The sequence below is a fragment of the Myotis daubentonii genome, chromosome 5 (assembly GCF_963259705.1).
Source record: "Myotis daubentonii chromosome 5, mMyoDau2.1, whole genome shotgun sequence".
NCBI classification, from domain to species: Eukaryota; Metazoa; Chordata; class Mammalia; order Chiroptera; family Vespertilionidae; genus Myotis; species Myotis daubentonii.
This window is the reverse complement of record NC_081844.1, coordinates 28,103,674-28,154,689: the sequence shown is the minus strand read 5'-3', so window position 1 is coordinate 28,154,689 and position 51,016 is coordinate 28,103,674. Positions and strand designations below refer to the sequence as shown.

General features: G+C 40.6%; 2 protein-coding genes across 9 annotated transcripts; one reads left to right on the top strand and one right to left on the bottom strand.

Annotated features, from left to right (window-relative positions):
* Positions 1–14,021: 14,021 nt before the first annotated feature.
* On the bottom strand, positions 14,022–31,769 carry LOC132235092 (zinc finger protein 699). 6 transcript variants are annotated; one of them, XM_059696893.1, is made up of 6 exons: positions 31,147–31,767; positions 27,787–27,868; positions 26,702–26,898; positions 21,546–21,656; positions 20,981–21,164; positions 14,022–20,630 (listed from the first exon to the last, which is right to left on the bottom strand). In XM_059696893.1, exons 3-6 carry the CDS (start codon positions 26,835–26,837, stop codon positions 19,130–19,132), a joined length of 1,932 nt encoding a protein of 643 aa, XP_059552876.1. In that variant the 5' UTR covers positions 26,838–26,898; positions 27,787–27,868; positions 31,147–31,767; the 3' UTR covers positions 14,022–19,129. The 6 variants fall into 6 exon arrangements, with proteins under 6 accessions (XP_059552876.1, XP_059552875.1, XP_059552872.1 ...); XM_059696892.1 differs by having other exon boundaries at positions 21,558–21,656; positions 26,702–26,828; positions 31,147–31,766; XM_059696889.1 differs by having other exon boundaries at positions 26,702–26,828; positions 31,147–31,765.
* A 2,806-nt stretch (positions 31,770–34,575) lies between these two features.
* LOC132235093 (zinc finger protein 177-like) lies at positions 34,576–48,949 on the top strand. Of its 3 annotated transcripts, none has more exons than XM_059696897.1 (7): positions 34,576–34,895; positions 37,696–37,873; positions 43,858–43,943; positions 44,579–44,705; positions 45,330–45,422; positions 46,114–46,202; positions 46,737–48,949. In XM_059696897.1, exons 6-7 carry the CDS (start codon positions 46,158–46,160, stop codon positions 47,838–47,840), a joined length of 1,149 nt encoding a protein of 382 aa, XP_059552880.1. In that variant the 5' UTR covers positions 34,576–34,895; positions 37,696–37,873; positions 43,858–43,943; positions 44,579–44,705; positions 45,330–45,422; positions 46,114–46,157; the 3' UTR covers positions 47,841–48,949. The 3 variants fall into 3 exon arrangements, with proteins under 3 accessions (XP_059552880.1, XP_059552879.1, XP_059552878.1); XM_059696896.1 differs by having other exon boundaries at positions 45,327–45,422; XM_059696895.1 differs by lacking the exon at positions 45,330–45,422 and having other exon boundaries at positions 34,577–34,895.
* The last annotated feature ends 2,067 nt before the right edge of the window (positions 48,950–51,016 follow it).

The window sequence follows — 51,016 nt, the reverse complement described above, 5'->3', positions numbered from 1 at the left end:
TTGCAAATATCTTCTCCCATCTGGCTGGCTATTTGTTTTGTTGTCAGTTTCTTTAGCTGTGCAGAAGCTTTTTAGTTTGATATAGTCCCATTCAGTTTTTGTTTTTGTTTTTTTGCGTTTACTTCCCTTGCCTTTGGGGTCAAGTTTGTAAAATGTCCTCTATGGCCCAGGACCATAGGTTTGGTACCTATATTATCTTCTATGTGATTATTGTTTGGGGTCTTATATTTAGGTCTTTGATCCATTTTAAATTCATTTTTGTACATGGGGACAAACTGTAATCCAGTTTCATTTGTTTGTATGTGGCTTTTCAATTTTCCCCGCAACGTTTATTAAAGAAACTATCTTTATTCCATTGTGTGTGTCTGGCTCCTTTGTCAAATATTATCTGTCTATATATAGACTGATACATCCACTATGGAATCTAGTATGGCCAGTCCTCAAAAAATTAAGAATAGAGCTACCATATGACCAGCAATCCCTCTCCTGAGTATATAACTAAAAACTCAAAATCATGTATTTGCAAAGACATATGCACCCCTATGTTCCTTGCAGCATTATTCACAGTGGCCAAAACATGGAAACAACCAGTGTCCTTGATAGAGGACTGTATAAAGAAGATGTGCTACCTATACAAAATACAACACTACTCAGCCATAAGAGAGAATGAAATTATGCCATTTGCAACAACATGGAAGGACCTTGAGAACATCATGCTATGTAAAATAAGTCAGGAAAAGCTAAGATCTATATGATTTCACTCATATGTAAGATATAAAAATGAAACTTGTAAACATAAACAGCAGTATGTTGATTGCCAGAGAGAAGCGGGTAGGGGAAGAAGGGAGTTCTAATATGTGGTGACAGGAGAAGGTTTCACTTTGGATGGCAGGGACACAATGCAATATACAGATCTTATAACATAGAAACCCACACCTGAAACCTATGTGTTCATGTTGACCAATGTCACCCCAATCAAATAAATAAATATTTTTTAAAAGATGCAAAAAGGTATTTTCAAATATTAATCCTACCCCTAGGCTTTTCAGGCAGGTTATTTATATCACACTATACAATCTCAGGGAGTCTTTGTGTTTGAAACTGCTCTTTGCTTTGCTTATCTTCATAATGTAGTGGCTAGGTTAAAGTGTTTAAACATGCTTCTAATTTTAAAATTTGTGAAGCATTCTTTTCTCATCAAATCAACCATCTTATTTACAGTTGGGGTTTCACACCCAAGAGAAGTCCCAAAGCTATGTCTAAAACTCAGTCTTTTTAAGTCTAGTTGAAAATTGTTTATGTCAAGACTTCCTACTAACAGGAATTACAGTTCTCTTTAAACCAGCTCCCTGAAGACAACTTGAAACTCCCTTTCTCCTGGCAGGTAGCAATATGATTTAATTTGAGAAAAGTGCAAATAGGGAAGCACAAAAAACAATATAACAAAAGCCTGGATAGTTTCTACATTTGTAAAATGGGGATAAAAATGGAACCTACTTTATAGGGTTGTTGCAAGAGATTTAATTAAATCAATATAGACCAGTGACTCTCACTTCTGATTGGCCACTATAATTACCTGTGGATCTTTTAAAATATACTGATGCCTTAGCTACAGCCTAGAATCAGTTAAATAAGAATTTCTATGTGTGAGTCTGATGGTGATTCTAATGTACAGCCAAAATTGAGAATCATTGCGTTAGAATATTACCAGGCACTTAACAAATATTTCATTCATGTTATCTATTATCATTGTACCCACTCACCATATTTAAAATGTGACCATTCAGTAATATTTGCTTCAGAACTTGTATTTCATAGAGATTTGAAATATTAGCAATAACATTTCAGTTTTGTTTCTGTCCCATTCCCCTGCATACCTGTCCCACAAAGTCAACCTTGTCAGTGAATTTGGTGGGTATATGTTCTTGCCAATGCTTCCATGGCATTAGGATTGATTTTGTACTCATAAACAGTCTTCCTGAAAATTTAGTTGTAAAGTATCATACTACACATGTTATCCCTGAAATGTTCTCATTAAAACTTCCTGTTTAAAAAAAAAAAACTTTCATATTTTAAATCTTTATGTGAAGTACATGAATCTAGTTTAAACCTTTAAGCTAATGATCTTATTGCCAGAGGAATAGACTTCATTTTATTTTTAATTCATTATAATGACAATTCTATGCAAATTGTGTTACCTGTCCAAATCACACAAGTGAGAATGTCTATAGGATAGATATGTGTGACGTATAATTGTCTGCTTTGTAAAAATCAGTGCACATTGAATTTTACTATTAGTTGCCTAAATTTTTCTCCAATAAAAGAAATCAAATACAATCAATTACCTGCTCTTATTGTTGAGATATAGATCCAGGATGTCCCCGAAGTCTGTCTAGTAATAGTCATCTCATGATCCCATGAAATTCTCAACTTGTAGAGGAAATAATGCTTTCATATCCTAGACTTCCTAAGTGAGATGGAAAAAACATTACTATTCATAAAATATCCTATAGACCACAATATATATTCCAGAAGGACCCCTATGAATCACTTTGTCTATCCCCTGATTCATACATGACCTCACTGAGTCCCAGTAGGAGAAATCAATTATTTTGCCTCTGTTTCCTCATCTTAGACCAGCGGTTCTCAACCTGTGGGTCGCAACTCCTTTGGGGGTCGAACGACCCTTTCACAGGGGTCGCCTAAGACCATCAGAAAACATATATATTATTACATATTGTTTTTGGGATTAATCACTATGCTTTAATTATTTTCACTTTGTAACAATGAAAATACATCCTGCATATCAGATATTTACATTAGGATTCATAACAGTAGCAAAATTACAGTTATGGAGTAGCAATGAAAATAATTTTATGGTTGGGGGTCACCACAACATGAGGAACTGTATTAAAGGATCATGGCATTAGGAAGGTTGAGAACCACTGTCTTAGACAAAACAAACATGAGAAAAAATATATTTGTTCAGGTCTAGTGGATAGGAGAGATTCCTGGGACAGGACTCAGGAGATGAAATTTGAGTCCCGCATCTTTCACACAGTAAAGTTAGAGTGTGTGCAGATATCTCAACCTCTCCCTGATGGCATTTTTTACCTACGAATGGGGAGACTAATACCCCCAGAAGTTTGATAATTAATATATTCAGCAATTGCTTTTTAATCAGAATTCAATTATTCTTGCAGTAGCGGGTTATTGATTAATTTAATCTCAAGAGATATTTAATGACTTTTATTTAATCACATGGCAGAGAAGCCAAAGCCTTCCTTGTCCCAAGGAACCTGAACACGGAATGACTTGGCATCCTAAATGTGAAATCCTAAAAGTGTCTCAGTCCACGAAGATTGATCCTCTTTTTTCCGGTCCTTTAAAATTGTTCAGTATTTAAAATCGCCAGAATTTTTTGGCAATTGAATGATGTATGTCTTATAAAGGAAAATAATAGGTTCACAGGAAGTTCATGTCATAGATGTACGTAGTCCCTATTGCATCATGTCTCTAGTCCTATGGGATGAAAGGACAGGCAGAACAGCACCCAGTGGTGGAAGCCTTTTTGCCTACTCTGTGCTGCTGTAAGCTAAGGACCTAGTTCATGTTTAACAGGGATTTTTTGTTTTTATTGGCTACTCTGTGCCAAAGAAAAGATAGGCTCTGAGGAATCACAAATGAATGAGATTCAGTCACTTCCCTTCATTCAATCAGTATCTATTTGTACAAGGACTAAATAAAATGTCTTGTCAGAGCCCTACCTGGTTTGGCTCAGTAAATAGAGCATCAGCCTGTGGACTGAAGGATCCTGGGTTCAATTCCAGTCAAAGGCATATGCCAAGGTTGTGGTCTCGACCCCCAGTAGGGAGTGTGCAGAAGGCAGCCAATAAAAGATTCTCTCCCATCACTTATGTTTCTAACTTTCTCTCCCTCTTCTTTCCTCTCTGAAATCAATAAAAATATTCTTTAAAACTGTCCTTCAGAGATCCAGGTAAGCTCATACCTTCAAATCACAGAATATTTTAATCAAAGTGCATAAAGCTAGCCTGTTGATATTAATAATGATAGTTTAAATGTATTTTTCCTTTCTCTATACATTCATCACATACATAATCGCATATGTTCTTTCACTATATTGTTTAATCCTTGTGGCAGTGCAGTTGTGACAACTAGGGATCAACTCAGATGACAATGTTGAGGTTCAGAGATACCCAGAACTTGCCCCATATTGCACAAGATAATAAGCAGAGCAGACAAAATTAAACTGAATTGCCAGTCTCCAATTGCCCATGTGATAAATTTCTTCATTCTGTTTCCTGACACTTCAGAAAGATGAACACAGAAGTTCAGGTGTCTTTACCAAAAGTACAGCTAAGATCCCATCTTTTCACTGGTTTTAGTTTGTTAATAATAGGACTCAAGACACGCAATTTATGTCTCTTCTGGAAATTGAGAGGGCTAAGGTACAGAAATGAAGGAGGAAGAAGACAGTTTAAGGAGTGGGGGCAGGGGCAAGATCTGCCCTAAAATATAATCTGATAATTTTTCTATGATCCCCACTTTGAGCTCAGCTATCCTCCTTTTCATCAGTGCAGCAAGGGGCATCCATTACTCTCTGCTGGGGTCCACTAGGAACCCCCAAAGGAAAGAGAACAGAGAACGGGGGGAGGGAGGGTCTTTCCCTGGAGTGACCTGACAAGTTAAATGAAAGGTTGGCTTGGAAGGAGAGAATAGTGGTTATGTGTTCTGTGTCTACAGTCTGATGCCTGGATTCAAACCTGAATTCACTCCTATTTTACCACATAACCTCTTGCAAGTTATATTTAAATGCTGTGCTTCTTTGTTCATTTGAAAAATGATGATAATGTGCATTTCTCTTTGTTGGGTAGTGATTATGCAGATGAAATGGAACAAGCTGTACAACACTCAGCTCAGAGCCTGGCTCTTGGGAAGTCCTCAGTGACCATTCATGATATCTGGCTTACCATTTTCATCCTCCTCCTCATCATCATCATCATCATCATCAACACCTCATGATTTTGGAGTACTTAGGGAACAGTTCTTATTATTTACTCATTTGTTTGTTTATTTATTTGTTTATCTATTTTTGGTTAATGCTAACTCAAGGATATTTTTCCATTGAGTTTTAGAGAGATGAAAGGGAGAGGGAGAGACAGAGAGACACATTGATGTGAGAGAGACACATCGATTGGTTGCCTCTAGCACACACCCCAATCAGGGCCAGGGAACTTGCAACCAAGGTACGTGCCATTGACTGGAATCAAACCCAGGACCCTTCAGTCCGCAGGCCAACGCTCTATCCACTGAGTCAAACCGGCTAGGGTTTAGGGGACAGTTTAGAAAGGACTGTTTCCTGCCATCACAGGGGTAATTTCTATGGGAATTAAAGCTATTGTTAGAGGAAAGCAGAACTCTGAATGAAAGTTCTTGGACTCCCACCAGAACCAAGAACATAAACTTCATAGTGCTTGGAATAGGAACTGCATTTTGGTGCCCTACCACCTGTCTACCCCAAATGTCCTGCTTGTCCTGACCATAAGCCAACAACGCTCCCCAGGCCCTCCTCCCTCCACTGTCTCCCATGGCACTCACTGGGCTGGGCTGCCATTCTGCTGGTGCATGACCAAGGAGGGCCAGTCCTCTTCTGCCTGGTGAGCAATGATGGCTGAGGCTCTGTCCCCAGGACTGGCAGAAAGACAGACTTGGGCCAGACCTCCTGATGGAGATTACTATTCTGAAAGGAAGAGGCACAGATGTGAAGCCAGCGGGACAGGGACGGGAAACCTGAAAGGCTGGAGACACAGTCTAATTATTTATGGTAGTATGCCTTTGAGCATTCAATGCACAGTCTTCTTAATTAACCAAATTGGTCCATGAACTCTATTCCCTGCAGACTTCACAATCTTAGAGAACCACGGGAGGAAAAAGTCAGTGTCCTTGGTCCAGCTCAATTACTTCTGAGCCCTATCCCATCCCAGGGGGAAGTTCACCTGCCTGCCTCTAGTCACCTATTCAAAAGGAAGACTCTCCTTAGATTTATTATTTCCACTTAAAAATTCACTTTCTGCCCTGGCTGGTGTAGCTCAGTTGTTTTCATGTCTTCCCATTCACTGAAAGGTTGCTGGTTTGATCCCTGGTCAAGGGCACATACCTGGATCTTGGGCTCATTCCCAGTAGGGGGCGTGCAAGAGGCAGTTTACATATTGATGTTTGGCTCTCACATCAATGTTTTTCTTGCCCCCTCTCTCTTCCTCCCTCTTTAAAAATCAATTAATTTTTTTTTAAATCTCACTTGCAATTTTGATGTTCTGAAATGCATTTTCTATGCTAGAATATGAAAATATTTCCATATTTGAACATGTTTATGTCTGCAAGAAAGCTTCACGCTTTCCTTAACATGAATTCTCATTTCTTATGGAGTTCATTCCTTGGTAATTTTTTTGTTGCTAATTTAAGTAACATCATTGGTTTCATTTATTGTTCATTGATTTATATTGGCATATTAGAACACAATTAAATTGTATATCTTCATTATCTAGCACTCTTCTTTTTGTTTTATTGTTGGCAGTATCACAGATGTCCCCCATTTTCCACCACTTTGCCTTCCTCCAACCAGCCCCATCCTACCCCAGGCCTTCACCACATTTTTGTCTGTGTTCACAGGCTATGCTTATACACATATATGTTCTTTGGTTAATCTAGTCCAGTCCCCCAGCCTCCCCTCTATGATCTGTCATTCTATTCCATGTATCCATGCCTCTAGTCCTATTTTGTTCATCAGTTTATTTGGTTAATTAGATTCCATATATAAGTGAGATAATGTGATATTTTTCTCTCTCTTTTTTTTTTTTGACTGGCTTATTTCACTTAGCATAATAATCTCCAGGTGGATCCATGCTGTTGCAAGAGTGAGAGCTCCTTCTTTTATACAGCCACATATTACTCCTCTGTGTGAATGTATCACAGCTTTATCCACTCATCTATTGATGGGCATTTGGGCTGTTTCCCGATCTTAGCTATCTATATATAAAAAAGTCTAAGCGACTGCCCGACCGGCCGGTAGCTATGATGCGTACTGACCACCAGGCGGCAGATGCTCCACGTAAGAGCTGCTGAGCAAGGGCAATTGTGCAGGGTGCCTTCTTGCACTCCGGGACCCGTTGGTGAATGTCAGACTCCTGATTTCAGCCTGATCCCTGCAAGCCAGGCCAAGGGACCAACCTGCTGGAGGGACCTCACTCACTCCACAGACCCCCTTCGAGCACTGGCACCACCCCAGGTGCAGCCGGCTGGGGAGGGACCACAGGAGGTTGGCTCCAGGGTGTGTCCAGCCTGTCTTGCCCAGTCCTGCCTCACCGGCCACCTTCTAATTAATTTCCTTTCGATGTGCATGAATCCATGCACCAGGCCTCTAGTTGTAAATAATGCTACTATGAACATAAGGGTGCATATATTCTTTCTGATTGGTGTTCCAGAAACCTTAGGATATATTCCCAGCAGTGGGATGGCTGGATCAAACAGCAGTTTCATTTTTAATTTTTTGAAGAAACTCCATACTGTTTTCCACAGTGGCTGTACCAGTCTGCAGCCCCAACAGCAGTGTACTAGGGTTCCCTTTCCTCCACATCTTCATCAGCACTTCTGTTTACTGATTTATTGATGGTAGCCATTCTGGAAGGTGTGAGGTAATACTTCATTACAGTTTTAATTTGCATCTCTCTGAGGATTAGTGACATTGAGCATCTTTTCATTAGCCTATTGGCCATCTGTATGTCCTCTTTGGAGAATGGTCTCTTCAGGTCTCTATTTTTTTAAATTTATCTTTATTATTAAAAGTATTACAGATGTCCTCTTCCCCCCATTTGACCCCCTACACTCTGCTCCAGCCCCCATTTGTATACCTGGTGTTGAGTTGTATAGATTCTTTATATATTTTGGAAATGAATCCCTTATCAGTTGTATCATTGGTGAATATGTTCTCCCATACAGTGGGTTCCCTTTTAATTTGCTGATGTTTTCTTTCTGCTGGGCAGAAGCTTTTTTGTTTGATGTAACCACATTTGTTTATTTTTTTCCTTTGCTTCTCTCTACCTAGGAGATCTATAAAAGAAAATACTACTCTATGAGATGCCTGAGATTTTACTGCCTGTTTTCCTCTAGGATTTTTATGGGTTTATGACTTACATTTAAATATTTTATTCGAGTTTATTCTTGTGTATGGTATAAACTGGTGGTCTGGTTTCTTACTTTCTTTCTTTCTTTCTTTTTTTTTTTTTTTTGCATGTACCAGTCCAATTTCCCAATACCTTTCATTGAAGAGATAAGTCTATTGTCGCTCTTGCCTCCTTTGTCAAATATAAATTAACCATAGAGATGTAGGTTGATTTCTGGACTCTCTGTTCTGTTCCATTTATCTACATGTTTGTTCTTGTGCCAGTACAAGGCTATTTTGATTACAATGGCTTTGTAATATTGTTTGATAACTGGTATTGTGATCACTCCAACTTTGTTCTTTTTTCTCAAGATTCCTGCAGCTATTTGGGGTATTTTGGTTCCAAATACATCTTTGGAATATTTGGTCTAGATCAGCCATGGGCAAACTACGGCCCGCGGGCCGGACCCGGCCCATTTGAAATCAATAAAACTAAAAAAAAAAAAAAGACCGTACCCTTTTATGCAATGGTGTTTACTTTGAATTTATATTAGTTCACACAAACACTCCATCCATGCTTTTGTTCCGGCCCTCTGGTCCAGTTTAAGAACCCATTGTGGCCCTCGAGTCAAAAAGTTTGCCCACCCTGGTCTAGATCCATGAAATATACCATCGGTATTGAATCTGTCGATTGCTTTGGGTAGTATGGACATTTTCATAATGTTAATTCTTCCAATCCATGAATACAGTATATGCTTCCACTTGTTTGTATCTTCCTCTATTTCGTTTTTCAACATCCTATAGTTTTCTGAGCACAGGACTTTTACCACCTTGGTTAAGTTTATTCCTTGGGACTTTATTTTTTTATTGTTGCAATGAAAAATGGGATTTTTCTTTTTAGTTTCTGACAGTTCATTATTGTGTATAAAAATGCCATTGATTTCTAGATATTAGTATTGTATCCTGATGCTTTGCCAAATTCATTTCTTAAATCTAATACAGTATTTCTTGGTGGAGTCCTTAGTGTTTTCTATGCACAGTATCATGTCATCTACGAATAATGACAATTTTACTTCTTCCTTTTATTTTTTCTTCTTGTGTAATCGCTGTGGCTAGTACTACCAATACTGTGTTAAATAAGAGTGGTTGAAAGCGGACAGCCCTGTCTTGCTCCTGATCTTAAGTGAAGCACTTTTAATTTTTTCCCATTGAGTGTGAAGTTGGCTCTAGGTTTTTCTTATGTGGTCTTTATTATTTTGAGGTATGGTCCCTGTATTCCCACTTTGCTGAGAGTTTTTATCATAAATGAGTTTTGGATTTTGTCAAATGCTTTCTCTGCATCTATTGATAAGATCTTGTGTTTTTATCCTTCATTTTATTTAAATGACGTATCACATTTATTTATTTGCAAATATTTTATCAACCTTGCATCCCTGTAATAAATCCCACTTGATCATGGTGTATGATCTTTTTAATGTATTGCTGGATCCTAGTTCCTAATATTTTGCTGAGGATTAACATCTATGTTCACCAGGGATATTGACCTATAGTTTTCTTTCTGTGTAGTGGCTTTATCTGGATTTGCAATTAGGATAATGCTGGCCTTGTAGAAACAGCTTGGAAGTCTTCCTTCCTCTTGAATTTTTTGCAATAGTTTCAAAAGGATAGGTATTAGTTCTTCTTTGAATGTTTATAATTTGCCTGTGAAGTCATCCAGTCTAGGACTTTTGTTTGCTGGGAGGTTCCTTTAATAACTGTTTCAATTTCATTAGTTGTTATTGGCCTATTCAGGTTTTCTGATTCTTCCTGGTTGGGTTTTGAAAAATTGTATGTGTCTAGGAATTTGTCCATTTTGCCCAGGTCATGTTTTCTTATCCATTCAGTTACTGTGTCTTTTGATTGGAGCATTTAGTCCATTTACATTTTAGGTTATTATTGATAAGTACTTACTTATTCCATTTTTAGTCTCTATGCCTATGTTCCTTTCTATTTTTTCTTCTTCTTACAGCAATCCCTTTAGCAATTATTGCAATACTTGTTCAGTGGCAATAAACTCCTTTAGCCCTCTTCTGTGTAGAAAGCTCTTTATTTCACCTTCAATTTTAAATGATAGCCTTGCTGGATAGAGTAGTCTTGGTGTAAGATTCTTGCTTTTCATTAAATACTTCATGCCATTCCCTCTGGCCTAGAGTATTTCTGTTGAGAAATCAGTTGACAGCCCAATGGGAACTCCCTTATAGGTTACTATCTCTCTTTTGCTGCCTTTAAGATTCTTTGTCTTTAGCCTTTATCATTTTAATTATGGGTTTATCTTGATTGGGACCCTCTGTGCTTTCTTGGATTTGTGTGACTTTTTCCTTCATCAGGGTAGGGAAGTTTTCTGTCATTATTTTTCACACACATCTCTATCCCAATCAGTTTCTTCTACCTCTTGTACCCCCAGGATGCATTTTCCCAAAGTTCCCTTAAACTATCCTCATGCTTTTTAATCATTTTCTTTTTCTAGAACTCTCATATTATCTGAAATTACTCATTATTCTGGTCCTTTTCCTTTTTTATGTTTTTGTCCTAATGCAGAGTTTACCTCTTCTAGAAATAGTGATAGAATGAACTTGTAACATTATTCACTATGATGAACATGATTCCAAGTTTCCTGCATTAAACCTCATACTAGTTCTAATTTAATGTACATATTTTGTTCTTTATATTCTTGTTCTGTTAATATTCCTAATCTGGAATGGGTTATAATTTACCAAATGCCATTTTGACATCTCTAGAAATTTTGTGTATTTTTTTTCCTTTGGCCTCTTAATATGATAACCACAACTTCCACTATTGATGCTTTATTATGTGCCACTGTCCTAAGCAGTTTACATACATTTTGTTTTCTCCTCAGCATAACCCCATAAAGTGAACAATATCCCAATAACATCAAGAAAGGGTCAGCAAATTTTCCTGTAAAGAAGCAGGTAATAAATATTTTAGGCTTTGTAGGCCATATGGTCCTTGTTATAACTACTCAACTCTGTCATCATAGTACAAAAGTAGCCATCAACAACACATACATGAATGAGCAAGGCTGTGTTCCAATACAATTTTATTTATGAAAACAAGGTGGCACCCTAATCTTAACCCAAAAATCATACTTTGTAATAAACTTAGAAGTTAGGTGAAAGGCTCAGGATCACAGCTTGAACTTGTCCAGGATTGTAAAGATAGCAATATCAAATTAATTTTGAATTCCTGGGATTCTCATTTTAAATGGAAACATATAGAAGTTATAAAAATAGATACCACATTTGAGGTAAACATATGACTGATAGATTTTATCACATTATGTCTAATCTCCATAGTGACCTTAGAAGTAGATTTGCCAGATAAAATACAGGATGCCCATTGAAAACTGAATTTCCGATAAACAACGAAGAATTGTTTGGTACAAGTATGTCCCAAATGCATTGTTTTCTGAAATTCCAATTTGGGCATGTTTTGTTGTTTTTTTCCTGCTAAATCTGGCAATCCTATTTGGAAGGTAAGTGAAGTTCATCCAAATCTGCTATTAAAAATCTGAGGCTCAGAGAAGAGATATTTGCATACTCATATTTATTGCAGCATTATTCACAATAGCCAAAAGGTGAAAGCAACCTAAGTATCCATTCACAGATGAATGGATAAAAAAAAATGTGGTGTATACAGGAATGAAATATTAGTGAGCCTTAAAACAGGAAATTGAATTCCTATACATGAATTGAATCTTCATAAAATTATGCTAAGTAAAATAAGTCACAAAATAGACAAATACTGTATGATTCCACTTACATGAGGCATCTACAGTAGTTAAACTCATAGAAACAGAAAGCAGAATGATGGTTACCAGAGGCTGAGAGGAAGGGGTGGTGGGGAGTTGTTGTTGGTTGGGTATAGTTTCAGTCACGAAGGACGGGGATGGGGAAGTCTGGGGATCTGTTGCACAACAATGTGTACATGATTGACACTGTACTGTACACTTGAACGTTTGGGGGAGGGTGAGTTTTGTTTCATTTTTTGCCACAATAAAAAATCAAAACAAGGGGGGTGAAAGAACAAAATGAGAGGATTACTGAAGGAGGACATTCACCTGGAAATCAGAAGCAGTCAATTTGTAAAATTAAATTTTGCAATTAATTTTTTAAAAATCCTTACCCAAGGATATACTTATTGATTTTGGAGAAAGGGAGAGAAAGAGAAACATTGATTGGTTGCCTCTCACATACACCTCAATTGGGGACTGAACCCACAACCCAGGCATGTGCCATGATGGGGAATCAAACCCGTGACACTTTCAGTGTGTGATGACGCTCCAACCAACTGAGCTTCACCAGCCAGAGCTAAAGTTTAAGTTTTTGTGTTAAAAAAAAAGTACATAACTAAGAGGATCCATGAGTATGTGGCACATGGTAAATTTTTTTAAATGTTAACTATTACAAATTACTGTTCAGACGTTGTACTTTAATATTGAAACTAAAGAATGTCAGCATTTATTGCTGTGCAACAGATACTATTTCCACAAATTACTCTTTTTAATAATATGTAGTGGGTAAAATGTGAATTCTGAAGGCACGCAGATTTAGCTACTCACAAGCTATGAGACCTTGGGAAAGCTGTTTCTCTGCCTCTTTTTCTTCATCTGTAAAATGTAGATCATGACAGCATCTATCTCAATGTTTTTTTGTGAAGAGTAATCCATTATAGCTATAAAGTGCTTCAAATAGTGTCTGACATGGTAATCACTCAATAAACCATAGCTATTTTGGCCACATCAAACTATCAATCAATATGTATATAATAATAACAATGTACTCTATGTTTTCACTCAAAGATACAGGCAATCTTGGTCTCTCGTATTTTATTGACTGGATTTTCTCCTTCCTTTTAACACTCCTTCCATAACATAGAGAGCCCATATGATATGGATGGTTGAAAAGATAGTGCTTGCAGAAAAGATGCCATTAACTATGAAAAATTCAAGAGCTGTTATTATGCCTAATGGTGAAATATGGAACACTGTCCCCTAAGATCAGAACAAGGCAAAGATGTTTGTTTACATCATATCTATTCATCACTGTAAAGCAGTGAGGCAAGAAAAATAAAAGATAAAGTTTAAAATTTTTTATTGTTATTGACAGGATTGTATACACAGAAAATCTAAAATAAGCCATAAATACTTGAATAAATAATTAAATTTATAAATGTCACAGGATAAAAGATCAATGTACAAAAAGAAATTGCAATTCTATGTGCTAGCCTGAAAAATCAAAAAAGAAAATAAATAAAAATATTTACAAAGCAAAACATACTACATACCTAGAAATAAATTAAATAAATGTATTCAATACCTCTTCAATTAAAACTACAAAACACAGTTAAAAGAATTTAAAGATGACCCAGGTAAATGGACAATTATATTACATTTATTATTTGTAAGACTTACTATTATAAAGCTGTTGATTTCATTCAGGTTATTCCATAAAATCATTCAGGTTATTCTATAAAATCAATTCAATTCCAAGCATGGTCCCAGTTTTATTTGTAAAATTGATAAGGAAGTTCTAAAATTAATATAGAAACAAATGATGACTAGAGAAGGCAAGTATAGACTCTACTCTGGCTTCTGGATGAGTGTAGGAGCCAGTCTAAACAAATTGGAGTTTTACATTCCATTGGATAACAGTAGGCAAGTGAGACAATAAGTTTCAATTGTAGTAATCATACTGAAATTGTCCCAAAGGACTATCACTCTCTTCTCCCTGAGAATCCAACCTGGAAAGAAAGCAGCTTGAATCTTCTGGGGACCACTATGAAGAGAGACAGCATGACAAGAAAAATAGCGAATACAGGAAGATGTACAGCAAGATACTGAACCAAAATTCATCCAGATAATTTTTTTAGCCCCAGGATCTAGCCATGCCTGAAACCAGTTATACCCAAGGACTTTCCAGTAATCAAACCAACAGATTCCCTTTATAGCTAACAAATATGAAAAGAGTGAAGACACAAACCAGAGACTACAAAAAGTTTCCTGCAATATGTGTATATATAATATACATATTATAACATATATATAATATATGGCATGTATACTAGTATATATGTAACTATAGAGATAGACACACATACAATAAAGGACAAGTAACCAGAAAGAAAACCTACAAATAAAAAAAAAAAATGGGTAAATGCTTCAACAGATGCCCTCATTAAAAATATCTGAAGAGCCAACAAGCACATAAAAAAGTATTCAATATCATTACATGTCAATACAAATTACAACCAAAACAAAAAACCACCACCCATTTATGATAAAAATCCTCAGCAAAGTGGCAACAGAGGAATCATACTTCAACATAGTAAAAGTCATATATGAAAAACCTAGAGCCATCATACTCAGTGGGCAAAATCTAAAAGCATTTCCCTTAATATCAGGAACAAGACAGGGATGTCTGCTTTTACCACTCTTATTCAACATAGTATTGGAAGTCCTAGGCACAACAATCAGACAAGAAGACATCCAAATTGGAAAGGAGGAAGTAAAACTGTCATTATTTGCAGATGACATGATAGTGTACATAGAAAATCTTAAAGATTCCACCAAAAAACTACTAGATCTAATAAATGAATGCAGCATAGTAGCAGGATACAAAATTAATATTCAGAAATTGGTAACATTTTTATTTTATTTTAATCTTCACCCAATCATTTATTGATTTTAGAGAGAGAGGAAGGGAAGAAAGAGAAATATTGATGTGAGAGAAACATCGATCAATTGCCTACCATATGTGCCCGAAAGGGGGATCGAACCCACAACCTAGGCATGTGCCCTGACCAGGAATCGAACACATATCTTTTGGTGTATGGGACGATATTCCAACCAACTGAGCCACCTGGACAGTAGCCTTTTTATACAGCAACTGGAGGCCCAATGCACAAAAATTCGTGCCAGAGTAGGCCTTCCTTCTCCCTGCTACCAGCACCGGCTTCCCTCCAGAACCCGGGACCCGGGCGGCTTCCCTATAGCCAGCAGGAGGCACCCGAAACCCGGGCTTCACTCCAGCCGCAGCTTCCGGACGTCCAGTCTAATTAGCATATTACCCTTTTATTATTACAGATAATGAACTATCAGAATGAGAAAGTAAGAAAACAATCCCATTTAATATTGCAACAAAAAATGTAAGGTACCCAGAAATAAACTTAACCAAGGAGAAAAAAAAACTTGTACATGGACTGGAAGAATTAACATCATTAAAATGTCCATACTACCAAAGCAATCTGTAGATTCAATGCAATTCCTATTAAAATACCAACTCATATTTCACAGACTTAGAACAAATATTTCAAAAATGTACATGGAACCAAAAAAAGGCCCCAAATAACATCAGCATTCTTAAGAAAGAACAAAGCTGGAGGGATCACAACACCAAATATTATACTACAAGGCCACTGTCATCAAAACAGCCTGCTACTGGCACAAGGACAGGCATACAGACCAATGGAACAGAACAGAGCCCAGAAATCAACCCACATCTCAATGGTTAATTCATATTTGACAAGGGAGGCAAGAACATACAATGGAGTAAAGACAGTCTCTTCCATAAATGGTGCTGGGAAAATTGGACAGGTATATGCAAAAAAAAAAAAATGAAACTAGGCTACCAACTTACACCATATACAAGAATAAATTCAAAGTGGATAGAAAACTTAAAAGTAAGTTGCAAAACCATAAAAATCCTAGAAGAACATAGGCAGTAAAATTTCAGACAATTCATAATAGCAGTACTTTCACCTGTACATCTATTAGGACAAGAGAAACAAAGGAAAATATAAACAAATGGGACTACATCAAACTAAAAAGCTTCAGCACAGCAAAAGAAACTATCAACAAAATAAAAAGGGAACCCACTGTATGGTAGAACATATTTGCCAATAATACATCTGATAAAGGGTTAATTTCCAATATCTATAAAGAACTTATAGAACTCAACACCAAGAAGACAAACAATTTGATTAAAAAATGGGCAAAGAACCTGAATGGACACTTCAACAAACAACTAGTTCTGGTGAGGATGTGGAGAAAAGGAAAACCTGGTACACTGCTAGTGGGAATGCAGACTGGTACAGCCACTGTGGGAAACAGTATAGAGTTTCCTCAAAAAATTAAAAATAGAACTGCCTTTTGACCCAGTGATCCCACTTCTGGGAATATATCCTAAGAATCTCAAAACATCAATCAGAAAAGACATATGCACCCCTATGTTCACAGCAGTGTTATTTACAATAGCCAAGGTCTGGAAAGTGCCCATCAGGAGTGGATAAAAAAGCTGTGGTAACCCTGACCAGTTTGGCTCAGTTGGTTGGACATCAACTCATGCACCAAAGGGTTGCCAGTTCGATTCCTAGTCAGGACACATGCCCAGGTTGTAGGCACCATCCTTGATGGTGAAGGGGGCGGGGGGCATGTGCAGGAGGCAGTTGATTCATGTTTCTCTCTCACATTGATGTTTCTTTCTCTTTTTCCCTCTCCCTTCCTCTCTCTACAAATCAATTTTTAAAAATCTTTTCTTAAAAGCTGTTACATTTACACAATGGCATACTATGTAGCCGTAAAAAAGAGAAAACTCTTACTTTTTGCAATAGCATGGATGGACCTGGAGATTATTATTCTAAGTGAAATAAGCCAGACAGAGAAAGACAAATACCATATGATCTCACTTATATGTGGAATCTAATGAACAAAATAAACTGATGAACAAAATAGAACCAGAGGCATGGATACATGGAACAAACTGACAGCTGTCAGAGGGAACAGGTAGGGGGACTGGATGAAAGAATATATATGCATAACCTATAGACACAGAACAGTGTGGCGATGGCCAGAGGGAGGGCAGTGGGGGCTGGATGGAAGTGGGTAAACCGGGGCAGGTGGGGGGAATGGAGGACATCTGTAATATTGTCAACAATTTTAAAAAGAAAGAAAAAAATATGTTACCGTATCTTTCATTCAATGGCTAAAATTAGAAAGTGCTGGCCAGATATTTGGAACAATTGGAATTTTCATGCATTGATTTTACAATTATAAGTGGAATAAACATATTTGAAAAAGCGGAATACCTACTAAACTAAACATGAAGTCTACCCTTTGATTTACTAATCTTATTTTCACGTACAAAGCATTTACCAAGAGAAATAAGGGTAAGTCTGCCAAAAGAACAATTAAAAGGCAAAGAGACATTATGTTGAGAAAAGCCAAACACATAACTATACATATTGCATTTTAACATATTTATAGAGATCAAAAATAAGCAATCCTAATAAATTGTAATAAAAGTCAAAATTGTGGTTGCTCTTCTTGTTTTGCGATCACAATGAACTTACATAGACGTATCTTCCCCTTTGGGCAGACTGACATAATGGGACTGGACTATAGAGATAACAGTGCTGCTCCAAACTGGGGCCAACTCTATATAATCAATTGATGTGCCAATTGGGGGACTGTAATAAATCAGCAAAATGATAATGCTAAAACTTGCCAAAAAATCTAAGAGACTATATACAGCCATGATAGAGAAACTTACAGAGATGTTCGTAGAACTACTGCTTGTAAGGAAACTTAAGCACTTACTATTGCATTTGAACCAATATGGATTGGTAAGACCAATAATTAGGAAAATAACTGGAAATTAGAGCCCACAGGCACTTATGCATCTGTCTCCCTGTCTCATGGTCCCACTAAACTAAAAATAAGGGATTCTATCCTCTGCCTTCTAATGATCAAACAAACTATTTTCGACAACTCTAACCTGGAACTGCATAAGGAAGTGATTCTGGGAAGTGAAGTCCCAGCCATGCCCAAATGAACACACAGAGGCCAGCCCAACCAGCTTTACTTCCAGTTTTCTTGTCACAAGATCTTTTTACTCTGAAAACATTGGGTCCAATTCCCAGCCATGAGCAAGGCCAAAGAACAAAACACAAAAACTACATATCAGATGAGACACTTCTTTCAAGACCTTCACACTTATTAATTTCTGCTGAAATTACTTATTAGACAGAAAAAGCTTTGAGTAGTAAAAACTGATAACTTCAAAAACAGTAACTTCTTAGTAAAAAGGGGGAAAATATTGAGTAGGCAATTTGCAGTATCTGTTGTACTAGATCAAAATGAAATTACCAATTACAAAAGAAAGTTACAAAAGAAATTACAAATACAAGAGTCCATACCATAACCACTGCACACTTAGAGAGCAATGAGAGTTTATCAGAAACTAATTTTTTTTTTAAAAAAGGACCACTTTTGCCTGCATGTGAAAAAATACACTTTAAGACTTAGTAATGGAAATAACATTTACATCTGAACCAAAATAAAAGCACCTCAGAATAAAACATATTAGAGCTAAAAGGTATTGGAGGGAAATTTATCACCCTAAATATTCATTTCAGAAAATTAAAACCAGAACCCTGACCAGGTAGCTCAGCTGGTTAGAACACTGTCCTGATACCTCAAGGTTGTGGGTTCAATCCCGTTAGGGTACCTACAAGAATCAACTAATGGATACATAAATAAATAAAACAACAAATTGATCTCTCTCTCTTATCAATATTTCCCTGTTCCTTCCTCTCTCTAAAATCAATAAATAATTTAATTTTTTTTTAAATTACGTAACTAAAAACCAGAAATCATTGAGCCAACATTCCACATTAAGGGTAAGACACTGATCTTTGCTTCTAGTATAAATTTTCTTATAGACTTATTTCTTATGAATTTTGATGAATAAAATGTGATATTCACGAAGGTGTTACCACATGGTTTACATACAAAGGGTTTCACTCAGTTGTAATTCTCAAGACTTCATAAAGATGAGCGACAATTTCCTTTCTTAGTAAGAGGATGTCTCCACAGTGTGAGATCTCACATGTTGCCTAAGATTTGAAAAGCTTTGAAGACATTCCCATACTGCTTACATTTATGTTTTCTCTAGTGTGAGTTTTTACATGCCTTCGAAAGTAGGCAGGGCAAACAAAGGCTTTCCCACATTCCTTACATTCATATGGTTTCTCTCCAGTGTGGCTTCTTACATGTCTTCGAAAGGATGAGGGACAACTGAAGGCTTTCCCACATTCTAGACACTCAAATGGTTTCTCTCCAGTGTGCATTCTGGCATGTACAGTTAGGTATGAAGAATGACGAAAGGCTTTCCCACATTCCTTACATTCATAGGGTTTCTCCCCAGTGTGCGTTCTCATATGAATCCTAAGAGCTGAAGGATAAATAAAGGCTTTTCCACATTTCTTACATTCATAAGGTTTCTCTCCAGTATGAGTTCTTACATGTACTGTAAGGTGGGAGGAACTAATAAAGGCTTTCCCACATTCCTTACATTCATAAGGCTTCTCTCCACTGTGAGTTCTCAAGTGTTCTGTGAGGGATGAGGAACGACTAAAAACCTTCCCACATTCCTTACATTCGTATTGTATCTTTCCTATGTGATCTCTCACATGTGCTCTAAAGGATGAGGGACAACTAAAGGCTTTTCCACATTCCTTACATTCATAAGGTTTCTCTCTACTTTGATTTTTCACATGGGTATTCAGAGACGTTAGAAGATAGAAGGCTTTTCCACATTCCAGGCATTCATAGGGTTTCTCTCCAGTATGTTTTCTCATGTGGATACTTAAGGAGGAGGGACAATTGTAGGCCTTCCCACATTCCTTACATTTATAGGGTTTCTCTCCTGTATGTGTTCTGACATGTACAGTGAGTTTTGAGGATTCACTGAAGGCCTTTCCACACTCTTTACATTCGTAAGGCTTCTCTCCAGTATGAATTCTTATATGTATTATAAGGTGAGAGGAAGAACTAAAGGCCTTCCCACATTCCTTACATTCATATGGCTTATCTCCACTATGGATTCTTTTGTGTTTGGAGAGTGAGGAGGAGCAACTAAAGGCCTTCCCACATTCCTTACATTCATAAGGCTTATCTCCACTATGGATTCTTTTGTGTTCTGTGAGGGATGAAGAACAGCTAAAGTTTTTTCCACATTCCTCACATTCATAGTTTGTCTTTCCAGTGTGAATCTTCATATGTGCCCTAAAGAATGAAGAACAGCCGAAGGCTTTGGTACACTCCTTACATTCATAGGGTTTCTCTTCTGTGGGAGTTTTCATATGCTTCTTGAAACAAGCGAGAAAATGGAAAGCTTTCCCACATTCCTTACACTGATAGGGTTTGCTTCCAGTGTGAGAGCCAATGTGATTCTTAAGGGATAAATGATCCGTGAAGACCTTTTTACATTCATGGCATTCATAGGATTTTATCTCAGTAATTCTTTTGGGCATACTAAGATTTGAAATTTGGCTGAAGGTTTGTCCAGATTGATTTTCTTCGTTACGTTCATAGATGTCCTCCACCACATTACTTCTTTCAAAAATAAAAGCACATTATTAGTAATAAATACATTTTTACCATTTTCAGTGACTATGTGTGTTTTTTTGGCCTGTCAAGTTATAAGATGAAAGTTCTCACAAAGGGCTCTACAATAGCAAATATTTATCACTGAATTTTTCACTAATCGGATTTTTCTCATAATTGCTTACAACTGTCAAACGTTGAAGATCTGTCTCATTTGGGGGGGGGGGGGGGATATCTTGTGAAAATTCTTTCTGCAATCACAATTTCTGACCAAGTTTTATGTACATGGTTTTTAAATGTCATGAAATTTTAAGATTCTCTTCTGAGGTACCACTTTCTTTTATATGAATGGCACTCACCTCAAATGTCTCTTGGGGTTTTTGTTTTTATAACCAATGCAATGGTATTCCCAGTTTTTGTATAAAATGGATGACCAGGAATCATCCTTTTTCAATTTTTCTTTTCTCTGTTGATTGGATGCTTTTTCTCCATAACTATCTTGCGAAGTGACTGATTCATTACTTTTAAGTTGAGTCTCCAAACCTGAAACAAAAGGTAAAGGTACCTATGAGCAAAGGGCTTTTGGCACTAAGGCTGTTTCAAGACTTTGGTAATAAGCACAAGGGTCAATATGTTAAACAACTGACTAAGAAATAATTCCATGAAGATTGACACTGATGGTAACATGAACAGGGTATTATTAGAATAAAACAAAAAGGAACTGGATAAAATGTACATGACCAAATACTAACTTACAAAGAGGAAAGTCTTTTCCAAAAACAAAGAAAGTGTGAGAGGACTAATAAAATGTCATAACAGTAATCAATGGTATCTGTGAAAAATCTGCCTCTCAGACAAAAGTTTCATTTTGCTTTTATTTTATGTTTCCAAATGTAATATCCCCCAACCAGGGCAAATTCTCACAAGAATTCTTGCCTTCCTGGTGCTCCCCATGGATAGTCCCTCTCTTTGTTATCTCCAGGTCCTCCTCTTGTTTCCACTGGAAGATCAGACAGGGTGTATGTAGTGGATACCCTATTGATGCAGAAAGGCATATCATATGAAAGAAAACAATGAGGAACCATAAACATTTCCATGAGACAAAGCAAAACGTTGGTCTTCTGATACTATAAAGATGGGGCAAGTGTGAATTTAATTGCAACAAAATGTTTGTCCAAAAAAATTTTTAAGGGGAGGAGGAGTTGTAACATAGCTTCTGATGTCTAGAACTGATCTTTCATATCTAATCCTCAGTATTACTAGAAGTTGGTCTGATACTTACAGCCAGGACATTTTGTTCTCCTGCTGAACACAGATAATCTCACAGAATACCAATCTTAGACAAGGTTACTCTGATACCATTGTAAAATGAAATAAGACCATTTTAAAATTTAGTCTAAGGACAGGAAAAAATTTAGTCTAAGGACAGGCACTATGCCACCAACAAAATACCCAATAATAGAATTTCCCCCACTTTCTATTAGCATCCAATCTACCCAAGTGAGTTCAATCCAAGTGGGTTGAACAGTGTCCACCCAAAATCCATATCCAGCCCTGGCCAGTGTGGCTCAGCAGTTGGAACATCAGCCCACGCATCAAAGGGTCATGGGTTCAATTCCTGGTCAAGGGCACGTACCTGGGTTTCAAGTTTTCTCCCCACCCCATATGGGAAGCAACCAGTCAATGTGTCTCTCTTACATTCTCATTCTCTCTCTCTCCCCTCTCTCTCTCTCTCTCTCTCTCTCTGTCTCTGAGTCTTTTCCACTCTCGCAGCTTCCCACCCTGTCTCTGCGCTCTCTCTCACTCGCTCTCTCTCTCAGTCTCTATCTATCTCTCTCCCACTTCCTTCCGTCCTTCCACTCTCTCTGAAAAAAAGCAATGAAAAAAATATCCTCATGTGAAAATTAACCAAAAAAAAAATTATTTTTAATCCATGTCTAAATAGATTAATGAAACAGAATAGAGTTCAAAAATAGGTCCATAAAAATAGTCAACTCATTTTTTAAAAAAGGAACAAAGGCAATACAATGGAGAAAAAAAATATTCTTTTTAACAAAGACTAGAACTAGATATTAACATCCAAAAAAGGAATCTAGACACAAACCTTATAATCTTCACAAAATTTGATTTTACAGACCTAAATTTACAATGTAAAACTATAAAACTCTTAAAAGATAATAGGAGAAAAATCTAGATGACCTAGGGCTTGGCAATGACTTGCTAGATACAATACCAAAGGCATCATCTACAAAAGGAAGAATTGGTAAGGGCACATACCCAGGTTGTAGGCTCAATCTCCAGTAGGGGGCATGCAGGAGGCAGCCGATCAATGATACTCTCTCATCATTGATGTTTCTATTTCTCTCTCTCCCTTTTCCTTCCTCTCTGAAATCAATAACAATATATTCTTTTAAAAAATAGTTAAAAAAAAAAAAAAAAGCAATGAGATACCACCATACACCTATGAGAATGGCCAAAATCTGGAACACTGACAACACCAAATGATGATTAGGATGGGGAGCATCAGGAATTCTCATTCATTGCTGGTGAGAATGCAATATGGTGCAGCCACCTTGGAAGACAGGCTGGGGTTTTTTAATAAAACTAAACATAACATTCCCATAGAACAGACAATCCTGCTCTTTTGAATTTACCCAAATGAGTTGAAAACATGTGCAAACAAAACTTGCACACACATTTACAGAAGCTTTATTCATAATTGCCAAAAGTTGGAAGCAGTAAAGATGCCCTTCTGTAGGTGAATGGATAAATAGATGGTGGTACATCAAGACAATGGAATATTATATTCAGTGCTAAGAAGAAATAAACTGTCAAGACATAAAAGAACTTTAAATGCATGTAACTAACTGAAAAAAGCCAATGTGAAAATGCTACATACACAAACTGTATAATTCCAAATACATGACCTTCTCAAAAAGAAAAAACTATGGACATAGTAAAAACATCCATACTTGCCAGGGTTTAAAAGGGAAGGAGGGATGAATTGATGGGGCACAGAGGATTTAGGCCAGTAAAACTACTCTGTATGATATTATGACAGTGGGTATGTCATTATATGTTTGTCCAAACCATAGAAGGTACAACACCAAGAGTGAAGCCTGATGTAAACTATGGACTCAGGTGATGAGGATATGTCAATGCCGGTTCATCAATTGTAACAAATAACCCACTCTGATGGGGGATGTTGTGCATGTGTAAGGGTAAGGGGTATATGGGAAATCTCTATACCTTCTGTTCAATTTTGCTGTAAGCCTAAAACTGCTCTAAAAATAAATAAATGTTTGGATTTTGTTTGTTTTTTAATTCATGTGCTGAACCTCAGAATGCTTCCTTATTTGGAAATAGGGTCATTGCAGATATAATCACGTTAAGCTGAAATTATACTGGAGTAGGGTGGGCCCTAAATCAAATAACTAGTGTCCTTATACAAAGGGAGGGACTTAGAGACAGAGAGAAGACAGAGGCAGAGATTAGAGAAATGTATCTTCAAGTCAAGAACACCAAGGATTTATTTCTCACCACCACCAGAAGCCAGGAAGAGACAGGCAGGATTTTTTCCAAAAAGCTTTCAGAAGGAGCAAGACACCTTGATTTTGGACCTCCAGATCCAGAAATGTGAAAGAATAGGTTTCTTTTGTTTTTAGTCATCCAGTTTGTAGTATTTTGTTACAAAAGGCCCAGTAAACTAATACAGCCTGCTTGCATAGACCCATCCCCAAATCACTCAAAGTTCAAATCCTATCATATGTACTTTCTAAAACCCTCTTACTATGACATCCCACAGCTCCTTATGTCATGTATTCTCCCTTGCTGCACTGAGTAATTAACCCAACTTGTTTAACGTTAGGTATGTTGCTGGTGGTCTTTTAGAAAAGGGCATTGATGGCAGCAAATTCTCAAAAGGTCCCAAACCACAAATCTCCCTGGGTCCCTAAGAGACCCCTCAAATATCTACACTAATAAAACAGAAAAATGGTAATTGGCGTACGACGATACCCTTTTCATTGGCTAATCAGAGCTATATGCAAATTAACTGCCAACTAAGATTGGCAGTTAACTGCCAACTAAGAGTGGCAGTTAACTGCCAACTAAGGTTGGCAGTTAACTGCCAACAAGATGGCGGTTAATTTGCATATGTAGGCACAATGCAGGGAGGCGAGAGGGAAAGCAGGAAGAAGCCCCCTGCCACTGACAGTGATCGGAAACCCAGGGGGGAGCTAAGAGCTGGGGGGCAGGGCAAAGGCGGCCCTGGGGCCACCTTTGCCCTGCCCCCCAGCCATGATCGGAGAATCAGGTGCCTTTTCCACCCTGGCCAGTGATAGCAGGAAGTAGGGGTGGAGCCAGCGATGGGAGCTGGGCACGGTTGAAGCTGGCAGTCCCGGGAGCTAGGGGTCCCTTGCCTGGGCCTAAAGCGAAGCCCACGATCGTGGGGCCGCTGCAGCTGCGGGTCCCCACTGCCCGGGCCGGACGCCTAGGCCAGAGGCATCAGGCCTGGGCAAGGGGCCGATCCTGCGATTGGAGGGTGATAGGGGTCAACGCCTGAGGGCTCCCAGTATGTGAGAGGGGGCAGGCTGGGCTGAGGGACACTCCCCCCACACACACACCCAGTGCACAAATTTCGTGCACCGGGCCCCTAGTATGTATGTATGTGTGTGTGTGTGTATATATATATATATATATATATATATATATATATATATATATATATATATATATATATATTAATATATTAGAGGCCTGGTGCACGAAATTCATGCACTGGGGGAGGGGTATATGTTTGTCCAAACCATATACCCTCAGCCCAGCCTACACCCTCTCCAATCTGGGACCCCTCGGGGGATATCCAACTGCCGGTTTAGGCCTGATCTCACAATCCAGGGCTGTTGGCTCCCAACTGCTCACCTGCCTGCCAGCCTGATCACCCCCTAACCACTCCCCTGCCAGCCTGATCAACACCTAACTGCTCCCCTGCCAGCCCGATTGCCCCCAACTGCCCTCCCCTGCTGGCCCAGTTGCCCCCAACTGCCCTCCCCTGCAGGCCCAGTCCCCCCCCCAACTGCCCTCCCCTGCAGGCCCGGTCGCCCCCAACTGCACTCCCCTGCAGGCCTGGTCGCCCCCAACTGCACTCCCCTGCAGGCCTGGTCACCCCCAGCTGCACTCCCCTGCAGGCCTGGTCGCCCCCAACTGCACTCCCCTGCAGGCCTGGTCACCCCCAACTGCCTTCCCCTGCAGGCCTGGTTGCCCCCAACTGCACTCCCCTGCTGGTGCGGTCACCCCTAACTGCCCTCCCCTGCTGGCCTGGTACCCCCACAACTGCCCTCCCCTGCCGGCCATCTTGTGGTGGTCATCTTGTGACCACCTGGGGGTGGCCATCTTGTGACCACATGGGGGCAGCCATCTTGTGCAAGGGTGTGATGGTCAATTTGCATATTACCGCTTTATTATATAGGATTAGAGGCCTGGTGCACAAAATTCATGCACAGGGAGGATCCCTAGGCCTGGCGAGCGATCGGGGCTGTTGGGGCCTTCCAGCTGCTGGTCAGGGCCTTCCTTTGTTCCATGCCACCCCCTGATGGTCAGCGCACATGAGAGCAAGCAATCAAACTCCCAGTCTCCCAGTTGAACTCCCGAGGGACACTTTGCATATTAGCCACATATATAATTGATTTCAGAGAGGAAAGGAGAGGGAGAGAGAGATAGAAACATCAATGATGAGAGAATCATTGATTGGTTGCCTCCTGCACGCCCCCCATTGGGCATGTGCCTTTGACTGGAATCAAACCCTGGACCCTTTAGTTTGCAGGCCGACACTCTATCCACTGAGCAAACCAGTTAGGCATGCCCACACTTTCAACCACAATAAAAAGTCAGTTAAGCACACAGATGTTTATTTTCACGGTGAAGCCCCTAGACTACAGGTTCCTTGGGGTCAGTGACCATGTCTGTCTTATTCACCAATGTATTCCAATTCTTCAGCCCAAATCCTAGCATAAGGAATAAGGTTGAGTTGTCAGATTTGTTTTCTAAGCAACTAAATAAAGGAATGCTGCTATTCTTACCTAGCGAGGCCAGGTTCCGGAAGTTCTCCAGCATCACCTCTCTGTAGAGTCTCCTCTGAGCACGATCCAGCAAAGCCCACTCGTCCTGGCTGAAGTCCACAGCAACATCCTCAAAGACCACTGAGTCCTGAAACATCCCACATATTCTGATCAGAAAGATATCAACTCCCCAAATGTGTTCAGGAGGATGGATGATGCTGACAATACAGGGGAAAGGAACCGAGAATCCAGTCATGAGAAGTTCTAAAGATTTTATGGTCTCCTAACATCAACCCCTGGACTCAGCCATCAGATCTTTCTCCCCACACATCCTTCCTAACTGATCAAATCCTGTCTCCCAGACTGAATGAAACTTCAAAAACACTCAATTTATCTCTCCATGGTTCAATGGTAAACAATTCCAGTCTTATAATGATCCAGACCAGTCCAGGGCATAAAACAAAAATGAGATAACTGGCCTAAAAATTAAATACAGCAGGTCCTCAAATGACTTCATTTTGTTATAATGATGAGATGTTGTGAGAACTCATCTATATCAATCTATGGTGAAACTGGTTTCTGTATGCATTGTTTTGCTTTAAGTCGCAGAACCTACCAACAATGTTAAGTGAGGAACAATTTCACCTGCTTCCTTCTCTCCCACTATAGCAATCAGCACAACATGAAACAAAGGGTCAAATCCGGATGAGGTTTTAATGAATAAAAATGCACTGAGAGAAAGGGAGCTTTCCATTTTTTTCATAAACCCGAGAGGCCCAGAAGCCTGCAGACAGCACAACTTTTCAACCCAGGCCCCCAGCTGGCCATATTTTCTTGGACTTTAGTCCAGGGCTAAATCCAGCCTACCACCTATTTGTGTAAGTAAAGTTTTACTGGAACACAATAAAACATGTTTATATGATGTCTATGGCTGCTATCACACTACAGTGACAGAATTTAGTTCCAACAGAAACTCAGGCCTTTAAAGCCTAACATACTATGTGGCCCAACAAAGAAACAGGTTGCTAATCCCTGCTCTAAACAATCAGACCGATGAACTGGTGAAATGGGAATATTCTTTTGGAGAATTATTAGCTCTTACCTACCTGTGTCATGTTTTTCTGTAACTCAGCAGCTCTTCTTTCTTCGTCCATTCATGAAGAAAGGCAGACTATTGAGAAGTTACCACTGAGGCAGGAGAAAAAAGACATCATAATTTAGATCTCCCCACAATTTGCACACTCATGAGCTTGGATGCTGCAGCACATTATGAGTTACCATTCCCCCCAAAACACACACACACACACACACACACACACACACACACACACACACAATACCCACACATGCACATGCATACACCCAAGACACCCAAGCAAACACACGCCGATCTTGTAAGAAAGTGGAGCAATCTTACACTGTGTGGAGCTAGAAACTATGCTTTGGTTCTTGTTGGCCTTTTTTTTAAAAAAAAACAGTTAATAGTCCCATTTTGCAAGTAAGTTAACTGAACTCTAAAAGCTTAGCTAATACTGAAATCAATTTGCCCATAATAATGAAAAGCATAAAAAGTTCCAGGCAATACCTTCAACCTTAAGAATCTACACTCTGTCTCAAATCCAAGAAAGCACTGACTAATACTGTATACCAGACTTCCGGGTGCTCCGTTCTCAATATTCCTTACTTCTGCACCCCTTGGCAAGCTAACAGGCATTACTGCTCAGCCCCTGATCACCGGACCTTCCCATCACGGGCTGCAGGATCCCTGAAACCTGGTTTATGAGAGAATCAACTAAATTTCACACACAGGAAGCAGAGAAGACTACCATGCTATAATCCTCATGCTAAATGCTGCCTGTACAGAAGCAGCAGAAATATAATACTTAGGTGAAGTTAGCAATGTGTCATCTCTGATAGTAATATCTACAGTGCTGTTGCACAAATTTCAAATAATGAAAACAACTGTTTCTTCCACTGCAGTGGATCAAGTATGTATTTTAAAGCCAATAAAAACTGAATAGTCAACCACAGTTTGTACTATATTAATAATATGGTCCATGTGAGTAACCATGATGTGAGAATGACTTTGCAAAGAAATGCCCACAGCTTTGCAAAGAAATTATTTATATTTCATAGAAACTCTGCAAATCAGGTATTATTACAACTAATTTATAGGGGAGAAATCTTAGAGTCAATTAACCACTCACTCAACACTCAATGTTACCCAATTAGAAACCTGATCTCTCAGGCTGTGTGTGCAGGTCTATTTATCTCAAGTCCAAATGGCCAATCAGTATATTTCTGAACGTCTACCTTACAACCTAGTTGTTAGTGAGGCCCTCATTCCCTAACATTACCAGGGCCTGGCCTAGAACCCTGTTGGACACACTGTGCAGAGTAGACAAATGAAGTCGTCCATTCAAAGGTTTTATCTGTGAGCTCCTTCTCTTGACTAAGACCTATGTCTTGAGCAAGGCTGCCTGCGCCTTCATTGCATATTTATTTACGTAATATTTCCCCTGGTCCTATGACATGCAATCACAGGAGATGCAGCACTGAACAAAACAGAAAAATACTGAAGCACATGGACTTCATAACTTTTTTAAGGAAGGGCAGTAAATTAACAAAATATCAAGTGGTGGTATATGCTATATAAAATGCAGTGCATTATAGGGATAAGGAGATGCACACTTACTTACCTTTAGTGAGTCAGGACTACTCATATGGCAGGATAGAAGCAGAAAATTAAAATAACTGTTTCAGATAACAATGGGAATCCATAGCTGATGTGGTATATATACTAGTATTTATATACTTATAAATACCATCAATTCTCAGAGGAGAAAAAATCAGTATCAATGGGCTAACTACTGACTTATAAGGTTGGGAAAAGAATAGCATAAAGAATTAGAAAGAAAAGTGAAAACAAGGCATAATTAATGATGCTTAAAAAAACTAATAAACAGAGTCAGAAAAGGTAGCAATGTGTCCTTTAAAAACTAATGAAGTCGACAAACCCATGGCAATTTTAAAAACAACAGAGCACAGATAAAGGAAGTTATGAATGAGTCATAATGACAGATGTTACCAGGGAGACTATAACAAAAAAACTAAGGGAATTGATATGAAAACATACAGGTAATGAATAAATTTTGAGAGAGAGAAAGAGAGATATACAATTTTCCATCAATGATTTAAAATAAATACAGAACTTGATTATATCCAGTCATTAAAGAAAAAAAAATCTCCAATTTAAAACATACCTACGTAAGAAACAAAAGTTACAAATTGTTTTACGAACAGTCTCAACAAATAAGTAAAATATTCAAAATCTCATTGGGGGGGGGGGGAGGGGCTATTTTCTCAGATATTTCCAAGACCAGAAAAATACTACCAAAAAAAAAGATATCATACACATTAGTGTAAATAATATATTAGTATAGTCAAGAAGTGAACAATAGCCCTAACCGGTTTGGCTCAGTGGCTAGAGCGTCGGAATGCGGACTGAAGGGTCCCAGGTTCGATTCTGGTCAAGGGCATGTACCTGGGCTGCGGGCACATCCCCAGTAGGGGGTGTGCAGGAGGCAGCTGATTGATGTTTCTCTCATCAATGTGTCTAGCTCTCTATCCCTCTCCCTTCCTCTCTGTAAAAAAATCAATAAAATATATTTTCTACAAAAAAGAAATGAAAAATAAAGATATTAATCACAAACCAAGTTCGTTTCATCCTAAGAATAAAATGTGGTTGAAAATGGAATCATCAACTAATAGAATTCACCACATTAACAGAAAAACATCATACACAGTTTGTATTACTAGATAAACTAGTGACTGATCTATATTAATGTTCATTGGTGATAACAACTTAACCCACCAGAACTAGAAGGGAACACGTTTTACTGGGGGGGGGGGGGGGAATCCACAAATACCTCCAGTAAACACCCCACTTAAGGGCAGAATAATGCCCTCTGGGGTCAGAAACAACGAAAGGCTACAAATTCCATGCTCTTTTACATTGAACCGGAGGGAGGTCTGGCACCACAATAAAGTAAAGAAATACAAGGTGCAAGGGTTGGGGGGGGGGGGGGAGGCTGAAACTGACAGCTGATCACACTGTGTGTGAAATTCAAAAAATCTACAGATGATTGGAATGTGTAGCGGCATTCGGCGCGGAGGTTCTGGGTATTTAACCCTCAGTTGTCCGCGATGCGCCTGAACCGCTGCGCTCGCTCTGGCAGCACCTGGGTCACGTGTGGCGGCGCCCGCGGGCGGGTCAGGTTAAGGGCAGCTGATTGATGTTTCTCTCATCAATGTGTCTAGCTCTCTATCCCTCTCCCTTCCTCTCTGTAAAAAAAATCAATAAAATATATCTTCTAAAAAAAAGAAATGAAAAATAAAGATATTAATCACAAACCAAGTTTGTGGGAGGCGGGGGACGGGTGGGGGCAAATGTCAGCCGCGCTCACCGCACTCGCCGCCGGAATCCACCGACCAGCGCGGAGACGACGAGGTGAGGCTCCGTCCCGGGACCCGAATGGCGGGACGCTGTTCCTTTAGGAGAGAGCCCAGGGCGCTTTGGGGGAGAATCCAATGAGAAGGTGATTCTCCGATCCCCTCCGCTCCCTCCGCCGGCTGGACCCAGCCCCGAGTTCCCGATTCCGAGAGTCGGGGACGCGACACCCGCCGCGAGCGGGGCGGGCCGGGCTCGGGAAACGGCGCGGCGAGGGGAGGTCCGGGCGCGGGGTCCCGGCGGCAGCCCCGCTGTGATCGCCGGCGTCCCCGAGGCCGAGCTCTCCGCTTCCGACGCTGGGGCCCGGGGGCGGGCCGGACCGAGGCCGCGGAGGCTGAGGACCCGGTGAAAATGGACCGAGGCCGCCAGGACTGTGCGGGGAGGCGAGGCCGGCCGCTCGCGCGCGCGCGCACGCGCAAAAGCACACATTTGCTTCCGGATTTTGCGCGGCGCCCAGCGGGAGAGGCGGGGGCTCAGGAGCTGGGAAATCGGGAGGGACAGGGAGGGTGGGGAGGGGGCGGTGGTGCTTCCAGCTGTGAGCGGCGAGCTGCCAATTTCCTCCCAGAAGAGACATGGTTGGGTCCTGGGAGCGGATCAGCGCAGGAGTTGGGGTTGGATGTCGGTGGGGCGGGACCAGGTCGGTGGGGCGGGACCAAGTCAATAGGGCGAGACCCGGTCAGTGGGGCGGAGCCAGGTCAGTGGGGCGGGACCAGGTCAGTGAGGCGGACTTAGTTGGCTACTCCTGTGGGGCGGGACTTAATTGAATATTCCGAGAGGCGGGGCTTACGGTGGGGCCAGGCCGAGGGGCGGGGCCAGGTCAAGGGGCGGGACCAGCTCAGTGGGGCGGGACTTAGTTGAATATTCCGAGAGGCGGGGCTTACGGCGGGGCCAGGTCGAGGGGCGGGACTGAGGTAGATGAGAGCTAAAGGCGATGTAGGGCCTCCCATCCAGGCTCCCAAGAACTGGGGAACGGGACAGACACAAAACCTACACCAACCCCCGAGACCTCCCTTCCACCCCAGTCAGTCCTTTCATTGGACTGTGCCAGCCTCTGCAACACTCCCGTCCTCTTTTTTAAAAATGGGAGTGGATATCGTTTTGTAAAAAACTTAAGGTCTACAAATTGTAGTGTGTGCCCACATTTCCTGTGGCCCCCAACCCTGATGCTGCTCTGGCCTTTTACCTCTAAAATCAGCACACTTCACAGTAGGACTCTGTTCAACCGCCTCTAGTATTCCTTTCCACCTGTTTTCCAAATACCTTTTCACGTTCACATGGCAAAACAACACACAAGCATTCGCAAAAGGCCCTTGTACTTCCTTCCGGTTCTCAGCCAAAACTGTCACCCACCCCTTGCAGGCCAGGGACCCAGCATCGCAGTTCTACCCAGTGTAGCTCGTACCAACAGAACAAAACTGGGTTTGGTAAAGCAGATCAGAAAGTTTTTTTCTTTGACCAAAGAATGGAGAAGGAGCTAAAGCTCTAAAAATCCCTTCTGCCTGATTCTGGGGAGGGGGTATTGATTCACTTATTTGATCAGCCCTAACAACTACATTGTATTATGCTAAAGGAAATAAGCCAGTCAGAGAAAGACAAGTATCACATAATCTCACTCATAGTGGAATCTAATGAACAAAATAAACTGACGAACAAAATAGATCCAGAGACATAGAACCATGGAACAGACGGAGGAATTTCAGAGGGAGGCCGGACTGGGGAGGTGGTGGTGGTAGTAGAGGGAGGGGATTAACTGGGAAACATGCATATATGCACAGCCCATGGACATAGACAACAGTGTGGTGAAAGCCTGGGAGGGGCAGTGCCAGATGGAGGGGGTCAATGGTGAAAAAAAGCAAAGGGACATCTGTAATAGTATGAACAATAAAGACAAATTTTAAAAAAAATAAACTACATTGAAAAGCTGAACCACCAACAGTGAATTAATGAAAAGGGCATGTAGTTATGCAGTGATTGTATCCATCATCTCCATGGGGAAAGTTGAGCAACAATGGTGCCAACAGGAGTAAGATGCATTTAAGTATGCAGCAAAATGTGACATCGATAAAGACGAAATGGAACTTTAAGGGAACATAATCAGGCGGGTCCCTGGGAAGAGCTAGAGTTATGGAAGTTCTCACACTGTCATTGGGAGAACCCTACAGAAAGAAGTTTATATAATGAAGTTCTGCGGCTCTAACTTCCCCTTTTCTTATCTCCCTTCTATGGATACCCCTCCGTCTTCGCTTGCAGGCCACATGGCTTGTCATGTCTGCATGTGCCAGGGTTCATGTCCCAGCATCAAGAAGGGTTCAGGAATCTGGAAAAGGGGCTGCGCGTAGATGACATAGGAATCCAGAGACTAATAAAGAGTCCGGAGACGAGATATAATTTTGAAAGGCATTGGGGGTCAGAGGACCTTCAGCTAGAGGAACTGACGAGTGCCTCCTTGTCTAGGACCCTTGCTTTTATTAACACAATTTGTCCGAAGGCAAGGTGGAGATAATACACTTCAAAGGGTAAGGTTTCAAAGGGTACAGAAGCATTGTCAGAATGGGGGAATTAGCCTACGGCTGTTCAAGCTCTTGGCCAGTAGGAGGCAATAACATGTAGATTAAGATGCCCTTTAACTGTCTGGCAGCCACAATTACTTTCCTATTCAGGTTTGGGGAAATGCCTTTAGCCATTCCCAACAGGTGACTACATGTGTGACTCAACCCGGTTGAGTCCCTAAGTCTCATCAACCTTTTGATGAAATTCTTGAAATTATGACATGCTGGAATTGGTCTCCGGCATGCATGCACCGGGTTGCGATCGTTTCTTCTCCCGCCACCCCTAGTAAATTTTTAGTGATGACCATCTAGCGATCTTACTTTTTTGTTTTTCCCGTAAGACGTGCAAGAGGCAGGGGCCAGGGAAGAAAATAAACCACCGCAGTCCTCGGCCACAGCACCTTTCCTTTTCTTTTTAAATATATTTTTATTAATTTCAGAGAGGAAGGGAGAGGGAGAGAGATAGGAGCATCAATGATGAGAGAGAATCACTGATTGGCTGCCCCCTACATGACCCCCACTGGGGATCGAACCCACAACCTGGGCATGTGCCCTTGGCCAGAATCGAACCCGGGACCCTTCAGTCTGCAGGCTGACGCTCTATCCACTGAGCAAAACTGGCCAGGGCAACACAGCCGTACCTTTCATGTCAATCTCCTGGCAGGCGATACCGGGTTGGTCCAAACCTCCGAGGCTCCGCCCCTTACGTCGCTCAAGGAGACCTAGTGAGCGTGCGTGTGCACGTTGGCGTGTGCGCGCGCGACCGCACTGTTAACTGCGAGCGGGCGGGCCGGCGGGCGTCTGAGGTAGCGGGAGGCGGGGTCACCGGGGCTGGCCTCGCGCGTTAGCCCGGCCCTGCGCGCTCTGACTCGGCCCCTCGGGCCTCCGGGGGCGCTGCGGGGCGATTCCCCCTCCTCGGAGGGGCTCGGCCTGCGGGGTCCCCGCAGCAGCTGCGGGCGGGCGGGTCGGCCGCCTCCCCTTCAGCAAAGCCTCCAGGTCAGTGACCGTTTGCGCCCTTTCCTCAGACGGAAGAGCACCTCCGTCCTTCGCGTCGCTGACTGCCGCCTCGGGTGCCCGGTCCCCGAAGCCGGCTCTCCCGTCGGGTCCGGGGCGCCCTCCGTGGATGTTCCCCCCGGGGTGTCGGTGATTGAGTTTGGTAAGCTGCGTTCCGGGGGAGAGAGGAGCCTTTCCCGGTGGCTGGGTGCACGCGGATGAATGAAAGACTGTGACTCGCGCGCTGACCGCGGGGAGCGGCGGCTGCCTCCTCGGGTCTGAGTCTGCTCCTCGCAGAGCCCTGCACCCCCCGGCGCTGAGCGGGGCGTCTCCGGAAGAATAGCTGGTGCGCGCTGACTTCGCTGCGAGCAAAAGTCGAGGTGGAACCAGCCCTGCGTTAGGTGGGTTTGGACGGGCGGGTGGTTCTCATTTAGGAATTCCCATGGGGAGGAAATCTGCCTGCAGCGGCAGGTGCACCCTTGATCTACATTCACCGACGGCCACGATGTGTCTCGCTGGTCGTTCTGGATGTAGATTCTTGTGATGATGAGCCAGTGAGGGGCGAATTGCAGACACTCACTTCACCCCTTAAACATGCGCCACCTAAGAACGAGGGCTGTCTCCTTCCAAAACAGAACGAAACTCCATTGTCCACCCTAGAAAATCAGATTCCTCCAGTTCCCCAGAAAAGTATCTATGAGAGAAGAATCGGGGTGTTTTTTTTTTGGAGCTAGCATCGATCCGAACAAGACCACACGTTGCATGTTGTTTTCCAATCTCTTTATTACGCCCAAAACATTTCCCTGCAATTCTTAAAATTTAATTTTGATTGTTGAAGAGTCCAGGAGAGCTATACAGGGGTTGTCAAAAGTAGGCTTACAGCTGTCCGCAGCGTTCTTTGAGTTAATAAAGCTGTTGCAATAATCATAACGTTCGCGTCTCTTTCCGTACTGAAACTGTAAAGCTATTTTTGCCCACCCCTGTATTGTAAGATGTCTGCGTTCTGGTGCAGTGCTGTTTCCTGTGATTTTGTTTGACTTGTCTGCCTCTTGGAGTTCTTGTGAAGTACATGTCGGATCCGGAGCAGTATTCTGTAATACAAATACAATGCAAGGTATACATGTAATTTAAAAAATGTTTACAAGCCAAGTTAGAAAAATTAAAAATACATGTGACTTTATTTTCAATAATTTATGTAACCCAGCATACTCAGTTATCAATAGAAAATGATTAGTGAAATTAATAACTAATGTAGTCAATTAAAAGTATTACTAGAACTCTTATTTATTTTTAAATGTTTTTAAATGATTTGAGAGAGAGAGAGGAAGGGAGAGGGATGGAGAAAGAGAAACAGTGATGAGAGAGAAACCTCGATGGGCTGCCTCCTGCACGCCCCCGCCTGGGGATCAAGCCCAAAACCCAGGCATGTGCCCTGACTGGGAATCCAACCGGTGACCCCTTGGTTGGTGACCCCTTGGTTGGTGACCTCTTGGTTGGTGGGTGGATGCTCAACCAGCAGGGCTAATAGAGCTTTTAAGAACTTTCACATTTCTTTTTTACTAACTGATTGAAATCTAGCGTGTATTTTACATTTACAGCACATCTTCTGTGGATGCTAAATTTTCATTGGAAATTCTTAATCTGTATTTAGATTTTATAAAATTTACTGTTGAAAAAAGTAAATTTACAAACTCAGATGTTTCAGACATACTGAAAAGTTTTTAGTAACGGAATCAATTTTATTTCTAAACGGAATTAAAAGTGAATAAAGTTAAAAATTCAGTTCCTCAGTTGCATTAGCCTGTGGCTATCAAGTTGTACTACACAGGTTTAGAGACTTGAAAGTTTCCTGGGTGATGTGTGCTTTTCTCATTGGGAGACACATAAATTCCCTTAAATCCCGCTGTTCATTAGTGATGTTAGGCCACATTTTTCCTTGTGGTAATCTATGGGTGACACTTTGTTCCCCAAAGCCTTTTACCCAGTGGTTTTAGCATCAGTTGTTGATTTTTGCCTTAACCTGTTTTTACTTTTTTAGCCTATTTTTATATTAGGGGATACAAATGTGTTTTTTTCAAATTCTGTCATTCCTTCTTCATTCTTTAGCTGGCAGTCCTCTGTGAATAGGAGCTTTCCTTCCAAACCTCCCTTCTATACATTTTTCTTTTGTAGTATCACAACATATTCTTGAACTTTCATTTACTATATTACAGTCAACAGTTGCCAATCAAGGAATCTTGCTGGATGTATGTCTGGTCAATTGGGCTGCTGTAACAAAAATGTAGTAGATTGGTGGCTTATAAACAACACATTTCTCAGCATTCTAGAGGCTGGGAAAACCAAGATCAAGGTGTCAGCAGATTTAGTGTCTGGTGAGGACCCACTTTGTGGGTAATAGATGGCTGTCTTCTCGTTGTGTCCTCACATGGCAGAAGGGGCAAGGGAGTTCTCTGGGATCCCTTTTATAAGGGCAGTAATCCCACTCATCATGACCTCAAGGCCCTACCTCCAAATACCATCACACTGGAGATTAGGTTTCAATATATGAATTGGGGAAGGGGGTTGAGACACAAACATTTAACATTTAGTCTATAGCACCTAACTTTTGGTGTTTAGGTTTTTAATGGGATCTGTAATGTAGGCATGCAGCACCCGCATGACTGACGTTAGCCACTCAATTCAAAATTATACAATATTGTCCAGAGCCTCAGATCTTTATGACAGAGTAATATGTATTCAAACTCTAGCTCACCACTTCCTAATTGGTCATCTTAGGCTAATTACTACTCCTGTCTGAATAAGATTGCCTCAACTATTCAATGGTGGTAATTGGATGAGTTATCAATGTTTCTGGCACACGTTGGGTACTCTGTAAATTGCAATTATTATTTATGTTCGGATGGTGTAGTATGGAGTTTCTTGTGGCTTTCACATATATCATTTCATTTTCTGCTTGATGACAGATGACTAATGACTGCTGCCTAAAGATTGAAAGTATGAGGCAAGACTTCCCATTACTACTTAATCAAGAGGAATTGAATTTGAAACATACTCTCTTAAAGAGACTTTGGGAACAAGAATGTTCAGGCAGGTTCCTCTGTCAGACTCATAGGATGCTGGCCATTGATCTTTCTCCTTGTGGTAAGTCCTTGTTGATGTTCCTTTCAGAGATCTTACTCTAGTCTAGGCCATGAACAGTTGTCTTGTGCGGGGTCTAAGCCAACCGTGGGCAAACTATGGCCCGCGGGCCGGATCCGGCCCATTTGAAATGAATAAAACTAAAAAAAAAAAAAAAAAAGACCGTACACTTTTATGTAATGATGTTTACTTTGAATTTATATTAGTTCACACAAACACTCCATCCATGCTTTTGTTCCGGCCCTCCGGTCCAGTTTAAGAACCCATTGTGGCCCTCGAGTCAAAAAGTTTGCCCACCCCTGTTCTAAGCAGTCCTGCTTCTAGGCTTTCTAGGAGAGGGGGATTAAGTAGATAAGAATGCCTAAATCCTGGGATTTGAGAAGGATGGGTATGTATGTATCTGTATATATAAAAGCCTAAGTGGCCATTACGACCCGTTGACCGAATGACTGGTCGCTATGACATGCACCGACCACCAGGGGGCAGACGCCCACAGCCAACCTCCCCCGGCTGGCCAACCTCCTGTGGTCCTCCCTAACCCAGCCGGCCCCCACTGGCTCCGATCAGCCCTGATCGGCCCCGATCGCTGGCCAGACTGAGGGACCCCACCCGTGCACGAATTCGTGCACCAGGCCTCTAGTATTTTTATAAGAGAGGTTCTGCTTAATCATTTGATGAGTTTTATCATTGTTGGCAAACAACTCTGCCTCCCTGGATTTTAATTTCTTTATCTGTAAAATGGGATTATTAAATTCTTCCTCTTATTTATTAAATCCAAAACTACTTTTCTGATTTCAGATAAGATGGGCTGCTTGGGCATTTTATGGGAGCTGTATGTGTATGTGTTTGTCTATCCGTCCATCGAAATGTGCATGTGTGTGTCCATCCATTTAGAATTAGTGTGAAATGGTGCTTCCAGGTTTGTGAATGTGGAAACTAGGCAATCTAAGTTTGTTTGTTTTTATATTTTTACTGATTTTGTTTTTAGAAAGAGAGGAAGGGGGAGGGATAGAAGATAGAAACATTGATGAGAGAGAAACATCAATCGGGGGGCAGCCTAAGTTTTCAGATTTCATTTCTTCTCAAGGTTGTCTTTTTTCAGACTTTTTCTGTCTTCATTAAGAGAAGCCCAAGGGGGAAAAGATTATCACTGGATGTCTGACACATTATTCTCAGGTAAATAGGAAATGTATTCCTTTATTAAAACACATACTTCTTCCTACTAGGTAGACATGTTTCCTTCTAGTGGGATGGAGCTTCTTTTTAAAAATATATATATTTTTATTGATTTCAGGATGGAAGAGAGAGGGGGAGAGAGAGAGAAATATCAATGATGAGAGAGAATCATTGATTGGCTGCCTACTGCACGCCCCCTACTAGGGATCAAGCCTGTAACCTGAGCATGTGCCCTTGACTGGAATTGAACCCAGGACCCTTCAGTCCACAGGCCAACGCTCTATCCACTCAGTCAAACCAGCTAGGGCTAGAATGGAGCTTCTTAATACAAATAGGACCTGCTAAAGGACTGAGTCCCCAGTTTAATTTTCTCAGGTCTCAGGGCTTCTCATGTGGTTGACAGATTACATAGGGAAATGATACTGTTATCCCAGTATTTACTAGTTTAGTCTGATTCTGTGCTCTAAGTGTGTGCTCTAATTTTGTTATGATACACAGAGAGTGGACTTGCCTACTCAGAATTTGTGATTCTGAGGACACACAAAGGAAAGATGTATGTTCAGGACTATGCTAAATCCTGTCAATAGAGAAAAATAAGACCAGAAGGGGTCACAGTCTAGTTGTGGGAGATAATTCCATTCATTCAGGTGAAAGAAATGCTCTTAAAGCTGTGTGACTGAATGAGATTACTAGTGAATATGTCCAAGTAGAGAGAAGGGGCATGAGGACCATTGAGCCATGGGGGAGATGATGATGGGAGAACATGGAACCCTGTCAGGCATAGGGTCTCCCTCTTTCTCCAGTGAATGTTGATCGAGGCAATTGCCTGATGCTAGAACATTTGTGACAGTGACCTTTGAGGATGTAGCTTTGGAATTCAACCAGGAGGAATGGACTTTGCTAGTTTAAACTCAGAGAAATCTATACAGAGATGTGGTGCTGGGGAACTATGAGAATCTGGTTGCAGTAGGTAGGACTGGTACCATTTCTTCATTTAAATTTTTTCTGGAACAAATATTTCTTAAGTGACTCTATTACAGGCACTCTGCTGATTAATGGGAATGGCCCGGTAGACAGAGAAGGCATTGTTTCTGCTCTTACAGACTTTACCCTCAAGCGGCTTTCTCATGAAAATGAAGATTTGTTCATTGTACTAGTTTTATTTTCTCTATGGATAAAAGGCTTAAGACCTCAAAAATGTATATACAAGTTTGAGCCTGGATTTCAGGGTAAATACCAGCAACCCTTTTTAAGTATATTGAGAGAGAGAGAGTATGTGTTTGCTTTTGAAAGTTTTAGTGTCATTTGGAAGTTTACTGGTATGGTAGAGTTACATGAAAATTTTGTTGTTTCTCAAGTTATAACCAACAGTATTTGATATCCCTGAAGAGCAGAACCTTGGCCCGTGATTTATGAAAGTATTTGATATCCCTTTCCATGTTCTTAACATGAAGGATCTTTCAGTGAGAGGAAGACATCAACTATGCACACCTGGTCTGATCTTTCAGGTGGAACAAAGAGAAGTGCTGAGGACAGTGGGGAAAAGTTCTTCCAAGTGAGGGAAAAGGCATATGTGATTCCTTTTTTTTTTAATCTTTATTGTTAAAAGTATTACATATGTCCCTTTTTTCCCCCTATTGACCTCTTCTAGCCCGCCCCCGACCCCAGCCCCAGGCCTTCAACACCCTATTGTCTGTGTCCATGGGTTATGCATATATGCGTACAAGTTCTTTGGTTGATCTCTTCACGCACACACACACCCTCCCTGCCTTCCCTCTGGATTTGACAGTCTGTTTCATCCTTCTGTGTCTATGAATCTATTTTGTTCATCAGTTTATTTTATTCACTGGATTCCACTTTTGAGTGAGATCATATTATACTTATCTTTCTCTGACTGGCTTATTTCACTTCCATGTTTAATTTTTTGAGGAAACTCCATATTGTTTTCCACAGTGGCTGCACCAGTCTGCATTCCCACCAACACGTACTAGGGTTCCCTTTTTCCCACATCCTCCCTAACACTTGTCATTTGTTGATTTGTTGATGATAGCCATTCTGACAGGTGTGAGGTGATGCCTCATTGTCGTTTTAATTTGCATCTCTTGGATAATCAGTGACTGAGCATTTTTTCATATGTCTCTTGGCATTCTAAATGTCCACTTTGGAGAAGTGTCTATTTAGATCCTTTGCCCATTTTTTTATTGGATTGTTTGTCTTCCTTTTGTTAAGTTGTATGAATTCCCTATATATTTTGGAAATTAACTCCTTATCGGATATATCATTGGCAAATATGTTCTCCCATGCTCTTTCATTTTGTTGATGGTTTCTTTTTCTGTGCAGAAGCTTTTTATTTTTATGCAATCCATTTGTTTATTTTCTTCTTAGTTTCCTTTGCCTTAGGACAGTGGTCAGCAAACTCATTAGTCAACAGAGCCAAATATCAACAGTACTTCTTCAAAATAGACTCGCCCAGGCCAAAAACCGACTTCTGCACATGGGCCTCGAAGTTTCAATCGCACTGTACGTGCGCTCCCACACGTGGCATTTTGTGGAAGAGCCACACTCAAGGGGCCAAAGACCCGCATGTGGCTCACGAGCCGCAGTTTGCCGACCACTGCCCTAGGAGATGTATTGGTAAAGATATTGCTACGAGATATGGCTGAGATTTTGCTGCCTATGGTTTCTTCTAAGATTTTTATGGTTTCACAACTTACATTTAAGTCTTTTATCAATTTTGAGTTTATTCTTGTGTATGGTGTAAGTTGGTGGTCTAGTTTCATTTTTTTGCATGTACCTGTCCAATTTTCCAAACACCATTTATTGAAGAGACTGTCTTTATTCCATTATATGCTCTTGCCTCCTTTGTCAAGTATTAATTGAGCAATTACCTAATTATTGCCTTGTAAATTGTATAAGATATTATTGCCTCTACTAATATTAGTAATAGGCAATCATAGGAAACCAAGTATATTGAAGTATAGTGTAAGTAGCCAGAATCTTCATAAGTGTGTCCAATACCTGGAATATTTGGAGCCAGATTGGAATTCTCTTTTTGAATAGCAGAACTGACTTTTAAAACCTCAGCGTCTGGTGTTTTCTCTTTGGGCAGCGAGTTATTTGGGGCTGGAGAGACCTGGAGCCTCTCTGAAGGGTTCAGCACAGTCCAGATTATTTAATTTTTTACATTTTTATTATGGTAAATCTATAACATAAAATTTGCCATTATAACCATTTTAAAACACACAATTCAATGGCATTAATTATATTCACAATATCATGCAGCCATCACCATCTTGTTCATTTTTTAAAATTATTTTAGGGCTATTCAGTTTATATAGAGAAAGCAGCAATTTTCAACGAGTGTACCCCAAGAATTTTTTTTTTAATCCTCACCAGAGGATTTTTTTTTTCCCCACTGATTTTCAGACAGAGTGGAAGGAAGGGAGGGAAGGGTGGGGAAAGAGAAAGAAGCATCAATGTGAGAGACACATCAGTTGGTTGCCTCCCACATGCACCCCAAGAATATTTTTTCCCATTGATTTCCAGACAGTGTGGACAGAAGGGAGGAGTTGGCGGGAGAGAGAGAGAGAGAGAGAGAGAGAGAGAGAGAGAGAGAGAGAGAGAGAGTTAGAGAGAGAGTTGCCTCCTGCTCTCGCCCCCCACCACAGCCGGGATTGAACCCACAACCCAGGTATGTGCCCTTAACAGGGAATCAAACCCATTCGGTCCCCGGGGCAACACTCTAATTACTGACCAAAACTGGCCAAGGCAAGATCCTTTTTGAGGCCTGGATAATGTTTATGTTTTGTCTGTGCTCAGACATGATTACAGAGTGGCCCTGTCTCTGTTGCTGTTGTTAAATCCTGAATGTCAGGGGCTGCTTTTCTCTTTACCAATACCATGTACCCTATTTGTGTTCAGTTCACTCCAAATGTCTCAAAATGTGTTTTTACAGTTGGCGTTGTTGGAATCAAGATTTAAGGTACACACGTTGCAGTGAATGTTTATGTGTCTTTATCAGTAACAGTTCACCTGTCCTCTTTCTACCCCCAAATGGGTTGGCTAATTGTTTCCTCAGATGTCATTTAACATGTCCCTGGGTTTCTCCTCTTCCCCTTTCCCATAAACTGTTAATTAGGTTAAAGGATTTGTCAGATTGTGTTTTTGGGGGGCAAAAATATTCTATAGTTGTTGCTGTTTCTTGTTGCATCATGTCAGAACTCACATGATATCCAGATGCCTCTTTTGTGATGTTAAGATTTATCAGTTGATTCTGGTGTCAGCTCAATCCTTCATTTATAAAGTTCTTCAGCTTATTTATGGAGTCTTAAATTATCCCCTAGTTAATAAGACCTTTATTAATTGCAAAAAGGAAAAGGGGTAACCCCATCAATCTTTGAGAGGCTCCTTGCTTTCTGGTATAAGATGTTCCAGGATCATCGTGAACATCTCCTGTTTTACATTGGACTCAGCTATTTCCAAAATGAGTCCTGGTTTCTCTCATAGGCAAATGGCATTTAGAAGCATTTTGACACTAGAGGGGTTCATTGCTCTTGAGTTGTTACTGACTCCAGGCATTTTTTCGTGCTTCAGTTTAGGAAAAAGTTTTTAAAAAATAAATAATAAATATATACTATATTCCCAATTCCTAATTGTTCTTGGATAGGGAGATATAAAATCTTAAGAGCAAACTGTGTGTATGTATATGTGCCTGTGTGTGTGGTTACTCTGCAGCTAGTGTGAGGAAGTTGCAGGTCTGTAACTGTTGACTGTCAGGCCTAGACTCTCATGGTTTCTTTCTTTTTCTCTAGCTCTGCTTGCTCAGAACTCTGCCAGGTGAGGAGGGAGACACAGAAAGGGAAGAATGGGTGCAGGATTGCTGACATCTTGGTCACAGGTATGTGGGAAATTATACTCTTTCCAAAAAAAAAACAAACCAAAACATTGCTGTCCCCAAAGAACACATCTCTTGCCCATGACCCACAGCTTCCCAGTCCTACTGGGCCGGCCTCAGGCTTCCTCAGTTCTCTGGGCTTCTTAGAATGGGAGAGCAAATGCCTTACGAAAGGCTTCTATTACTACAACATTTGTTAATGTTTTTCCAGATAGTCCTCCAGATTGAGTATGTTTTATATACTGTGGGGTGCTATGAAGGAAAAGAGATTTTTCACTAGAGGAAACATTTGTTCATTTTCCAAATATGTTTTCTCATCCTGTTGTATACTCAGTCTGTACTAGATCTTGAATAAGATTTTAAGAGTCCTCAGAATCTAAGTGTGGAAATATCAAGTCAGCTGTGTGTTAGAAAAGCTGGTCAAACCATGAGCTTGAATGAGATGGTCCAGGGAGTGAGAGTGAGAGAGGAGAGTTCCAAGAACTGAGCTCTGGGGCAGACCATGAGAGGCTTCCAAAGCATGTCTGAGCTTCCAATGCGCTGAGTCTCCTTCCCCAGTCCTGGAAGCCTCTCTCATCATTCTGTGGCTCAGTGGATGAAGAATGGTTGGCTAAGGCAGAATGTGTGTGACGTTTCAGGACTTGGTGACCTTTGAGGAAGTAGCGGTGGACTTCTCTCCGGAGGAGTGGGCACTCCTGAACTCTGCTCAGAAAATCCTGTACAGAGATGTGATGATGGAGAACTTTAGGAACCTGGCCTCTGTGGGTAAGATTGGCCTCATTTATTCATCTCTACATGCAGCAAATAGTTTATCATATATCATGTTCCAGGATCTGTGAAAAGAATAACAAGTTCTGCCAGGTGTGGCTCAGTTGCTTGAGTGTCCTCCCATGCACCAAAGGTTGCCGGTTTGATTCCTGGGTTTTAGGTTTGGTCCCCAGTAGGAGGTAGCTGATCAATGTTTTGCTTTCACATCCATGTTTCTCTCTCTCTCTCCCTCTCGCTCTCAAACTCAATTAAAAAAATCTTTTTTTAAAATAAGAAAAGAATAACAATATGTGGTGAACCCCAAATGGGTGGTTCCTGCCCTTATGGGGCAGTCTCATGGCTTCCCATGAAAATGCACTGAATTCATTTTCTCTATCATTAAAAGATGAGGTAATTTGCATTGTATATCTGATCTTCGCCTTGGATTTCAAGGGTCAGTCCCATAAGAGACATGGAATATGGTGTTTGTTTTGGGGCCCTGTGAAAGCTCTCTGATCTGATCTGTTTTGCTGCTCCTAAAGTTGCACTTGCCACTTCAGACCAGAGTATTGGAATCAGTTTTATGGAAAGATTTCTTGCCTCCTTCTCAGTGCTCCAAAATCACATCTTTTTCATTAGCAGGGTATCATCTCTGCAAATACAGTCTTATCACTGAGGTGGAGCAGTAAGAACTGAGGCCAGGGAAGAAAAGAATTCTCCAAGGGGCCTGTTCAGGTGAGCCCCAAGCAGAAGGGAGTCATTGTGTGGAGCAGCCATAACTGGTGGTGCATTTCGGAATGTCAGTATGGGAAAAGGATGCTGAGGCGATTCTGTGGGCTTTCCTTCTTTCAACATATTTCCATTCATTCCTGTTCTGATTTGATCTCAGAAAGACTTTTAATTCCTCTTTCTTTTAAAAAAAAATATTTTTTTTTATGTATTTCAGAGAGGAAGGAAAAGGGAGAGAGAGATAGAAACTAATGATGATGAGAAAGAATCATTGATCAGCTGCCTCCTGCACACCCCACACTGGGGATTGAGCCCCCAACACAGGCATATGCCCTGAGAACCTTGACCTCCTACTTCATAGGTCCACACTCAACCATTGAGCCATGCTAGCCAGGCTTAATTTCTCTTTCAATTTCACATTTCCTTGAATAATTTCTGTTCAGTCCTCCCTACTTTGCTTTCCAGGTAACACCCTCTCTTATTGTCTCAAACCTCCAGAATCCTTTCTAAGTAAAATACCTCCCATTTCCATTGCTTGTTCCTGTCAGTTACTCTGGTCATTGGTTTCATCTTCTCTTTCACATTTTTCTTTCTATATTTAGTGTTATTTGAAAACAAATCCACAGAGTATTTACCTTATTTTTTCTTTCATCCCTACTTTTTTCTCCCAATAGTTATAAAAATTTTCCTCCTTCAGTTTCAGGCTGGGCTACTCAACTTAAATCAAAACATTCAATTGCTATGCAGAATGTTCCTGAGGAAAAAACTTCTAACGGCATAAAAATGGTAAGATTTACTAGGGATGGCTTTTTATATTATGAGAAGTCTGTAAATTTCAGTAAATTAAAACAGCAGCAGCACCCATACAAGGAGAGGCAGTTGAAGCAAGTGGCGGAGAGCTGTCTCAGGGAAGACTATGAATCTCACAGAATTTGAGAAATCTCCAATCCTATCTCAACACTTGCTGCCTCACAGTAAGCAGCTTCAAAGAGAATACCAATGAATAAACATTTTCTTAAATGTGATTTGTTTTTAATTATTTAATACATAAGTCATTTATTCCTTACTCACCATTACAGAAACTCTGTATTTAGGATGCCCTTTGATTGGAATGAATACAGTGAGGCTTGGGAAGCATTCAGCTCATTCAAATTGAAGGAATTACTAGGGAAAAAATCGTACATATGCCATAGAATTGGTAAAAATGTCAGTCATAATAATGGACTTCTTATATGTGGCGGAATCCACATGGAAACGAATTCTCATAAGTGTAATGAAAGTAAGAAAGCTTTAGGTCACCTTTTAATCCTTATTCAACAGGCACCAACTCACCCTGGTGAGAAACCTTTGGAATTTGATCACTATGGAAAATTCTTCAGAAAGAACTGTCACCTTATTTGTACAAGATATTGCAAGGGACAGAAATGCTACAAATATAAAGAATACAGGAAAGATTTTGACCATTTCTTAACTCTTAGGAGTCATATGAGTACTCACTCTGAAGACAACATTTCTGAATTTATTGACTGTGGCAGAGTTTTCAATCTAGAGTCATCCTGTAGGGAACACTCAAGAACTCTCACAGGAGAGAAATCTGAGTGTAATCAATGTCTTCTGTCCTTCAGCTTATACTCTTCCTTTTCAGGACATGTGCAAAACCCTATTGGAGAGAAACTCTGCGAATGCAGTGACTATGGACAAAGACCTTCCCTTAGAGTGCACAAAAACTCGTGTACTGAGAAGGGAAGCTTAAAATGTGATAAACATGGGAATGTTTTTACTGGCCCCTTGTCCCTTCAGAAATATGAGAGACTTCACACTGCAGAGAAACCTTATGAATGTAGTGACTGTGGGAAAATATTCATTTTTCACTCTTCCCTTAAGAAACATGTGAGATCACACACTGGAGAGAAGCCTTATGAATGTAATCATTGTGGAAAATTTTTCAGCCAGAGCTCTCATCTTAATGTGCACAAAAGAACTCACACTGGAGAGAAACCCTATGACTGTAAGGAATGTGGCAAGGCTTTCACTGTTCCTTCCTCCCTCCAAAAACATATGAGAACCCACACTGGAGAGAAGCCCTATGAATGCAGCGACTGTGGGAAAGCCTTTATTGATCAGTCATCCCTTAAGAAACATCGACGCTCTCACACTGGAGAGAAACCTTATGAGTGTGATCAATGTGGAAAATCCTTCAGCACGGGCTCTTATCTTATTGTGCACAAGAGAATGCACACTGGAGAGAAAACCTATGAATGTAGAGAATGTGGGAAGGCCTTTAGGAATTCCTCTTGCCTGAGAGTACATGTGAGAACTCACACAGGAGAAAAGCCCTATAAATGTATTCACTGTGGAAAAGCATTCAGCACCAGCACTAACCTTATAATGCACAAGCGAATACATACCGGGCAAAAACTTTAAGAATGAAATGACTACAGGCTAGCTTTAAATGGCCCTTCGCACCTCATTCCTCACTCTAGAACTCACACTGGAGAGAAACCTCATTGTGACCAATGGTGAAAGCCTTTAGGCACAACTCTCGACTTAACCTTATACAGGGAGCAACTTTGTAAGTGTTACAGTTCTGTGATTGTCTTTATCAGTGAGTGTTTCATCCTTAAAGTTTGACAACTCATTAATTGAGTATTAAATGTAATGTAGCATTCTAAATTTCCCTTGATTTACATCACAGAAGTTTTGATCGATAATGTTTTCATTGTAATTTAGTACTTAATATTGTCCAATTCTCATCAAGATGTCTTGGATCTATACAAGATTCTTGGATTTAGAAATGTGTTTTAGTGTGAAAACTGCATATTTTAATTATTTTTTAGTTATAGAGTTCTAATTTAATTACATTGTGCACTCAATATATGGTCTTCATGATATAGATTCTAAATTACACATACTGAGATAGAAAATGGTTGGAGATTTGCTTTGTGGCCTAATGTGTCAGAGAGAACCAGTTGCTGTTCCATATTCATTGCTCCCTTCCTTAAAGTAACAGAACTACAATTGTGTTCAAGTTGGCAGTGTGGACAGTTTGTTAAGGAATTATCTAGCTTTCCTTGCAGCTATGAGTGCCCATGATCCCACAGTCCTGGCCAATGAGAAAGAGTGAGAGCTGCTTCTGGGTTTTAAAAAGAAACCCATGAAATGGGAGCATCTCATCTGGTATTTTCTCTTAACATTTTCCATTTATCTTATCTCTTCTTCTTTCTTAGGAAATAAACCAAAAAGGATGGCAGTCATAGGCTACTGATTATACAGCAAGGACATACAATAGTATTTGGCTGTTGTACCAACCCTGGGTTGCTTGTTTCTGGACTTCATGTAACATGAAGAAAAAAAAAATAAGCTCCAAACTGGATTAAACCACTCTTGTGGGAAGATTCTGTTACAACAGATTTCACTCTCAATTGATAGATCTCATATGTGACCAGGTTTTATGAATCCTTCAAATATAGTTGAAAACAATGTATATTCTGTAATCATCAGGTATAATAGATTTATCTGATAGATAAACCTTACTCTGTTTATTAAATCTGTATCGTTACAAACCTTATCTCCTGGTCAACCAATGGTTGCTGATACCATTATGCCAATAGGAATTCCCAGTTTGGGGTATAGCAAAGAAGGAAAATGTATTTAGTATAAAACACTTCCATTGTGAAACAGCACAGCTGTGGAATACCTTACTACTGTTATACCTCAATTATGAAGCAGCAGGACAGCATGGCTATGAAGAGGCTCTGGGGCTAGGTGGCCCTGGGGCAAGGCCCTGCTTTGGCTAGGCAGCTCTGTCCTGCTCTGTTCTACCTCACTCAGCCCCTGTGCTGGTATGCTCAGCTCTGCTCCAGTGAGACACTTTCCAAGTTTTAGCTCCAGCAAGTCTTGTCTTCAGGGGAACGGGGAAGTGTCCTCCCAGAGGCAGAGGGGGGAGTTGACTTATGTAGACAGAAGTCCCTGTCCCTGGTCCTTGATTGATCTGCCCTCATGCAAAGGAGGACTCCAAATCCTTGCAGTTTGACTGGTCTAAAAAGCACTGTCCTGACAAGGGAGCTATTCTGGTTGGTCAATGAAGATGATGAATATGGCTGCACAGCTCCTATTGGATGGGAAAACCTCAGTCTTATTGGTTGAAATAGGACTCCAGGAATTCCTCTGTGAGGACTGGCTTGCAGAAACACAGTGCAGGAAGGCAGTCCAGTGTAGAGGCAGGCAGCTTAATGTAGGCTTCTCCCTAAAGCGTGGTTTGTGTGAGAGGACTCTGTATAGAAATGGCTGCTAGGCTCTGTTTAAAAAATTAAGCCCAGTTAAGCCACCAGGAGCCCTTCTTAGTAGGTATCTTCTTTCTTAGGGTCCACACAACTTACCCTCAAGTAGTTCACCAAAAAATGTATGTCTTTAGAGAGGGAACCAACACATAAAATGCTAAAATGGATAAATCTACTTTATAGTCCTGGGCCAGTTGTGGGATAGGCACACAATCAGCAAGGAAGTGTGCGCTCCTGTGGATTGGCTGTGGGCAACAGATTGGAAAGTGCATGCATAGATAAGTGGAAGCTTCCTGGGGTTCAATGGTGCCTGGATATTCTCTTGTTTGTTTAGTAGTGGAAATAGCCATGTGGAAGTTAATCTAAAGTTCCAACAGACAGACAGGAATGGGGGCAGCCTTTTGTCAGAGCTGGCCCAAAGCTATTAACAGGCTAACTATTTTGTCTTTTTCTCTCATTCTCTGGTGTTGTAATTTAATTTAGAGCATCTCAATTTTTTTCTTGTTGGTTTCAGAGTTAGGAATTTCTTCCTGAGGGATGTATTAAATGTTACAAGGACCCTGGACCCTCAGAATCAGATAGAAAAAAAAAAAATGAAGTGAATGAGAGAGGTCCCTATTTCTAGAAAGAGACATTGCAATTTCATTAGTGACATTGCTACTGTAAAATCAAGCATTTTGAAAATATCCCTTAGTATTTCTTGGGTACATGATGTCACTACTGACCTCAACGAGAACAAATGTGATGGAGGCAGAAAGATGCCAGATGAGTTGAAGAGAGTGGAAATGGAAAGTATAGACCTATTTTTTTTTTAATTCACCAAGTAAATTTGAAGAACTAATAGGCTTTATTGAGTGATAAAGGAATCAGCCAGCATCCCATCCAACAACCAGAAGGGTTGTACAAGTGGAGGTTTTATTAGGGCAAATGAGTCATTAGCAAAAAAGGGGGGAGGTATTTTAAGCCAAGCCATCTTCTTTTGGGAGAAGGGAACTGCAAAGTCTAACTATCAAGGTCTTAACACAAGTGACCCCATTTTAGGTCTGTGGTTTTCTCGTTAATAGCCGAAATATCCAAAAATTTGGAACAGTACCCAAAGAAAAATGTTTCATTTTCATTGAAAGATAGGGGAATGGAGAAGATTCCTATGACATTAGACATGATAATATTGCATGCAAACTTTGGGGAAAAACTGGATAAGGAAGGAAAAAGTGATAGTGTAAATTCCCTGGAACGTTCAGAAGAGATGGAATAATTATACAAATAATCATTGAATGACAGTGGTGGCTAATGTTGTGATGGCATAGTTTCCAATGAGAG

Bases quoted from the DNA above. Each gene is read 5' to 3' on its own strand.
- LOC132235092 (XM_059696889.1), bottom strand. From the start codon at position 27,834: ATGGACGAAGAAAGAAGAGCTGCTGAGTTACAGAAAAACATGACACAG. The intron at 21,657-26,701 runs GTAAGAATAGCA...CTGCATCAATAG, and splicing joins CCGGAACCTGGCCTCGCTAG to GGTATCCACTACATACACCC. The intron at 21,165-21,545 runs GTGAGAATTTGC...CTTTTGTTTCAG, and splicing joins CCAGGAAGGCAAGAATTCTT to GTTTGGAGACTCAACTTAAA.
- LOC132235093 (XM_059696895.1), top strand. From the start codon at position 43,911: ATGGGTGCAGGATTGCTGACATCTTGGTCACAG. The intron at 43,944-44,578 runs GTATGTGGGAAA...GTGACGTTTCAG, and splicing joins TGCTGACATCTTGGTCACAG to GACTTGGTGACCTTTGAGGA. The intron at 46,203-46,736 runs GTAAGATTTACT...CTTATTCAACAG, and splicing joins CTTCTAACGGCATAAAAATG to GCACCAACTCACCCTGGTGA.